The 68,440-nt window shown below is 45.4% G+C and overlaps 6 protein-coding genes and 1 long non-coding RNA gene across 12 annotated transcripts; 1 reads left to right on the top strand and 6 right to left on the bottom strand.

Annotated features, from left to right (window-relative positions):
* Positions 1–3,953: 3,953 nt before the first annotated feature.
* LOC118242254 lies at positions 3,954–12,527 on the bottom strand. The gene is made up of 3 exons (XR_004776710.1): positions 12,449–12,527; positions 4,765–4,820; positions 3,954–4,210 (listed from the first exon to the last, which is right to left on the bottom strand). It is a non-coding gene; the product is annotated as an uncharacterized LOC118242254 (long non-coding RNA).
* A 4,412-nt stretch (positions 12,528–16,939) lies between these two features.
* Positions 16,940–32,392, bottom strand: card14 (caspase recruitment domain family, member 14). 2 transcript variants are annotated; one of them, XM_035528359.1, is made up of 21 exons: positions 32,077–32,392; positions 31,393–31,530; positions 30,946–31,152; positions 30,381–30,499; positions 29,208–29,366; positions 28,696–28,815; positions 28,364–28,489; positions 27,205–27,351; positions 26,802–26,930; positions 26,501–26,607; positions 25,251–25,324; positions 24,846–24,912; positions 24,342–24,558; positions 23,860–23,986; positions 21,906–22,143; positions 21,201–21,264; positions 19,597–19,714; positions 19,090–19,254; positions 18,675–18,793; positions 18,439–18,554; positions 16,940–18,207 (listed from the first exon to the last, which is right to left on the bottom strand). In XM_035528359.1, exons 1-21 carry the CDS (start codon positions 32,285–32,287, stop codon positions 18,000–18,002), a joined length of 2,976 nt encoding a protein of 991 aa, XP_035384252.1. In that variant the 5' UTR covers positions 32,288–32,392; the 3' UTR covers positions 16,940–17,999. The 2 variants fall into 2 exon arrangements, with proteins under 2 accessions (XP_035384252.1, XP_035384253.1); XM_035528360.1 differs by having other exon boundaries at positions 25,251–25,321.
* Positions 32,393–34,865: 2,473 nt separating this feature from the next.
* On the bottom strand, positions 34,866–46,101 carry ccdc40 (coiled-coil domain containing 40). 2 transcript variants are annotated; one of them, XM_035526242.1, is made up of 21 exons: positions 45,729–46,101; positions 45,529–45,624; positions 45,165–45,273; positions 44,716–44,783; positions 44,324–44,413; positions 44,025–44,108; positions 43,355–43,574; positions 42,750–42,907; positions 42,318–42,440; positions 41,761–41,882; positions 41,332–41,575; positions 40,970–41,152; positions 40,393–40,638; positions 39,848–40,061; positions 39,161–39,330; positions 38,774–38,865; positions 38,020–38,140; positions 37,664–37,852; positions 36,582–36,740; positions 35,967–36,104; positions 34,866–35,685 (listed from the first exon to the last, which is right to left on the bottom strand). In XM_035526242.1, the coding sequence occupies exons 2-21, from the start codon at positions 45,622–45,624 to the stop codon at positions 35,569–35,571; spliced, it is 2,943 nt and encodes a 980-aa protein (XP_035382135.1). In that variant the 5' UTR covers positions 45,729–46,101; the 3' UTR covers positions 34,866–35,568. The 2 variants fall into 2 exon arrangements, with proteins under 2 accessions (XP_035382135.1, XP_035382129.1); XM_035526236.1 differs by having other exon boundaries at positions 45,529–46,101.
* Positions 46,102–46,203: 102 nt separating this feature from the next.
* Positions 46,204–47,429, top strand: anapc11 (APC11 anaphase promoting complex subunit 11 homolog (yeast)). Of its 3 annotated transcripts, none has more exons than XM_027012330.2 (4): positions 46,204–46,292; positions 46,706–46,823; positions 47,094–47,235; positions 47,379–47,429. In XM_027012330.2, the coding sequence occupies exons 2-4, from the start codon at positions 46,715–46,717 to the stop codon at positions 47,392–47,394; spliced, it is 267 nt and encodes an 88-aa protein (XP_026868131.1). In that variant the 5' UTR covers positions 46,204–46,292; positions 46,706–46,714; the 3' UTR covers positions 47,395–47,429. The 3 variants fall into 3 exon arrangements, with proteins under 3 accessions (XP_026868131.1, XP_026868133.1, XP_026868132.1); XM_027012331.2 differs by having other exon boundaries at positions 46,207–46,282; XM_027012332.2 differs by lacking the exon at positions 47,379–47,429 and having other exon boundaries at positions 47,094–47,239.
* Positions 47,430–48,044: 615 nt separating this feature from the next.
* LOC113578838 (mapk-regulated corepressor-interacting protein 1-like) lies at positions 48,045–51,289 on the bottom strand. Of its 2 annotated transcripts, none has more exons than XM_027012327.2 (4): positions 50,882–51,289; positions 49,776–49,894; positions 49,467–49,571; positions 48,045–49,224 (listed from the first exon to the last, which is right to left on the bottom strand). In XM_027012327.2, the coding sequence occupies exons 1-4, from the start codon at positions 51,271–51,273 to the stop codon at positions 49,160–49,162; spliced, it is 681 nt and encodes a 226-aa protein (XP_026868128.2). In that variant the 5' UTR covers positions 51,274–51,289; the 3' UTR covers positions 48,045–49,159. The 2 variants fall into 2 exon arrangements, with proteins under 2 accessions (XP_026868128.2, XP_026868129.1); XM_027012328.2 differs by lacking the exon at positions 50,882–51,289 and adding an exon at positions 50,223–50,873.
* Positions 51,290–51,343: 54 nt separating this feature from the next.
* On the bottom strand, positions 51,344–52,833 carry ppp1r27b (protein phosphatase 1, regulatory subunit 27b). Its single transcript, XM_027012329.2, has 3 exons — positions 52,376–52,833; positions 52,114–52,264; positions 51,344–51,975 (listed from the first exon to the last, which is right to left on the bottom strand). Exons 1-3 carry the CDS (start codon positions 52,605–52,607, stop codon positions 51,855–51,857), a joined length of 504 nt encoding a protein of 167 aa, XP_026868130.1. The 5' UTR covers positions 52,608–52,833; the 3' UTR covers positions 51,344–51,854.
* Positions 52,834–53,878: 1,045 nt separating this feature from the next.
* On the bottom strand, positions 53,879–66,334 carry p4hb (prolyl 4-hydroxylase, beta polypeptide). The gene is made up of 11 exons (XM_035524518.1): positions 66,040–66,334; positions 64,439–64,645; positions 63,279–63,412; positions 62,706–62,843; positions 61,144–61,248; positions 60,912–61,037; positions 60,576–60,776; positions 59,271–59,391; positions 58,061–58,242; positions 56,419–56,529; positions 53,879–55,399 (listed from the first exon to the last, which is right to left on the bottom strand). The coding sequence occupies exons 1-11, from the start codon at positions 66,182–66,184 to the stop codon at positions 55,334–55,336; spliced, it is 1,536 nt and encodes a 511-aa protein (XP_035380411.1). The 5' UTR covers positions 66,185–66,334; the 3' UTR covers positions 53,879–55,333.
* Positions 66,335–68,440: the final 2,106 nt, after the last annotated feature.

Here is a 68,440-nt window from a genome sequence, read left to right as displayed (position 1 = left end):
GCTCGGGTCAGTGGAATAAGTGCTGTGCACAGCTCGCATGTCAAAGCGGGTAGGGGTCCTCGCCACACTGGGGAGACAGTGAAAGTGAGTTCAGGGCACACCATGATCCAGGAGTAGCTTCTACAACATCTCCACTCTAATCATTAGACAGGCAAGACAGGCCTCAGATACAAGGGAGAAGGACAACCATTAGCAATTTCAGAATCTCAAATCTCTTCTTAAGCCCATCACACACACACACACACACACACACACACACACACACACACACACACACACACACACACACACACATCCTGCAGAGTTTGTGTGTGCTGCTGTGCTGTCTGTATCTTTGTGTGAGATTCTTAAGAAGCCTCTAGAATATTCCCTTTCATTAACATTGTTTTGTTTGGCTTGTTTTTTCTGTCTATGAATATTCTAAAGCCAACTGCCAAGATCTGAGTGAGCTGTCAGATTTTACCCGTCAAAGCGACACCTAGGCACACTTAAAAGCACACTCCACTTGCTCCAGGGCGAGCTCAGAAATGTAATAACAGGGAATTTAGGAAATGTTCATAAGATACATAAGGATTTGGTACTATTACAAAACCTTTGCTGTAGCAGTTCTTAAACCAGATAGACACATGCAATGAATCATGATTACAGCTGCTACACTGTCCTGGGACGGAACACCTGACCCAGATCATGTGGTAGTCGATAGCTGTGTCCTAAACTGTGTGTACACAACATAGTGCACTACTTTGAGGCTCTGCCATCTCGTAGTGGTCTCCAAAAATACAGTGCAGGATATCCAGTGCACTAGAACAATACCCCAGGACGTCACAAAAAGTGGTGCACAAATGCAGCACGTTTCGTTTGAAGATCAGTGCAGCTTCAGTGAGGAGGACCTAGGGAGGATGGCAACATCTTCACAGACCCCAGTCCTGTTACAGGCCAGGTTAACTGCTAATTTCAGGTTTTCTAAGTTCTTCCTGTAATCACATAGGTTGAGTGTATAGTTACCTAGATTTGATAGCTCTCACATCAAATAAGTGTGTAAAAAAAAATAAAAAATAAAAATAAATATCTATATCTATATCTATATATATATCTATATATATATATATATATATATATATATATATATATATATATATATATATAAAAAAAAAATTTTTTTTTTTTACAGCAAGCTAGCCAATGAGCTACCGAGCCAAGTGATTGTTTATATTACTTCAGAGAATGAGGAAGATGTGGCAAGCCAGGCTTCCCATCCGTGACCAAACTCATAGTCGTTTGCTTTCACACTGAAGAATTAAAGAATTAATTAAAGAATTAAACTTAAATCGTCGGCGCAATTCCATAGGCCACTTTTGTGTGTTCAGGTTTGCAGTGTTAGGCACTAGCTACATCGTGTGATTGTATCAGCCACATACAGATGGATAACAGTGATAACATGGCACTGTAGTGCAGTCATTTCCCCGCTATCACGAAACCTGAAGAGCGAAGTGACGCGAAAAGTCGAAGCAGTCATGTTACAAAAATAACCAACGCCGGAAAAAAAATCCCTCCAGTGTGAAAAAAAACATTAGATTTCTTGTGCTGCTGTCACACAGTAACGAGCTAACGTGCATGGCACGGTATGGCGAATCCTGCCCCCTAGAACAGTGGTAATGCAGCGGGCCAAATGTTTGCAAGAGAGAGACAGTGCGCAGGGCAGTGTAGGATACAGCTGATATGCGTGAGGAACGGGGAGGGACCAGGTACGCCCCACAAGTCAGCTCTTGCGTCCAGCAGCATCAGAACCGAAAAGTATGATACTTTATTTGAAGAAATTGGACCGAATTTTGATGTGACGTGACAGTTCGTGACGCACCGAAACGCTGAGCCTGTGACGTATACTAGTGCATAAACAAGCTCTCATTTCACCTGGTGTTGTCGAGCTTTTCTTTACCTTAGTGCATTTCTATTCCTGAACACGGTGTTTTGTTTAATAAGGTTAAAGATGTAACATCGTGTGAGAAAAGATCAACTAAATCAGAATCTGAGTAATTAAAAAGAAGCATTTAAACATATTTAAGGTCCTTATTTTGCTAAAGTAAACGACCAGTTTTCCACCAATAAGGTAAAACTGCGTCGTTAGTCATTGGACGACAGAAACATCGAGCCGCACTGTGCTGTTACGCAACACACCTACCTCTTGCGCTCTCACTTGTTTTATTGCTAAAAGGGGAGTCAACCACGCGGTGTTCGGATTCCGGCGCGTGACGCACCTGCTTGGCCACGTGCGCCTCTTCGCCTTCGTTAAAGCGCGTCCGCTTGTTTACCTGTTAGCTCACGTGGACGCAGTGGCGCGCGTCATCAAGCTCCGGCGCGCTGGAGTTATTATTAACCCGCCGTGACGCGCTCTACTGCGCATTGTTAGTCAAACGGCGCCGTACTGCTCAAAAATGACACTAAAAAAATACTAAATTCGTGCAACGACCATTGAAAAACGTTACCAAAACAAGTAGGCAATCGAGATTTTCCACGTGCCCATCTGAAACATCTTCCATTTTCCACTCATCTAAAAATGTTGTAAATAGTGTATCACTGTTAACTTAAAAATGGCTGATGTTGATTAAGGATAAGTAAGGTGGGCTAATTTGAAAATCAAAAGCTTTGTATGCGGCCTTGCCCGCTCTGTCCAGCTCCGTGCCAAGTCAGGTTGGCAGGGCATGTGACGAAGCGCTCGTGCGTAGACTCGCGCTGGCGCGCAGCTGGCAGCCTTTCATCTGGAAGCAGTCACGTTTTTCATACGTCTCCGGCTCGTGCACTGTCTCAGGCGTCCCGTAAACGCGAGTGTATGAAATATCAGTGCACTTGTTATACATCGTGATTATTAACATATGTTCACTAACATGTTAGCCGAGGACAGATTATTTCAAAAATAATAACAAACATTTTATTTGTACAATCATATTTGTATTGATGAAAAATTAAAGGCGCGTTAGACAAATGTACGTGCGGTCTCGTAATAGCAATTTCAAGAGAACATTGCAGCGTCTATTACACAATTGCTATGCGGGTGTTAAAAAAATAGGAAAGCTTAATGTGAAAATGTTTCAAAAAAGAGTGTGTATGGAAATGCCTAAACAGATTCTCCTAGTATATGCCATAGGGATTTTGTGTGTGTGTGTGTGTGTGGGGGGGGGGGGGGGGGGGGGGGGGCTGGTGGCTCTTCTTTTGTCTGGTGTAAGATCCGTTTCATTAACACATCAGGCTTGCCCCACCCCCCAACAAAAACAAGGCTTGAGTCTGTGTCCTTGCGTATGCATATGTGTATGTGTGCATGACTGTATATCGAAGTAATATGCGAACGTTTGTGTATGACTGTGTGCTTTCAGCGGCTTGTGTGTGTGTGTGTGTGTGTGTGTGTGTGTGTGTGTGAGAGAGAGAGAGAGAGAGAGAGAGAGAGAGAGAGAGAGAGAGAGAGAGAGAGAGAGAGAGAGAGAGAGAGAGAGAGAGAGAGAGAGAGAGAGAGAGAAGCTCCTGTAGAGAGATTGCATTGACTGCTGTGTTATTGCTCTTTAATTATCAATTACTGCAGCAGCGGCCGGCTGGGGGCAGACGAGGTGCTAATGAAACACACACACGCGCACATGCACACGGACACTGACACACGCACACACACGCACACAGACACAGACAATTGTATTGCTTTTACACATTAAACACAAAGGGTATTTTCCAGCATACAATTTTAATACAAGCTTTAATAGTATTAGGCTTACATTAACCCTAACCTTAGCCTTCAAAATGAAAGTTGTTTTAGCACTGTTTCATCATAGAAACATTTGGTCCTTACAAATAAAATGCAACAGAACTATTGCAAGATACACAGTGTGTGCATGCACACACACATGCACAGCCCTATATCAGATGTATGCCCTGACAAACACACACATAACAAACATAAACACACACACACACACACACACACACACACAGACACACACAGACACACACAGACACACACAGACAGACACAGACACACATCAACACAGGTATCCTCTCAGAGCACATAATGACTGGGCACAGTGTGGCAGGGTAATGGCGGTAGTTTTTGAGGATGCTTCACTGTCAGACCAAAAGGGGTTTCAGCTGCTAATGGTTCATTTTAGGAGCAATCTGGGGATATCAACCCCCCTCCACCCCAAGTGCCTCCTGACTCCTCTGCTCTGTGGATCTGGCAGAACAAAGAACAATGAGTAACAGACCTTTAAACTCACCCAGTCTCTTAGTGGAAAAAAGTCATGTGTTATTGTTTGTTTCCTTGGTAGTCTACATTACTATTTTTCTCATTGGTATACTGTATTTTAAGGTTTCAGATAAATGCTGAGAAAAACCGTCTCACAAAGACGTTAACAAATATTTACTTCTTTGGGGGTTCAACAGACCTTCCCATTGTTTTAAAAGCATCTTCGAGAACAACAAACACCCCAGAGGTCTTTAAGGTTGTTTGAAAACCTGCAATGTCTTTAAAGGACAAAGCCTACTAACACCATAATTCCATTACATATCCTAGTCTGAAGAGTGACAGTACCAGAGTGACATGCAGCTTCAGAGCCTTTGGTGAGCCAGTCTAAGTGAACAAATGCACCATGCAGGAGAGACAGTACCAAACTCAGTAGTAGGTCTGCATGCTCACCTAAATCTTTAGTCATTAACTCCAGAACTAAATGACAATTTTGCATTTGCAATCTGCACCTTTCCCCAAAACCGTAGGCAGGACTCCATTACCTTGGCCATTGCTGCTCTAAGGCTAATGTCCTTGGATCGCTGCTTATCTGATTTGCCTGTAATAACATGAAAAAGGCAAGTGTACATGAGGAAGTGCAAAGGTATCATTTTAAATATGCTGTCAACATGCACTGAGAAGCAATTCTGTTTCAAAAAAGGAAGAGGGAGTTTCCCACACGCAGCTATTTCTGTTGCTGTTTATCTCTGTGGTTCAGCAGTCACCTCAGATTAATTTGAACATTACAAGCACATGCGCATCTGCACAGTGGGGCTCACTTGGAGGAAGTCAGATGTGCATATGTCACAGTGACCAAAAAAAAAAACCCCTGAAAAAACCAAACAAACCAATTTTCCCACCCAAGTGCAGGACAAGGGTGGTCACAGTTGTGGGTGCACACTGCTGTTGAATGCTGTGGACTGTCACTGTCTCTCAGTGTTAACTTTTGTTCTGTTCATGATAAAAAAATAATAAAATTGCTTTCTCATGCACCAGCTGGGCGCTGCTTTAGGGCAAGTTTCTGCAGTAGGGATTTTGGCTTGGAATTGCATCCCTGCTAAAAGCCTAAGAAATTCACCTCTGCACTTTTAGTGCACAAACTGAGATTACCGCACACAGGGGGTCTTTTATGTTGGAATCTGCAGAAAAGTTGCAGATGCTTATTCAAAGCATTCTACACGAGCATCCCACTTTGTTATAACAAATAATATATTTTTGGTTAGTGTCCAACTTTGTAATAAAATAAGTAAATGTTTCTTTATTTTAACAATTAATATAAGCATTTTCCTTTTGGGCAAGGATGCAATCATACGCCTTGTATGCGAGTGACAGCCCTTTCGTATTCCTCCCACACGTTTCAGGGAACGTCAGGAACAATGGTGATCAAAAACAAATGACAGACACTTTCAGACCTTTTGTCACGTTGCTCGCATGCTAGAACTGATCTAACCATGCTGGTACCGTGGCTAAAATCTGCTGACATTGTAGGTCAACTTGCATGGAAAATTGGAAAAGCAAAAGTTCAGTGTGATAATAGATTATCCAGCTCTATGTGTTTGTTTAACAGAGAGTGCTCTCAACGTCTTCCTGGTTCTTACTCAAGCATGTAGTGCTGAAAGGGTCACAACGCTTACAAAATTTGTCATATTTCCACTACATTAAATACTAATTAATACTAATTAGGTGGTTCAAATGTTTAATAATACAACAATTAGGCATTAAAATCATAACAGGTGAAAACTTAATGCAAACCCCTAGTTTTATTTATTTTTTTTGGGGGGGGGGGGGTTGTTTGTTTTTTTCAAGATGAGGTTGACTGGATTGCAATAGTTTAGTGCCTGATGAATTCTGATTAAATGTGTCAGAATTCAATACTGGGTGTAACTTCAATGTCTAGACAACAATGTCGCTGGATTCTGGCCTCAGATTTCCTCCCTTTATGGGAGAAGAAAAGTCATTTCCAAACGTTTGTTATTCTCCTGCAGTGAATCATGTAATAACCAGCTGTCACTCAAAAAAAAAAAAAGAAAAAAAAAGAACACTTGCTGGAATGCGGCACAGTCTGGCAGCCTTTTCCCAATCCCTGAGTGATGCCCGGAATAACACTCTACTCCAGAGTGCAATAGTGATATGTCCAGATGTCACGTTGACCACTGTGGTCACATGTAATGCAGGGCAGTGGCACGGTGACATCACCATACTTTGCCTACACTAAAAATGGACGGAGGCCATTTTGAGTGCGCACACAATTTTGCTGTCAGTATTCTCTCCTGCTAGCAAGGGTAGAGCCCCGTCCAGGTTCCTGTGTCACAACAACATCACAATTTGGCCTGTAACTTTCAGGTAATGGAAGGTCAGACCACTTGGACCAGATCAAAAGTGGTCCGGTCCCGGTTAGACCTAACCAGCAGCATAATTGTTTTTTCTCTGCTTCAGCTGGTCTCTGAGCTGTGTTTTAAATCTACGAGTAAAGCTGCAGTTAAGAATGTCATGGGTTTGTGTACCAAAATACTAAGAATAACATCTGATTTTTTTTTCCAGCTACAGGCACTTAATCTGTAGAGACCTCCAAGATCAGCTCTCTCAGATGAGTATGGATCTCAAAGCCTTTTCTTTTCCCCCCAGGTTACATTTAGTGGACCTCCTAGTGTGCTCTGTCTGAAGGACAGCCTTGAAGCTATTATTGTCCCGCTGACCTCAGGGGGCTGAGAGCTGACAACATCAGTCCAATAAAAGGCGGTCCATTCGACACCTCGCTTTCCACCAGAGAGCCTCGGTCCGTCAATACGGGCCATTACCGCCCGCTTTATTTGTGAGGGATCGACACGAGGTTACCATCTGCACAGCGCACGCAACGCGACACGCCTGCAAATATAAAAATGATAAGAATTCCGTGAACGGATCCGGTAAACACACCGCGGATAGCGCCGAGACCGCGTGAGGGTTCGATCGTGGAATTACAAGCGCACGCACGGCAGGCTGGCCTTTCGAGGTGCCCATGGTTCCGCGCGTGCCTAGATCGATACTTCGCTTAATGTTTTAATGAGTTGATCAGAGAGACACGCGCGCTTTTAAAAGCGGCAGAGAGTGAAAAGAAGGTCCATTTAAAACAAAAAGGTCAATAGTAATTTAAATGTCCATTAAGGCGGTTAACGTGAGGAGATGCTAAAAGGACGTGCATTTAGAAATTTATTCAGATTACAATGACTTAATTATGTATTTAATTAAGACTTTAATTCTGACAAGAGGGGATTGTCTCGTACAAAATATAAGACAAAGCAAGCTTGAACCCGAGTGAGTTAAATAGTGGAGTATTCTCAAAGGGTGACGTTTTGAAGTCATTCGCTCTGGTAGTTATTTTCATCCGTTTGCATTACGTCAATAAAAGTAACGTCTGTTATCACCTGAACCTCCTTTATTTGATTTATCGCGAGGTTTATGACCCATATCCTGCTCTGCAACCTCATCCATGTCTGAGAAAACGCACGAGCGTACGTTATGGTGTCCCATAAAAAAAGGCAAGATCACATTGGGGAACTGGGTTCGTGCTTGTGGTGCAGTGGTATGTAAAATGCACTTATTCGTGCATTTAAGGTGATCAGCTGTGTCTACAGGGATAGAGGGCCCATTCATGCAAAACGCTTCTTTTGGCAACCTCGGAGTGCTCACCTAAGAGAAAAGAGAGAGTTGTTGAGAAATCTATAAATGCAGAGAAATATAAAAGAAATGGAAAGAGACAAACACAATAGGAGAGAGAGAGAGAGGGTCTGTCCTGGTGGGTTGGCGTCCTGGGTGGGAGGTGGGGAAGGTGAGAGTATAAGGGAGGGTATGAGAGGATGAGAAGAAGAGGATGTGAGATTCTTTCTTTAATGGAATTCTGTATAAGCCATTATCAGCCCTCTGGACTGTACCTTTCATAAAGCAGCCCATAGTGGAGAATCCTGATTAGAAATATCATTTCCTCACATTTTTTTCTCATCCATGTCTATGGTGGATGGTGTATATATATATATATATGAATGAGAGAGAGAGAGAGAGAGAGAGAGAGAGAGAGAGAGATTTAAATACTTTCATGAAGAACCTCTATCCCCTCTCTCTCTTTATATATATATATATATATATATATATATATATATATATAAATATATATAAAAGAGAGGATATTTATAATAATGGACAAACGCAGACACACAGAAATTAAACTGAAGAGCAGTTATGAAGCTTGCAGCAGTTACTACACTACAGCAGAAAACCTCACATCAGCCCCATATTACCCATGAGCTGTCTGTGATCATGCTTGCTATAATGGCTTATACACAATTAGACATTAACACGTACTGTTAACCTTCTGTACAAACCGTACAATAAACAGACCTTCTTTGGCATTCTGCAGTCTATTATGACTGTTAGCTTTTTTCTATTCATATCTATAACATTTTACATTTGCTGTACTATAACCTTTACATGCTTGCAGTATTGTATGTTTATGTTCTTTTAGCTGTTGCATGTAGCTGCCACCTGTTTGACATTAACTGTACAACTGCGCTAGTCATTTAGTGTTAGCTCAGAGAGACACGCTGATCTCATATCCTTTGTGTACACCGGTTCAGTACATTTTCAGCCCTGCCAATAAAAAATGACTCAACTGATTGTACAAAGTAAATAAATAGTACGGTAACAAAAAATACATAGAAACAACACACACACACAAAAAAAAAAAAAAACTTAAAAAAATGTAATAATATTAAATTGGCTTTCAGTACAATTAGGTGAATTGGAACAGTGAAGCAGTTGTGTGTGTGTAGGGAGGGTGGCTGTGTGAGTGTGTGTGTCAGTTTGTGAGTGTGTGTGCGTGTCTGTGTGTGTCTGTGTGTGTCAGTTTGTCTGTGTGTGTGTGTGTGGGTGGCTGTGTGTGTGTCGGTTTGTCTGTGTGTGTGTGTGTGTGTGTCGGTTTGTCTGTGTGTGTGTGTGTGTGTCGGTTTGTCTGTGTGTGTGTGTGTGTCGGTTTGTCTGTGTGTGTGTGTGTGTGTGTGTGTGTGTGTGTGTGTCTGTGTGTGTGTTGGTTTGTGTGTGTGCGCGCGTGTGTGTGTCTGTGCATGTGTGTTTTGCTTTGTGTATGTGCGTGTGTCTGTGTGTAACAAATGCTCCAGCATGTCCAAAAGGCATCTGCTGTTCCTGCTGATGTCATCTGGAGGTAATTAATCCAGTCCAGCTGGGCACAAGAGTGCTGCCAAAACTTCACGCAGTGAGGAGTTCACAGGGATCTGGAAACCTGCACTGGTCAGGGACCCAGACCCTATAGACACCTACACTGTTATGGAGTCACACTCTGAGGATACTACTGAGGTTTGGCAACCTGAGTGGAGTCTTACTGTATTAAAGCAGATAGACATGAAACCTCGAGAGACAGGGATAGTGAGAGTGAAATCTGGCATCCCACACTGCTACAGAGAAAATAGGTGGCAAAGAAACAGAGCTGGACAGAGAGCTGGAGAGAGAGTCTCCCCATCTAGTGAGACCTGGATAGAGGGGTAGAGAGAGTCTCCCCATCTAGTGAGACCTGGACAGAGGGGTAGAGAGAGAGTCTCCCCATCTAGTGAGACCTGGACAGAGGGGTAGAGAGAGAGTCTCCCCATCTAGTGAGACCTGGACAGAGGGGTAGAGAGAGAGTCTCCCCACCTAGTGAGACCTGGACAGAGGGGTAGAGAGAGTCTCCCCACCTAGTGAGACCTGGACAAAGGGGTAGAGAGAGAGTCTCCCCACCTAGTGAGACCTGGACAAAGGGGTAGAGAGAGAGTCTCCCCACCTAGTGAGACCTGGACAGAGGGGTAGAGAGAGTCTCCCCACCTAGTGAGACCTGGACAAAGGGGTAGAGAGAGTCTCCCCACCTAGTGAGACTTGCCACCTGGGGGCAGTAAAGCAGACTGCACCCTGTTAGACATGTCATGTGGAGAGAGCAAGTAACACACATGAGCGCGCTCACACACACACATACACATGTTCACACATACCCCCCCACCCTCACACATACACAAAATAACACAGAGAGAGAGAGAGAGAGAGGGAGAGAGAGAGAAACCCTCCACAAGAAAACATCTACAAAAGACCCACTAACTCACATCTTTCACATCTTGAACCATTTCAGTGGTAATTATATCCCAGTTATGGGATAATTACTCACTCCACACTTAATGTACCATTCCCATTCTCTTACTTCGGGGTCATTTCCTCTCTGTTTGGTTTGGAGGCTTTCTTTATTACATCTACTCTACACTGGGCCTTATTGGGGAGACGTGCAAGTTGTTATGGGTGCTGCACGAACATCTGGATACCACAGAACTTCACCGTGGAATTGAGGAGAGCCAAACTGATCGATTACACGCACCATGTGCCAGGATAGAGGGCAGGAAATCCTGCCTTTTCATGTCTTTGCTGATTTGCCAGAATCACTCTCCCCTTCCCCAGAGTGAGGGGTTAATTCCACAGCTTCATGTTGTCAACGGGAGATCTAGGTGACAACAACCCCTGAGACTGCGAATTCTCAACACTCATGCCGCAAATGGCCCTAAACCACAGCGTTTACTCTGAGGTCTGAAAATGCCCAGTTGCTTTAAAATCCGGACATACCAGAGACAAAAGGAGAGAAAATGTCCTCACTGGTACATCTGGTACAAACAGGACTCAGGTAGCTGGGGTAGATGGAATTTGCCTAGTGTACTGGCCATTGAGAAAACACATCAACCCATCACATCAGGATGAGAACAACTGTTCCCCACCCGAGCTCAACCTCCAGCCAGCACAGACCACAGAACTTACACATGTAAGTACCAAGAAGGGCACAAATCCAGTTAGCATGGTCTGCAGAGCATGGAATGGATACATCTGTCCACCACAACACTCCTCCCTGCTAGAGACAAGTAATGCTCTCTTGCTTAGGGTGGGAGACCATTAAATGCTTCAGTGCTGGGCTGACCACTGAGAGGGCCCCCTGAGTCAACTGCTTGGTGGGGGTCGATGTCTCCGTCGCAAGCCGGGCAGACACTCAAATCAGATTGTCTTGAAGGCTTATTCCCCACGACGGTTCATCTGGCCTGCTTACCCGTCTCCCACAGCAACCCAGGAGGGGACGTAAGGAGAAGCTCCCACTGCCCAAGTAATCAATGTGCCTTACACACGCATGCGGACATAAGCACATGCGCACTCAGACTAACGCATGCACACACCCACTGGTCTAGGAACAGTGGTTCCACTTCCTCTCTTAATGAGCACAATTATACTGGCTGTAAGAGCCCCTGGGATCACAGATGTTTCAGTCTCTCTAACACACACACACACACACACACACACACACACACACACACACACACACACACACACACACACACACATTTACTTACAGTGGTGCAGTCCTAGGCCAACGCAGAATCTTGTGATCTTTCATTTATTCAGTATTATGCCAATAGCAAACCATCTGTATCAGTAGTTTAGTCACTCAAATTATACCCTGTATGAGGTTACTTTGTTTCTTTAATTCAATGAGCTGCATTCGTAACTCATCCAATTGCATCGATTGATCAAATTAAACCTGCTGAATTAGCTCAGAGCTGAGCTGATGCCAGCTTGGATCCACGGGCAGAACAAAGTGAAAAGACAGGACATTCCGAATGGTTTAGTGCTCAATTCATGAAATATTTCAATATGTAGATAATCAGTTATGTATATGGCCTAAACTAAACTCAATATAACATACAGCATAAGTTTTAATGGCAGCATAAGCTGAAGTTGTCATAAAATTCTGACTAAGCATAAAAACTGAACACTCCTTAAAGTCAGTAACTAGTAATCAGTGTTCTAGGTTAATGATATCTTGAACTCTAACCTACTAGGATACATTCTACGAGTAAACGACAAAGCACTTTTATCCACAAACGTAACTATGGATGAGGTCATTAGATAGGAAGGCCTACCATCCTTCCTACAGGTATATCTCCTGTTCTGGTACTGCAGTCATGTGGTCAGTCATGTGGTCAGTCATGCGACCAGTCCTCTAGAGGTTACATTTTAACTGCCATGGGAGGAACTACAGGCAGCAATACTGCTGGTCAATTTGTCACAGTATCTTAAAGTTGGGTAACAGCACTGCATGTAGGGAGGTAACACAGGGCTCTGTTCCCCTGTCTAACTTACCATGGTGGTGTCTTCTGGTCTGAGAGGAGTTTGGATGATGATGTGTGGAAAACAGGAGCAGGTTTTCCTTCTCTGAAAAAGGTGGCAAACCTCTTTCCTGGCATAAACACACACACATAGAGAGAGAGAGAGAGAGAGAGAGAGAGAGAGAGAGAGAGAGAGAGAGAGAGAGAGAGAGAGAGAGAGAGAGAGAGAGAGAGAGAGAGAGAGAGAGAGAGAGAGAGAAGGGTGGGTGTGGTGTGTGTGCATGTGCACACGTGTGACTGTGCATGCACATGTGTGTGCAACATGTGAGCCTCACACATGTCACATTCCAAAGTTGCATAAAGTTCAAAACTGTGGGCAGCTAACTGTTATAATGTTAATGAGACCCATCCATTCACAGAGGCATTTGGATAACACATAAAAGGTTTAATAACATTTTAGCCATAGAATGTGCCATATAGTATGCAAAAGTGCAAAAAAAAAAAAAAAAAAAAAAATCCCCACAATGGAAGTAATTAGATTATGCTTTTACTCCAATAAGATAGACAAACCGAGAAATCACACCCCCCGGCAAAAAAAAAGAAAAAGAAAAACAACATTTACATATGTGTAGAACATGATAAAGTGTTAACTGACTGTTGAATTTGGTACATGTACTCTCAGGGTTAAAAACACAACTGACTGTATGTGTGCACATGTGTATATGTGTGGGTGAAGAAAAAAACTCTTGAGTGTGACATCACAGCTATGACCACAGAGAAAACAGAGATGTATCTCACAGGATGACTAGAAAACGCCATCTTTACTGGGAAATCTTAGCACATCATTGTAGTGTCCATTGCTGGCCAGAGGAGGATGGGCCCCCCTTTGAGTCTTGGTTCATCTCCAGGTTTCTTCCTCATGCTCTAGGGAGTTTTTCCTTGCCACTGTCACCCTTGGTTTGCTCACTGGCGGCTTGGACTCGGACATTTGTAAAGCTGCTTTGTGACAACTGTTGTAAAAAGCGCTATAGAAATAAATTTGACTTTGACATTAGCCCGCAGCTGAAAGGTTAAACTACAATGCAAGTCAAGGGGCTTTCAGACTAGCAAAAGGGAATCAGAACAAGCTTTAAGGAATGTTTAAGGAATGTGCGTGTGTTTGCATGTGACATTCAGAGGACTGGTGTGTGTGTGTGTGTGTGTGTGTGTGTACATTTGTAGTGTTTTTGCATTGTATTTATGCCAAAACACAAATTAACATTTGTGTCAAGCATCTGCTGCACCCTGTCACTGTATGTCTCTAATACTGTCTGCCACACACACACACACACACACACACACACACACCCACACACCACTGGGACTGTTTCCCAGCAACAAGAGGGGTTCTGGAACTCCAATGTAAAAAAAAAAAAATCTGTCTCAGAAAGGAAATTGATTCTCTGAACTCCTGTAGAATCATTCAAAGTCAATAAGCCAGCCAGGCACTGCAGTGACTGAGGGTTCCTGTTATCTCTGTCTGTAAACAGTCCAGCTGGCAGAGCGCACGGGGCTGCACACAGTCACATGGGCGAGAATGAGCCGGTCTGCTCACCTTGCATGTCCTCGTTTCGGGTCTCCGTGCGCCATGGCTGTCCTCCTTCTCCTGCCACCCCTCTCTCTGGCTCCCTCTTGTGTCCAGATGTCTCAACAGACAACAAATGGACAAAGAGTCGGCAGCGTGAGACTGACGGCGTTTTTTCCTCCCTCAGGGGCTTTGGTCCAGGTGGCGAAACATCTCCTTAAATGTCTTCACCAAACTATTACAATTCTCTCTGCGCTTAGATGTGCATATTCAATTTGTCACAGTTATGAACCTATTTGCAGTTTATGCCCACGGTTTATTTCAGTCTGGATTTAGACCACATCATGTCACAGAAACCGTGCTAGCAAAGGTAAATAATGATCCACGGATAAAGGATGCACCCGTTTTCTTGTACTGTTAAGATCTTAGTGCTGCATCCAATACCATATACCACAACGTCTTACTGGATAAGATGGAAACACTCATTAGCATTAGAGAACAAGGATTCTCCCATTTGACAGATTTCAGTCAATTTGTCCTTGTACATAATGAATGCTCCGATCTTAGAAAAGTAAAATCTGGTGTTCCACAAGGGTCAGTACTGGGCCCCTATTATTTTCATTCTTTATGCTTTCATTAGGCAAAATCATTTGGAAGCATGACATTAGCTTCCATTGTGCAGATGATGCTCAGTTATATATATTGGCTAATCCTGAAAATGCCTTTACTCTTTAAAATTAAGGGCTGCGTAAAGGAAATAAGGAACTGGATGGCAACCAAGTTCCTCCTTCTAAACTCTGGTTACACTGTGCTGCTACTGCTTGGTCCTGAGGCAATTTATGTAATATTCTACTAAACCTTGATGGCTTTTCAGTAGCACCCATAACTGCTGTAAAAACCTTATTATTGATTCAGATTTATTATTGTCTTTGATCTCTCATTTGATACATATGTAATGTTACATAAACTGCATTTTTCCATTGTTAAACTGGGACATATACTTACCTCATCAGATGCAGAGGAATTGGTCCACACTTTAGTCATGATTGGATTCTTTAAATGGTCTTTTCACTGGATGCTCTAAAATATTATTAAATAAACTCAGAACGACAGCTCGAGTCCAGTCCAGAGCACTTGCTAGAACATTTGACCACATCAGCCAATTTTTTCCAGCTCTGTATTGGCTCACAAATCAAATTTCAAATTAAATTTAAAATTCACTTATTGATGTATAAAGTGCTAAATGACCTGGATCCATAGTATCTGAGTGAACTCACTATATACTATAACCTGCCTCACCCACTCTGTTCTCAAAACGCAGAGTTGCTTAGTTCCTAGAATTAGTAAGATTATAGACAGGGGGTTTGGGGTATGGGGCCTGCACCTATAAAGCCCCTCATCTTCAGGCCTACAGGCTTTAATTTGGGACTCGGACACACTGCTAGGTTTTTCAATCCAGCCTAAAGACTTTCTTGTTTATTCTGGTTAGCTTCCTGTATATAAACATGCAGAACACAGCAGGACCTAGTCATGGTGTTTTCCGGAATTCTGTGCTGTTGATGCTGTTGTCTGGCCCATACATTTGTTCACAGTGATGTGGGTAGAAGACAATGTCTCTGAGCGTCCTCAGGACCGTGGTCACCCTCTGGCTCTCCCTTCCAGTTCTGCTGCTATAGATAAACCTGCCAGATCTGCATGCTGATCACTGGCACGTGTCCGTTGTTCATGGACTCTTCATCTGTTTGGCCATCTTGACAGTTCTAAGAGCATCTTTCTGAGATGATGCCAAAACTGGACTTAGACCAGCTCGTTGGTAACAAAGCATTTAAGGTGATGCCTATAGATGGACTGACGCCGTCACATCCATCCCGCCACCCTGCCATGAACTCCCTCTTGTGTCTTGGTCTTCCCAAGGTTTTTTCCTTAATCCAGGAGTTTTCTCCCTACCACCGTCACCACTGGCTTGCTCATTAGGGATCTGGACCCAAACACCTGTCAAGCTGCTTTGTGACAGCTTGTGTCATAAAAAAATATAAAACACTACAAAAATACATTTCACTTGACATTGAATCCCTGATGACACATAAACACACCCAACAAAAATGGAAGGACTGGACTAGAACTTAAGGGAGAAAAAAAATCCAGCTGCTTTTCCTAATAAAGGATGCGCAGGTAGTTACTGGGTAATAGTTAATACCATGCAGGAATCTCTTAGGTCAGAAACCAGGGGGAAAAAAATCACTTAGAGGTAAAGGAAACCTTCATAACAACTTTAATTATTCTAGTATTAGTTATAGTAAGGTAATTATAGTACTCATTTTAATTAAAACAGGAGGAGGAGGAGGATAAGACGACGACACAGCAGGTCAGAGGACTACTGTTTGTGGTCTTTTGAAAGCCAATTAGAGCAGAGTAAAAATGATTATGTTTGAAAGGTGGAGATGTCAATCAGAACATCTGTCAGAACAGCATGCAAAGGTTAAAAAAAAAAAAAAAAAAAAAAAAAGTATTGCTGGTTAAAATTGGTCTGAAATGTAAAAAGTAATTTTAAGGACAGATGGGCGAATTGCTTCTGTCAGGGAGATTTTCCTTGCCTCGCTCACCTCAGCTCATTGGGGGCCTGAACGCAGATTCTCTCCATCATACTGTTTCTATAAAGCTGCTTTGTGACAACACGTGCTGTAAAAAGCTCTATACAAATAAATCTGAATTGGATTCAATGTTCTTGTAAAGATTTTAAAATATTTTAATTGTAAAAAAAAATATTGTTATAGTATTTCACTGTACATTTAGTATTAGTAACAAATGTAGATATAACATTATTTCTGCAAAAAAAAATAAATAAAATAGATACAACCAACCAACCCACACACACACACACACACACACACACACACACACACACACACACACACACACACACACACACACACACACACACACATATATATATTACTCTGACAGAAATCTAAAATAAAATAAAATCAATGTCTTAATGAATAAACATAAAATGTGCAAACGTTATGCTGTTCTCTGGCAATCTTTCATCAGCTATGGCAGAGAGGTTCCTTATGAAAGTTGCATTATTCACAGTAACCACTATTGGGTTCATTCACAAAGACCATGCAAGCCCTTCAGCAGGAGTTGTGCACTAAACACCTCACAGACCCAAGACTCCAGCACGCAGCGGTTTTCCAGCCAGCGGGAATGCAGGTTGGGTGGTTCAGGCGAGAGAGCGCACAGCTTCAGTGACGAACCCTTTAGCAGGAAATACCCTGCCCACATCCTTATTCCTGAAATTACTGAGCGTTAAAGCAAACTTTTGTTTTTCTTGGCATTGCGTAGTAATGTGAAGAAAAGTGCGGGTCCAGCTAGATGAGCTGTGAGAAGCTAGTTAGTGTCACCATTAATCAGTAAACATCCAGTTTTCAACCTCAGTGTGTAGCAACTTGAGTCCTGCCTCTGTATTTTTGCTTCAGGCAATTTCTTGTCATATATGTAAATCTACTACACATATGTGTAAAAATTAAATTAAAAAGTAATTCCTAAATATTTTCAGGTTATTTTATGCAAATAATGCATATAACTAATATTTTTTGTGACATTTTTTTGTACAATAACACACTGCATGAGACAACAATAAATACAAATTCTAAATAACGGTCTACAATAATAATTCCATAATTCTAATAACCATCTTTCAAACATTTATGTGACTTTTAAAGATTTATGAGATCAGAGTGTATGTCACGCAGAAAGATGAGCGAAACCGAGATAGACCTGCCAATGTTAGAGCTGTTCCAAACGTGACTGGGCGAACAAGTTATTATTTTGATAATTATTAACAAATTATGCAAATAATAAACAACTGGGTTAGTTATGAACTAAGCAAATGATACATAACACAACTGAAATCACCATGTGAATGAAAGATTCAACAGTTGTTGTTTTTTTTTAAAAAACCTGTTTTTGACTGTGACTTCATCCTTACATTTCGGCAACAAGCGCCCACCTCCAACTCTCACCAGAGATCTGGCTCCACCCAAACTATCTTCCTTTGTTCCTCCTGGACTACGTGCTTTATAGTGTCCACTAGTGTGGCGCTGTCACTCCAGGTGTCTGGAGGAATAGTGCGATAGAGGCAGGGAAGCTTGTCTAGCAGGGGTTCCTCGCTCCGGGAACACTCCAGGAGCTGCGCCTCTGTCAGGCAGCTCTGACGAAGCTTGTGTCTGTGGGTCAAGCAGCACAGAATGACAAAAACGATATGTTTCTGATGTTACGCTTGAAATGAATGACTCGTAAGTAGAGAGGAACTAGAAACCACACATTTGGAGAACTTTCCCCAACTTTGCTTATGTGTTTTAAGGACCACATGGAGTGTAGGGACTCTTGTTATCGCAAAGTTTGGCAACAGCAGGTTTCTGGGTGGGCTCTGATTGGGGGAAGGGGAGGGGGCCTACTTGAATTTGCGAGCACTGCGTTCCGTAGATGCCACAAAGATGATGATCGGGAAGATCTCTGCACGGTGCAGGCGTCGCACGGAGTCCAAACCCAACGGCAGCACACAGTGTGTCCCCTGCAACACACATGCACATTACACACACTGAGTGTCAGATCGATCGATTGATCGATCGATCTATCTATCTATCTTCTGCCTATTTGAGCCTACACTGAGCCTAAGATGAGAGTGACATACTCGTTTCATGATCTTCTCCACGCCGTGCACGGTGTAACAGCAGTGTCTGCTTGAGTCACACTCCTCCAGAACCTCACCCTTCTGCATCTGGACCACATGTTCGGTGACACTCAAGGTCTCTGACAAGGAACAGCACCAGGGAGAGACACAAAGAAGCACAGAGGAGTCAGGCCTGCGGCCCTCACACACGCTAAAGGAGCCACAGAGCACTACGTTCCTTCCCACCCCAACGAATGCGAACGGCGCAGTGGAGGCTGATTGGTCAACAAAGAGCTTTTCAAAGGTGTTTCATTGTAGTTGAAATATCAATATTAAACAACATCTCTGTTTTACAACTTCTCCTCAAAACGTATAATTAAATCTCCTCTGTTAAGCCCTAGTGTTGGGTTACTCTGTTTACGGAGGTGTGCTGTACCTGGCTCACACAGCTGGTAGCCTTCCTGGCCTGCCAGTCGACTATGCAGGACGCGGCCGAGGATTGTGGGAAGCAGGAGGACTGGGCGGCAGACGGGTGGGTAGTGCGGGGTCACCAGTGTGTAGGGCATCAGGATCACACAGCTCCTGGGGGCGTGGCCATTGTCTGTGGGTAAAAACAAGCCAAATGGGTTGGGGCAGCAGATTATGGCTTGAGTGTAGTGTTCTATTGGACTGGGGCAGTAGGGTATGAGTTGAAGGATGTAAAGTATGGGTGAGGGCAGTAGGCGAATGGGCGAGGGTAGTTGTGTGTGGCTTGGGGGCAATAGATTATGGATGGGGGAAGCAGTGTATGGTTAGGGGTTAGTATTGTGTGGCTTGGGGTTAATGGTGTACAGAGTTGGGGGCAGTAGTGTATAGGATTTTAGGGCAGTAGTGTATAGGGTTTTAGGGCAGTAGTGCATAGGGTTTTAGGCTGTAGCAGTGAGTGGGTATATTTCTCTCTAACCATTGGGTTTGGCATCCTGGCTGTTACTGTCTTCCTCCACACTAACCCACAGCGGGTTCCTTCCCTGCCGCCCCGTGCTAACGATCCGCACTGCTTTCTGTTTCCCCTGCGACCGCTCCTACACTCACACACCCACAGACACACACACAGACACACACACAGACACACACACAGAGCAATAAAAATATTTAAAACACAAACTTTAAAGAAAGCTCCTGGCAATGCATCCTAACATTTTTTTCTCATTAGGCACCAGTAATCATATACCAGTTTAATGTTACACAGTTGTGTAAATGTTTATCTGTTCATGTCTTCAAACGCTATGTAGGACTCCTCTCCGACTCTCTCCAGGTTCAGGCTGGCAGGTTAACAACAGATGGCGTAGGCTCTGAGGTTTATGCTGGGGGATTTCATTACGTTATCAGTTTCTGTCCAAAGTCTGGGCCAACGCTGTTTGTTTCCTGATCACTGACGTCAGGGACAACAACAGCACGTCTTTAATGACTCACTCATTGGCAAGGTTGCCATTAACAGGTCTGTAGATGGAGGGGCTCCTGTGGTTGTTATGATGATGGCTGGAGGCTGCAGTTTTGGTTAGTTTATTTACATCCATGTAGTTTCCACTGCCTTATCTCCCAGAAATATGTTTTATATATATATATATATATATATATATATATATATATATATATATATGTATGTGTGTGTGTGTGTGTGTGTGTGTGTGTGTGTGTGTGTGTGTGTGTGTGTGTGTGTGTGTGTGTGAGTCTGTGTGTTCAAGCATGGGTTTTCATGTATTAAAAAAAAGTCATTATTGTATCAAAGATGTTAATCAATCATATTTCAATTACAGTCAAATAATTGATGACACTGATACAGTTACAGTTCACATACAATTAAATCAGTTCAATGACAGATGTATTTACTCTAGGTTAAAAGAAACACGACTCTTAGGGCCCTTTTTCAGAGTGCATCTGATGATGTCTGAATGGGGAACTCTGCACGCTGAGACACGGGACATTCCAGTGGGAGTCCTCTAAAGTGATCGTCTCATCACTGCACCTGACTGTCAGGTCCCTCTCAGTGCAGCTTCATGAGGGCTGCAGCCAGATTGGCCCACAGCTAGATTAGGCCCAGCACCATCAGCAGCGTTCCATCCTGGTATTCTGCTCCATTGCATCTGTTGCTAAATAATCACATTTTCAAGCTAACCCTCATGCCAACGTACACGTCTACATTCAGAGTTTTCCGAACCTGTACTGGAATTTTCAAAAGGGATATTAAAACCTAGATGAGTGTAGATCATTTCTGCCAATACTCATACTGGATTTAAACCAATTTTAGCTTCTTCTGGTTTGGTGGGCTATAGTGTATTATGGTCAAGCCAGAGTCATGGATCCTTTCCACGTCCAAAGTGCCACACGACACAATGTCAAACGTTGACTTTAGTTCGAAAGTTCTGTTTCAGCCTTCAATGGAATAAACATGCAGCCAAAATGGTATTTTTAAAAAATTCCCTTTGACAACACATTGCAAGCCCCTTTTCTCTCATTACACGAGTTGCACCCAATGACCTGGAAGAGATGATACAGGAAGCGTTTTACCTTTGTGTGTGTTCGCTGCTGGTAGGACAAGTCTTCAATAGCTCTAATCAGCAGCCTCTGTGCTCTATGAACACAACAGAAAACATAACAGAAGACACCCTTACTGAACTGATGCAACACCGCCTGACACACTGCAAGAAGTAGGTGAAACCGAAGACTGCACTGAGGTGACAGCATCTGCGCTGTCCATAATCAACACAGAAAATCACTACACTAAAACAGAACATTACGAGAAGCTCTGGAGAGCCCCAGTGTGTTGAGAACAGTGCGTTTAACTGTGCAGTGGTCTCAGGGCTAATTTAACTAATATTAAGAGTTTGCCATATGCTACAGCATGGAGAACGAATCCAACCTACCACTGATCTTATGGTGGTCTTGACATGGCGGTAGCTTGGTTGTGAACGTACATGATGAAGTAATAAGGTAAGAAGGTATCTCCAGTGTCAGGCAACCATTAAGCTGTTCTGGTTTTTTTTAAGCTTGTGGCTGAAATAGCGACCTCTGCTGCTCTCAGACTGCAGCTAAAGAGCTACTGCTCTCTATAACAACTGACATGATCTGTTGAAATCCACCCCCCGCCCCGGATTCTAATCTTGAAAAAAATGTTATTGTCAAACTGGGATAGGTCAGCTATGCTATGGTCAATTCTAAAGATCCATGGCAGCCACTATCCCATTTTCAGATCCAAGATGTCCGTCTGCATACCTGTAATAATTAGGCAGGGTCCCGCTCTTCAGATCCATCAGCTGACAGCTGTGGACCTGACTGGCCCACCAGGAGCCGTCGTTTCCATGGTGAGTGTTCGTCACATGCAGAATGTCGTTACAGGTGACGGATAGGGCCCCAGCCACGCCCCCGGGCAATGACACATTGACGCGTACATAGAAAGAGTCTCCCGATTGGACATCACCTCTCTTCAGCTGCTGCAGAAGACTCTCGTAGGCTGAGGGACAGGGCGAAACGTTATGAGTCATCATCACAGCTAATCACTGGCGCTGCACAAACAAGCGATAACAGCGGGAAAAAGGACATCAGAACCAGCCCTTCCATACTTGCCCTTTGACCTCCCACTGGCCACTAGGCACACTAGCGTTTTTGACAGGAACATGCCCTGTTAAATCCGATCTCACAAAATGCTGAACCGTTTCTTTGATTTATATGCACCATATTTATTTTATTTTTATATAATAAATAATTTTATAAAAATAAATAATTTTATAAAAATTTAGCTGGAAGTCAATAACAGGACGTTCATTTTCAAAACACAGCTTCACTGAGAGCCACAGTTCTGAAGCTTCAATTTTCAAACTAGTTTAATCAAGATTGTTATAAGATAGTGTCTCCTCTAATTTAGTGATATTTGTTGCATTAAAAACTACATCTATGAATTTAATTAGTGCTGATTACAAACGTATTTTACACTGCCCAGGATCAAGGTTGTCAAATTCTTTAAATTATCATCAACACGTGCAACATTTTTGCTGGTACTCTTAGACCATGGTTCCATCCGCTGGACCTTCTCCTTTGTTCTGCCTGCGCTTAATCCAGGTCACATAAACCTCTGACCTTAAGTTTATACAAGTGTCCAGTGCTACTCTTTTTTTCCTTATGCCACCTTAACTGCTCATTAAAGGTGTAAAAAAAGGGTGTTTTAATCTGGACTCCAGATCCAAAATCCACTCCTGGATCTTGTGATTTGTTGCCACTGTTGGGCCCCTTAGCAAGACCCTTAAGCCTCAATTACTCAAGTTGTGTTAAGTCATAATTGTAAATTGCTTTGGATAAAAGGGTCAGCTAAATGCTGCAGATGTAGTTGATTTGTGCTATTAGAACACAGGCATCCGAATGCCCTTGAGTTACAGGTGGTTCGGATTTGCCACGCCCACTGTTTTATCAGCTCTGCCTCCAGTTTCCAGCAAAGCCACTTTGTGTCAGGGCAGAAAGCGCTGCATAAATGAGCAACTGATTCACTTAAGCGTCATGCTTCATCCCTGGGAGGCCACCCTCAGTTGTACTCTCAGCTAATTAGCGAGCCATTTATGGGCCGCATTGCGTGCGTCAGAGCATAACAAAGTCAGGTACAGAGTGGAATGAAGACAATAGGTGCATCGCGTGAGATGACACGTTTGCAGAGATGCAGATATACCTGTCGACCCAGTCTCGCTGGAAATCACGGGAAACGTGCAAATTACACCAGTGGCTTAAATAACAGTTATAGTTATAGCAAAAAGAATAGCAAACAATAGCAAAAAGAAGCAAAATCACTGAAAGGCACTGTGTGTGTGTGTGTGCATGCGCACCTTATGAGGGAGTGTGTCTAAATGTCCAGAGAAATATTATTAAAGCATTATTAAAACTTGCTATGTACACTTATGACTCATATTGAAACGACAGTATATCGGTGTGTGTGTGTGTGTGTGTGTGTGTGTGTGTGTGTGTGTGTGTGTGCGCATTAAGAGCGAGGTTTTCATGCATCTAAATGTGCAGAGAAATTTCATGTGTCTAAAGGTCATGGTGAAACTACACAGTGTATGTAGAAGACCAGTTTAAAACTGAATTAATTTTAATGTGCTGAGATTTCTGATCTGTGTGAACACCCATGTGGTGGAGTGTGTGTTCATGTGCATATGCGCGCTTGCATACGTGCACTTGCGCTTACCGTCCTGTTTGGGTCGGACCGAGAGGCTGCAGGGTCCCCTCACCTGAGCCAGGGCCCAGAGAGCCTCCTCCATGGTGGAATCTTCCAGAACCATCCGCAAGGCTCGCTGATCCAGCTCACACTTCACCTGGAAAGTCAGAACCGAGCAGACAGGGAGGGAGATGAAAGCTCAGTTGGACAGAAGGACGAGAAAACGTCACCATCTTACAGCGCTGCAAGGCTGTAAACATGTAGGATGTAGTAAGGGGGCATTCGTAGTAAGCGCGTGGTAGATACCGTTCTACTCCTACCCTGCCTTTGGGTTTATATCCCCATTCCAGGGAAATTTTAGGGGTATGTTTCCAGGTCAGAATTAATAAATTTAAAACTAGAACTCCAGGTCTCACAAAGAATTATAAAATTATTAGACAGTCAGCCAGTTTGATAGCTGAGCGCTGGATTGTTAAAAGATGTAGACACACATGCGTGCAGGTGCGTAGTACCTCCAAGATCTGAGCACCTGGACTGATACCAGCAACGCTGGCGGCTGACCCCTCAGTGACCTGGTGCACAAACACACCCGTCTTGTTGCCGCCGATCACCTGCAGCTGGCTCAAGAGCGCCTCTGCCTGGAAGGAAAATGTCAGTGCTCGGCCCATGATCCGCAGAGCCTGGGGACGGGTGCGCACCAGGAAAGGAGGAGCAGAGGTTCGCAAGACACTGAGAGAGGCGATGAGACGAGGCGAGACGAGAAGACAGAAGGAAAAGGCAGGACAGGGGAGAGTAGAAAAGAAGATCTGATAAATACTTTAGCCTACATTGTCTATGCCACACACAGATAAATGCCATAAATGCCAAGTTTTGAATTTAGAAAAAAAAAAAACGCTATTGTTATTTTTTTACCTCTTTTCATGGGGGGCGGGAAGAAAAAAAAGAAAAAAAAAACGCACTCTAGTGTGGATCACAAGCGTCTGGTTGTTGGTTTATGTCTGCAAGTGTTCACTTACCCGTTGAGTTCTGCGGTGCACCTGGAGCGCAGAGAGGGGGAAGACACAGGCGGTTTCGCCTCCTCCTCTAAAATGAATTAAAATAGTTCCCATTAGCATGTGGGCGCCAGCAGCTGTGGGTCAGAGGTCACGGCGCAAAGGTCGTGGGTTTGAACCTGGTTGATGGCTAATGTCACATTGGCCTTAAGTGCAAATGTTAATGTAAAGCTAAAACACTGAATAGTTCTGTTCACCAGCCACTCATAGCAAAGTTTCCTTTAAATCAACACACACGCTCCGCGCGCACACTGAACACAAGCAAAAAAAAAACAAACAAATCATAACATTTGCTGGGTCATAAACAGTGGGGCAATGTGGCACTGAGGAATGCAGAAATGAGCTGTGTGTGTATGTGTGTGTATTTACCTTGAGGCACAAAAACAAAATCACTCTCCAGATCCAGCAGACAGAAGGATGAGTCATCTGTGGGCTCCTGACTGCTGGAGAAATAAGACGGTGTCTCTCTTCATTCAGGCTGCTTGCTATCTTGAGCTTATTAAAATGACCACAATGCCTCTGTGCTTCTTTACACCACACCAACTCACTAGCTGTCTTCTTGCTCTTTCCTCCATCATTAATGATTTAATGAGTTTGTAGGAGGTTCTGTATAATTATTTAAATACACACCTTTGAGGAACTTACAAAATGGAAAATATACAAAATGTTATATGCTAATTGTTTTTGCAACTACCAAAAGTGTATTTCAGCAGGTTTCTGCATGGTCAGTAGATATAAATTTAAGAAAATATAAGTATTTCATTTTCTAAATCTATTTGGATGTTTATTTGATTAAGTTTGATTTTGCAGTTTTAGTAAATAATAAGCAAATTAACTGAAACATGTCTATGATCTATTAAACTGTAATAGATTAATTAGGCATTGGTTTTTTATTTTTTATGAAAAACCTATTTCTACTGCCTGCATCGAGAGGTCATGAACTCCTACAGAATGAAAACTGCCCTATATAATCACCTCACAAAGGTGATCAGTACATGCTTTCATAACCTACTTCCTGCAAACATCCTGACAGGGTCTCAGAAGCTGAAGAAGACCAGTGCATTGCACGGTCGTACTTACCACTACCACACGAACCGGGCACCGTTAAGAGGGGTACATCCGCTTCAGAGGTTTCCTAATTCCGTATTTCGAACGTGCAACATTATTACCTACAGGGTAACGCTGAAACGAGCAGTTTAAACACCGAGCGCGGTACAGCCTTGGAACCCTAATCATTAATCTACCTGCAGGACACCTTGCTCAGTTTGGAAACGTCCGAGACTTTTGCATGGGAACACCGCCCTCCTCGGTGACGCAGACGGAACGTGCCGTTGCCTGCTCCTTTACTAGGCTGGTTGCTGGGCAACGAGGTTAAGCACTAAGGTGCTCAGGGGTCCTGCAGCACACCGCAGTACATGTCCAAGACCCCGCAGGTCCTAAAAGCTGTAGTTATGCAAGGTGTGGCATGAGATCGAGGATGGCGGCCTGTCTTTTTGCGAGTCATGTAATTCAGGATGCCTGTAATCTGGGTGAACAGATCTCCTTTTCATTTATAACAGGTCATAAGCTCACCTGTTCAGGTGTAAATGTGTGGTGAGGTATACCGGTGTTGGCCTCACCTGTGGTCATCAAACTGTGGGTCGATCTCTCTCCTGCGCAGTGACTCTGAACATGGAGGCTCCACCATACTGGACCGTACACTGCTGAAACCATCTTCACTGCATTGCTGTAGGACAGTACACACACACACACACACACACACACACACACACACCCTTATACTATCTGTCAGTCACACAGCAATATGATATAAACCCACAAACAGCCTTTGTGTGGGCAGTGCTGGGTAATACCATACTCATGAAGCGAATGTAGGGATGTCCTCCTATGCCATGTTCATACAGCCTTCATAAGACATACCTTTGCAGACTCGAAGGAGGCACCAGGGGGGAGGGCGTTCAGGCGTCGCAGCTTGGGCCGGCCTGGTGGGGTGGAGGGCGTGCCTTCACTGCTAGACCCCATGCTGCTCTGCCAGCTAAACTGCCTTTCCTGCACACAGAACAGACGGCGCAGTCAGAAGGCCCACCGATGCATCATTTCTCTGATATACCGGTCCGATATTCTCCACTTAGGACCGACGAGAAACGTTTTAACAGCCTCATGTAGGAGTGGAAATGGTCACCGAGTTTTGTTTTGTTTTTGAATAAACAAATGAATAAATGAATATATAATGAATAATTATGCATATTGAACGATTATGCATAAAAATTGAATGCATAGGGAATATGGGGTGCAGAGGACGAGTTGGATGGAGGCCACTCACCGTGGAGCTGTTGGGCGGTGTGTGGGTGTTCAGGGCTTTGAGGGTGAACACCTTTTCCTGCAGCTCTACCAGCTGGCCCCTTAGCGTGTCCTTCTCTGCCAAGCTGCATGCTATCTGGGCCTGCGCTTCGTCACGGGCCAGGTAGGCCTGCCAACACACACGGACGCCCGTTACATGCGCGCACGCACACAACACACAGTGCTTCCGAGTAATCACAGAAAACCCAGTCCTTTGTTTGTTTGTTTTTTCGTATTAAAAAGAGACACCTCCAGAGAGAACATTTTAAGTTTCATCTGTTTTTTCAAGCCATCAAAGTTATTTGTGGAATGTGATCTGGGTGAGTGACAGCTGTCTTTGTGCAGATGTCAGGGATTTCATCAGCAAAAAGTTCTCTCCTTCTTGGCCGGGTTCTGTCATCAAGATTTATGGTGGTGTTTTCCACTGCAGGTGAAGCCCTGTGTCAGACGTACTGAATCCTCCACTGAAACTAGTTTCACATGCTTCACACCAGTGGCCCCAATGTCACGCCTGGGGAAACACTAACATATTACTCTGGCTGATCTGTTCACTCTAAAAATAGCCTTAAGGAGGAAAAGGCATCTCTCATTATTCCTCCATCCAAAAGAAGGAGAAAACAGTCAACTGAGGCTGCACATAGCACTACTGGGATTTCAACCCAGGTCTCCCCGGCAAACATTTATGCTGCTGCCATCGTGCACGTTACACTCACGTTTGTCTCGTTACGTCCCTACTTGGAACCTCGTCGAACCGTCGCTGATCAAAATCACCAGCTCGGAATTACACTGGAATTACAGAGTCACGTTCGGCGGTGTTAAGGACACGGAGCAAGCGGATGCCACGGTGACCGCTGGGCTCGGGGCTACTCCACTCTTGAGTCAACACAGACAGCGAAGAATGAGGAAGTGAAAGGAGCGGTCGCGCTGTAGGCCACCTGTCCCGCAGCAGCAGGAAGAAGAAGAGGGGCCAAAAATAGGCAGGTGAACTTCCCGTAAACAAAAAAGCGTAAAAACAAACAAACAATAGGAAAGACGAGTGCGTGGCTGGTTGATCTTGGTCCAGGTTTGTTTGTGTCGAAACACGGACCGCTCGCAGCGCTGGGTCTCACATGGCAGGCTCGGGGGCCCGAGGCGGGACTGACCCGGTCACGCTCGGTCTGCAGGTCGCTCAGCTGGCTCTGGAACACAGTGCTCTTCTGCTGATACATCTCACAGTCCAGGGAGAGCTTCTGCACCTGGAGTGCCAGACACGCCTTCTCCTCCAAAAGCTAGAGAGAGAGTAACAGAACATCATTATTCATGCAAAGACTAGCATACTGGCTTGAACAGACTGCATGTTAACATATACTGAATAAATGAAAAGTAACAGCTAAAGAACAATTTCTTTAACATTTCACATCCTTAAACTTTCACACTTGACAGAGGAGGTGGCCTGTGTGTGTATACAGTGAGAGTTTGTGTGTGTGTGTGTGACCTCGTCTCTCTGGCGCGTGAGGGCCTCATTCTCCTCATACAGTCCCCTCAGCTGCTCAGCAAGCTCTGACCGTCGGTCTCGTGCCTCCTTCAGGTCCTGGGCTAGGATATCCTGACATGCCTGAGACACACACACACACACACACACACACACACACACACACAAGCCATTCTTCATCTGATATGATGAACGTGTTGACATCCTTACTGTTGAGAATGAGTGTGATTGTGATTTCCTGTCCAGTATTTTTAACTCTTTGCTGCCAGTAGCGATGTAACTCTGTACGCTTTGAAATGAACTTGAAATTGAATTGAGATTCTCTCATCAGTGTGCTTTAATGTTCCCATTGGTATGGCTGTCACCAAGGAGACTTTTCTGACTGGTGTGATTTACTAACCAGCATTATTTATTCCTCACCAGTGTGATTTATTCTCAACGAGTGTGATTCATTCCTGTCCAGTGTGATTCATTCCTGTCCAGTGTGATTTTCTACCAAGTGTGATGTCTCTCACCGGTGAGATCTTCTCGGCCTCCAGCAGCTGCCTGCGCAGGGCGTTGATCTCATTCCGCAGACGCTGGGTCTCGCTGGGGGAGACGCTTTTTAGAGAGCACTGCCTCTGGAACTCTGTCTCTGACTGAGCTTTCTGCAGCTCACACTGCAACTGGTACACCTGAGACAGACAGACAGACAGACAGACAGACAGGGAGAGACAGACAGACAGATAGGGAGAGATAGACACAGGGAGAGAGAGAGAGAGAGAGAGAGAGAGACTTTTGCTAAAGGAATAAATGCTTTCAGTAATTAAGTAAACAATTGCGTGAGTAAACAATCACCTTTTTATGACCCACACACACACAGAAAAACATTCAGTAATAAAAATACCAGTGTATGGCCAGACACTTGGCACATACGCTAATATCATAACATTTTTCTACAACATTATTGCTGAGGGGAGAGAGAGAGAACAGCATGGAAAAAATAGTGCACCTAGAGACTCTCACCTGTGTTTTAACTACAAAACGCGCAGGGCCCCAGGGTGATGTCACCAAACACCTTCAATCCTGTTCTCTGCTTTCTAAAGTTAAACACAAGCTTCGCTACGCCTCTAACCGCGGGGTGGGGGGTGTTAATCAATAAAAATAAAGACATTTCTATCAATTATTAGCAAAATTGCATGCTTCTGGTGAAAAAAGGATTACTGTTTTAACTTGCATACCCTGGGTGCCTTAACATTTTTAGTTAGCTGAATTATTAATAATTAACCTTCTTACTCAAATTTCAGTGAACTATTTTTTAAAGCAGCTCAGCTACTCATGTTTTTAAAGTTTTTTTTTTTTTTTTTAAACAGTGCACCAAGTTAATCTCGACAGAGGCCATAATAAGGCAGCGTATTAGTCACGAGCTCCTACACAGTGGGCGCCTGCTTCTATTGATTTTATTCATTTCCTTACAGTGCAGGCCGGTATGGGGCCAATAATGATAAGAATGGCGTGCTGACTGACTGTATAACGCTTATTGAGGAAGCACCCGAATGGAGGAATGGTGCTCGCGCTCGTAGCAGATAAGTGTCCCCCAGGTGCCGCACGACGCCGAACAGAAAGAGCCAAAATGGAGGCGAAGGGGATCCACCCAGAGCAGGTACAATTCACCACATCACATACAGCACACACACACTCACACTCACCTGCAGGTTCAGGTCTCTGCAGCGGATGTTCTCAGTAGCCTTCTCCTCTACTGCTGCAGCGTATCTCACATAGAGATCACACTTCTCATCCTTCAGCTGCAGTAGGTCTCTGTGCATTGCTAAACACACACGCACCATTGTACTATTTAAAACAAAATCAACCAACCCATAATATATCTTACACACACGCATACTGAGCACACATATTCTGCTACCACTCTAAAAACGTACTTACACTGACACACACGTGCACACACAATCGTACTGTTTTCTGTGCACACAAAGCCCTGGATTAAAATATATATTTTCAGCACCAGAATCCACAGCAAGGGTGTAATTTAGATAATGTGAGTTCAGAAAAGCCTGTGTGTGTGCGTGTGTGTATGTATGTGTGTGTGTAGTCCTGAAAGGTAGTCTCAGCATCATGTGAAGATGAAAAATGCATCTCGTGTGTTTCCTCCAAGATATCGCATGACAAGACCCAGCATGGCATGAGACCCTATCCTATATGAAACTGCCCCACGTGAGATCCAGCTCTGCGTGAGACTCAGCCTTGCACGAGCACCTGCAAAATGGTTGCGCAGCCGCGTGTGTTCAGCCTGCAGCTGCGTCTGCTCCTGGCCCTGCTGTAGCGCCTGCGACAGCGTGCCCTCCAGGCTGCAGCAGCGCGAGCGCTGAAGCACCGCCTCCTCGCGGGCCTCCTGCAGCTCCTTCTGCATGCTCGTCACAGCACGCACCAAATACTCGGTTAACTCTGAGTACTTTATCAGGCCTGCCCGGGGGGGGGGGGGGGGGGGGGGTTGAGAGAAAGAAAGAGAGAGGGGATAGAGAGAGAGCACGAGAGAGACAGACAGACAGACAGACAGAGAGAGAGAGAGAGAGAGAAACAGAGAGAGAGGGGGAGTGAGACAACGAGGTAGAGAAGGCGAGAGAGAGGGAGAGAGTGTTTTTAATGTGTTTGGTCTTAGCTAAAACTCCATCAGTGTAATGTCGGCAATAGGCACTGCCTCACCGCTGAATCCAGACGGCTCCGTGCTGGGCTTCCGGCCGGTCACCTGTGTGTACAGGCACGGGTAGTGGATCATCAGACTGTCCAGCAGAGCTACAGCTCCATTCCGGCCCTGGATACGGAGCAGATCCAGCATGTGGCCTGCAAAACCAACAGGGCTAACATGGTGAACATTACACTCTAGGCACACCAACCTGCGCTTCCACAGATACATCATTCACCAACTATTCCAGCCTTTACCTGAGGGCATACCGAGCAAATCAAGATCAAGTTTTTGAACTTGTCCATATCAACATTTCAGTGACCATATCAACATCTTCAGTCAATTAATTCCTTCCTCGTGAACTACTGAAACTTAATACGTAAACTCCACAAAATCGCCATATACACTAAACAGTCTTCACGACCACAAGATCACGTCCCCACTTACAGTATCACGCATGAAAATCTCCAACGCTCAGAGCGATTTTCACCATTTAAACAGTGAGCGGGATTTTTAAGGGAGGCCTTTTGAAAACAGTTTACCTCCTCCATTTCAAGACAACGCTGCCGTTCTTTCCAATTCAAAGTTATTATCCGTTCTTAACATCCACACCTTCCAGTGTGAACCCACGAGCCCTTTAACAAATAATAACAGACTACTCATTACACTTCCAGGCTGTATCATGTGCGTGCCGGCGGACTCACTCGTCCTCATGCAGCGGTTCGTGAACTTCAGGCACGTGAGTATCTCGTCCTCGTCCAGGTCCGTGAGCACACGCGCCTGGCGCAGGTACGGGATCAATATGTCCGCGCGCACTCCCAGGGAGATCGCGTGGCGGTTATCGTTAATCAGATCCCACAGCTCCTCTTCGCCCATGTCCTTAAGGTCCAGGGTCCCCACGACACCCTCCGCCATACTGACACGGAGGAGCCAAAAAAAGAAAAAGACAACAGAAGAGATGGCAGATCTGAAGGGCAGTGAGACGAGTTTAAAGGCAGTGAGGCGAGTTTAGACTGAGCAGCCTCCGCCTGCGTCTCTTCCACGCCCACAGTGCGTGAGAAAACCTGTAAGACCGGGAGCGCCGTTTCCTCGACGCCGCGGTCGCACACACTTATCGCTGTCTCCGCCCCTCTCTCTCACGCTCAATGTGTGGTTTTTGTGTTTTTTGGGGTTTTTTTCTCTCAAAAAACCCATCCAGCGTGTGAATAGGGCTCAGGGACAATCGGCTTTCTCAGCGTGTCTCATTACACCGGTGTTGTTTACCGCATTAACCAGTAGCAACCGTAACAACACCAACAACCAATAACACTAACAACCAGTAACAAACCAGTAACAACCACTAACAACCATTAACAGAGACTGTATTTACACAGCAAACCACGCACAGGACACGCCGCACGCAGACCCACGTCCCCAGTGTTTGTGTTCTGTGGAGGTTTATTAATGAGTTATCTCAACACAGCAAACCAAACAGAGCCACAGCGCGGGGTCATAGTCCCGCAGGCCGCAGGAAATGAAAAAAGCGGCTGATATTGCAGGAAGAATGCCGCGAAGGACACCGCGTGCAAGAACCTACGCACGTCGCGGTGGCACGCGCCGCAAGCAAACACGCGGCGGAGGAAGGTGACAGTTTACAAGATTTTTCCAAACGATAAACCAACGATAAAGTGACTGATCCCGTATATTTACTCGAATTAATAACACCTGTGCCTGCAGCTGCATTCCGAGAGCGACAGGTAAACACAGTTCTAACCATGAAGGCATCCTCCAGTATTATATGAGATCAATCAAATCTTTCAGTAGGCCTAATGTATTGAATTGAATGAAAAGAATCATATATTTTTTTTCAAAAACACATTTTACACATATTACAATACTCAGATTCTTCTTCTTCTTTTTATTTATTTTTTTTGTATCCATGACGCCTTACTGGGGTAGAAATATGAAAACGTGCAGAATACTGGAGATGATACTCACCCAAATGGGATGAGAAAAAAGGTCATTGACATTTTGTAAATCAGTCAGTGCCCATAAAAATCATAATAAACAATAACAACACACTTTATTTACACAGCGACTTCCCAGACTTGCTGCCCCCAGAGGAGACTGTAGTGTAAGGAACACGAGGAAGACCTGAGTGTGTCAGGAGACATGGGGAAGACATGGACTGCCAGCGTCAAGGACGTTAACGGGTTGATACGATCTGGATGTTTGTTGCGAGTGACAACCCCAGAGGCCAAACTCTAAATATATGTTTGTGGTTTTTGCCGAGAGACCAGTGAAGAGAGACAAGTGAAGAGGGAATTATGAGAGGTGAGATGTGATACAAGCATGCATGTTTCTGCACCTTTGACACTTTGTTCATATTCATCACTGCTAACTGGAAAATAACCAAGACGTTTCAAATAGCTGGAGTGTAGTGGCGAGTGTAGTGTAGTCATGGACCTGTGAAGTGTAGCTGGTTGTCTTGCAAAGACCCTAGATGCAGGGTGTCAGCATCTGGCTGGGTCATAGTTGTGTCTTCCAACGAGAACACGTATACAAAGCAAATACCTCCAAATCCTCACAGAAATGAGGAATCTGTCCACCCCGAACACTGATCCTCACAAGAGGACAGTCCACAGAGGACGAATGATTCTGTAAAGACTTCATATGTATCCCATATTCACAGGGAATATGTTTGCCACCCTCCTTCAGCTCTATATGCAATGTTATGCCAAGGAGACAAAAGGTGACACATTTTACTGTTAGATTCCTTGTATTTTCACTGTAAGGTGAAACCATTAAACAAATTTTGTAATAGTCATTTTTGGCAATCTTTACAGAGGATTTCATTCTTCCTGGAGAACAATTTATGATTAATGCAAATGTCACCCAAAGTTCATTACAGTTCAAAGGTAACACTTGCGTCTTTAGAACAAAAACTCCCATTAGCTGTCAAAAGGGTGAAGCACCTTGGAGGAGGACTGAATAATTACTGTAAGAAAAATATTATGATTTATTGATGCTGAATCAGACCATGTTGACTTCACATTTCCTGGTGACACAATGATGAAATGTGTTGAAACAGGATTATGCTAATAGCTCAAGGTGTCACTCCGATGTTACACAAAGAGCATCACATTCCATTCCTCCCTATTTACAGCCGATGACACTGAGCGATTTGGTCATATGCACGAGCCATCTCACACTCCTGCTCTAATGGGCTGTGTTCAGATAACAATAATACAAGTCACCACAGAGAATGGTTCAGAAATCGCCTTTACTGTTCAGTTGTTGGGGTTTTATGTAGTGCCTGCCCCATCAGGTACTATATCAAAAGTCTGTCCTTTGTCCAGTGCTGCAGTGCTGAACACGATAACAATTTTTCCTGGATGCACACTGGGTGCCTTGGTATGAACTGTGGATGAACAGATGTGTGTACAGCAGACCTACAGGTGTGTGTAGAGCAGACTTACAGGTGTGTGTACAGCAGACATAGAGGTATATGTACAGCAGACATACACATATGTGTACAGCATACATACAGGTGTGTGTGTAGAGCAGACTTACAGGTGTGTGTAGAGCAGACATAGAGGTGTATGTACAGCAGACATACACATGTGTGTACAGCATACATACAGGTGTGTGTAGAGCAGACAGGTGTGTGTAGAGCAGACATACAGATGTGTGTACAGCAGACATAGAGGTGTGTGTAGAGCAGACCTACAGATGTGTGTACAGCAGACCTACTGGTGTCTAGAGCAGACATACAGGTGTCTGTACAGCAGACATAGAGGTGTGTGTACAGCAGACCTACAGATGTGTGTACAGCAGACCTACTGGTGTCTAGAGCAGACATACAGGTGTGTGTATAGCAGACATACATATGTGTGTACAGCAGACATACAGGTGTGTGTCGAACAGACCTACAGGTGTGTGTACAGCAGACATACAGATGTGTGTACAGCAGACCTACAGGTGTGTGTAGATACAGGCTCCTGACTCCACTAGTGAAGTCTGAACACTGCACATCTCCAATACTACAGATCTACCGTGCAGTCAACACACTTGGCCATCAAATGACACCCAAAAGCTTGATTAACTGGATCAGGCCTGTTACATTAAGGTTGGAAGTCAAGGCCTAAACAATGACAGATAACCATGTGGACGTTTCCAGAGGGCGTGTATGAAATATTTGAAACATCTGTAGAGCGTTAAGCTCTCTTGGGCCCTGTGTGTGTGGGTGTGTGTGCAGACAGGAGGAGAGTGATCCTGCGCAGGGTGGGATGATGCGGGAAGTCCTGCCGCACACGCTCCAGAACGCCACTGACCTGTGGGCACATCACACACACACACACACACACACACACACACACACACCCATGCACAGACGTCATAGCTATAGAAAGCTAGCCAAAGAATCTTGCACAACAGCATGAACAGAAAATTGCTTTCTGTTTTTCTGCATAGAAGAACTTCTTCTGCATAGTTCAGTGCAACAGTTCCTTGTTCTAGGATGTCTTTGTATCTTGTGTTAGATGTGAGGTGTTCCCGAGTGCCTGCTCTTCTAGAATGTGTTGTGCTCTAGAGTGAACTGTGATGAGTTTCTGACCGCATGCAAACGCTCTTGCTGTCTCTGCATGGACACCTCCAGTGCAGGCTGTCCCGTTGCCACGGTGATGTAACGACCCTCCTTTACTGCCTGCAGCTGCTTTGCCCTGGCCTGCAGAGCCAGCAGCTGAGCCAGGTTCTAGAACAGTAGAACGCATGGTCAGGACCTCTGTACTGGAGAGCAGCAGGGTAACTTCAAGAGCAGAAGACAGCAGAACAAGTATTGAGGTTCTAATGCTGATAACAACAAAGAACAGAGCCAAGCTCTAGAAGGAAAAAGAGAACAAGAAACATAGTCAGGTTCTAGAACAGAGAATAGAGAACACACGGCTAGGTTCTAGAACAGAGAACATGTAGCTAGGTTTTAGAACAGAGAACACACAGTTAGGTTCTAGAATAGAGAACAGAGAACACACAGCTAGGTTCTAGAGAAGATGATGGCAGAAGACATAGCTTAGAATAACTGATCATTCCACCAGAAAAAAAGCAGAACACTCAGAGAGATAGAGCAGTCAACCAAGTTTGTGGCTGTGTTTATGTGTGTGTGTGTGTGTATGTGTGTGTGTGTGTGTGTGTGTGTGTGTGTGTGTGTGTGTGTTTGTGTATGGGCACTTACTCTCTCTCTTGTGTCCTGGAGGTTGCTGAGGTCACTGGTGAGGGTGCTGATTGTGTTGTGGAGGTCACGCATCACCAGCTCTTTCTCTTTCAGACTCACGGTCAGAGAACTCTGGTTCTCCTTCAGCTCTGCTAAAACACCATCACACTCCTCCGTATGCTGCCCACACACATGCAAACGCACATGCACACACATACGTATGCATAAACACACAAAATTCACACACCCATGGACGCATGCGTGAACATGCACGCACACACAAACACACACATACATGCATGCATACACACACACTGTACTGAAACACACAGACATTAGACCTGCATTAATTTCCACAGGATCCTTTAGCAAAGCCCTTGTATTTCCTACTCATGTAATATGGGTCAAGGCAACAGTAGGTGAAATAAACCCCTACGTTTGGAATGCCCTGCAATGCCACCACATACAAGACATCGTGCAGGCAGCGTTTTTCTGCTTCCCTCGATAGCCGAGTTAGACGGTGGCTAGACTGAGCTGTAACGGAGACTCCATATTCTGCACATTAAATGACTCTCTGGTTGAACAGCTAGCATGTATGCCAGGGTAACTAACGTGGGTAACGAGCAGAATTCGTTTTTCCAGCTAGTTTGGCACCTTTTCTGGACAGGGTCCTACCACATTGTTGATGGGTACACATAAGCACCAGTACACATAAGTCTGACATATTCCTGTTTGATTTGCTTCTCTCCAGTAATCTTAACAAAGCGTGCACTGGTGGTCAACCTTCACATCAGCATCCCACACTGGGAACAACTATTATTCACTAATCCCTGTGCAGTCTCAGGTCCCCTTAGAATGGAATGTTTTCACAGCCTATAGCGTGAGAGCTCCCTTTATAAAGTCCAAAGCTGTGTAGTATACTTGGCAGGGAACTATAAGGGCGAGTGGAATGCACCTTGTTCATGTTCATGTTACACATTCTTTTTACAACTACACACACACACACATATGCAAATATATAGTTTATATATATTGGTGTACTGTACTATATATGTTATTCTAACTACCTTTTCCAACTACAACACACACAGAGATACACACACCTTGTGCGTTTGCAGTATGGCGCGGCGCAGTGCTTGCAGTGTGTGCTGGAAATCTGTGTGTGTAGGTTGTTTACGATCGCTGCGGGCCTGAGCCTCGCTACGCGTGATGATGCTCTCACGCCTAGCAACCACGGCTTCCATCTCTCTTAGCAACCGCTCCTGCTGCTTCAGCAGCTGGGCGTAACGCACCTGAAAGCCCCCCCCCCCCCCACACACACACACACACAAGCACGCGCACGCACATGCACACACGCACGCATGCACACACACAGACAAATGATATATTACAAGTAATCCACATATAAACGGGTACAATTTATATAAATTAATGTGAATTAACACACACACACACAAACCTCCATGCGGTGTATCTCTGCCTTCATGGTGTGAATATCTCCCTTGCCAACTTCTGAGTCGACGGCAGATCGAGTCTCACGAACCAACTGGGTCTTCCTCTCCCAGAGCATGATCTGTCGCCTAAAACGCACACACACACGCACGCACGCATGCCCACACACTCACACACGCATGCACTCACACACACGCATGCATGCACACACACACAAAAAGGCACCTCAGCTGAGTTAGTTAGTTTGGTCCACTGTGTGTAATTAGGGAACAGGATGGTTTGGTACTGGGGGAGTGAGTGTGTGTGACTCTGTTTAGGGTTCAGTAGGCCCCTCTGTATTAGGGTGGGGGTATTGGGGTATAATTAGGGTGGGCATATTGGGGTGTAATTAGGGTGGGGGCATTGGGGTATAATTAGGGTGGGGGCATTGGGGTATAATTAGGGTGGGGTTATTGGGGTGTAATTAGGGTGGGGGTGTTGGGGTATAATTCAGGTGGAGGTACTGGGGCATAATTAGGGTGGGGGTATTGGGGTGTAATTAGGGTGGGGGCATTGGGGTATAATTAGGGTGGGGGTATTGGGGTATAATTAGGGTGGGCATATTGGGTGTAATTAGGGTGGGGGCATTGGGGCATAATTAGGGTGGGGTTATTGGGGTGTAATTAGGGTGGGGGTGTTGGGGTATAATTCAGGTGGAGGTACTGGGGCGTAATTAGGGTGGGGGTATTGGGGTGTAATTAGGGTGGGGGTATTGCTCTCACTCTGCCTCCACTAAGCTGTTGAGCAGTCTCTCCTTCTCCTCTTGAAGCTTCTCCAGACGTAGTTGCATCTCCACAGACTGTCTCTCTGCTTCCTAGACACACACACACACACACACACACACACACAGTCCTTTAAACTCACATCACACTGGTCACACACCACCTCACACACCTCTGCATTTCCGTATATGCAGACACTACACCACACATAAGCAGCTCACACAAAGTCCTGGATGTTTCTGTTTTTGTCTCAACCCCAAACTTTCTCCCACAGCAACTGTCTATTTACTACTACTAAATAAAACACGGTGTATGTATGTGTGTGTCACTGAGTGTTCACACTCCTCTGTGTGTGTGTGTGTGTGTGTGTGTGTGTGTGTGTGGTACCTTGAGCTCCTGTATGAAGCTGTTCTCCAGCAGGCTGGTGCTCTGTTCTAGTTCGTGGCTCTGCTGTGTGTTCTGGTTCAGGAGGGAGTTCAGTCTCTGCATGTCCAACATCAGAGATTTTGAGTGTCTCTCCAGCTCAGCTAACACCCGACACTCCTGCTCAATCTTATCTAGACACACACACACGCACACATGCACATACACGCGCGCACACACGCGCACACACACACACGCACCAAACAAGGCTATTTGGTGAAGACAGTTATGGATTAAGTTTATGGATCTGTCTTTACTTCCTATGTATGGTTCATTATGTGTGTGTGTATGTTAACTGTGTGTGTGTAGCATATATTCCTAATTGAGGTGTATTGTTGGATGGTGAGTTTTCAGCATAGTTTTCAGGTGAGTTTTCAGTGTGTGTGTGTGTGTGTGCATGCGTGCGTGTGTGTGTGTGTGTATGTGTGTGTGTGCATGTGTATGTGTGTGTGTGTGCATGTGTGTGTGTGCAAAAGTTGTGTTCGTGCATGCATGCATGCATGTGTGTGTGTTCGTGTGTGTGTGCATGCGTACGTGCATGCGTGTGTGTGTGTTTGTGCGAGCATGCATGTGTGTGTATGCATGTATGTGTGTGTGTGTGTTCGTGCATGCGTGTGTGTGTGTGTGTGTGTGTGTGTGTGCGCTACATACTCTCGGTTCGGACCCTCCTCTGCTGGAGGACTATGAGCTGGGTCTGCAGGGTTAGCAGGGTGTTGCTCTGGTCTTGTTTCTCCTGGTTCAGACTCACTAGCTCCCCCTGCTGCCTGAGCCAGAATTGCTGCTGCTCATTAATCTCCACCCCCACCTCCTCCAGCTGCTTACTAAGAGTGCTGGCCTCTATCTCTAGAGGACCCAGGTCCTTATGCTTTTCACACATACACACGCATGAACACACACACACATGCATGAACACACACACATGCACAAACGCACACACACGGATGAACACACACACAAACACGCACACACGCATGAACACACACACACACACACACATGCATGAACACACACACACACACATACAGAGAAAGAGAGTGAGATTAAAAAACACTACATTTGCAGAACCACTGAAACAGGGAAGTACATCAAATGTGATTAACCTGGAACACATTGTTTGTGTGTGTACAGTGTAATTAGTGTATGTTTTAGTATTGATGTCTAAAGTGTGCGCAAAGCATCTTGGCCTGAGCTCTCACCCCCGTGCTGGCCACTATGCTCTCCATCTTCTTATTGTAGACGTTGATGGCAGCCTGCTTGCGTTCGATGACGGTGACACGCTTGGCCACCTCGGCCTCGCCGCCGGACAACAGCTGGTGCCGGCGGCCAATCTCCTGCTCCAGGTGGTGCTGCAGGTAGGCCAGAGACTCCAGGCGCAGCGCCACCTGGCTGACCTCCAGTGCCACTGCAGCCGTCTCGTTCTCCAGCTTTGAGAGTTGGGCTTCCTGGCAGACGTGAACGCGGCACCAGACAAGGCTGAGGTTAGAGTCACGTCATATTGGGCAAGCAAGTGGGAGAAGAAAGAAAATCCCCAGTACACCTAATGAAATTTTTTTGACAGAACTCAGCCTCGGTTGAGGATCCTGCCCTCTTCCGCCCTCTGGTAGCCTGACATGGGTCCTACAACTCCATATTCCACATTCCCCAGCCACACAGTTCACTCTGTACAACTCAGCAAAGCAATCCGCCAATTGTTGCCGCAGTTTGAAAGCAGGAAGAAAACCAAAACCAGGACCTCTGCTCTGTGTGTGTGTGTGTGTATGGGGGGACCCTCACCCTCTCCCTCTGGTGGGTGGCGGTCTTCTCACTGAGAGCATGTGAGTACTTGGCAGCGTTGCCGAGGGTCAGCTGATCCTGCATCTTGCTCACGATCTGCTCCTCCAGGTCCAAACGCACAGACGACTCCTTCTCCAACTGCTTCCGCAAGATGGTCAGCTCGGACTGACGCACACTGCACTCCTGCAAAGGTCTCTTGATGTTTAATGCTGATATGGCATCAGTTCCTCCGCTGCCAAAAATGCTTTCTTGAAACACCACTGAAACACCTTTTTGACCAGTGTGTGTGTGTGTGTGTGTGTGTGTGAGTGTGTGTGTGAGTGTGTGTGCTTGTTGTGTGTAGGTGTGTGTGTGTCCCTCACTGTGGTCACTCTGCTCAGGCTCTTCTCCGTCTCCTGGAGCATGCGTGTGTAGGTGCTGTACATGGCCTGCAGTGCCTCCTGCTGGCTGAGCGACTGTGCTATGAGCTTGCGGCAGGTGACGCTGTCGAGTTGGGCGCGGTTCAGCAGCACGGTCAGCAGCTCATTACGCTCCTGCTCCTGCGTGATCGAACGCTTGTAGCCCCCCGCCTCTGTGTCCAGGGAACACACCTGCTGATTGGTCAGCCTAGGAAGGGGCGGGGCAAGACGATGACCAATGAGGCATTGCTGAAACTGGTAGGACAGTGCTGATCCTTGGTTAATGATGTCATCATAGTCATGTTGGAAAGATTTTTGATAATGATGCAACTTTTGGCTCATGTAATCTACATGCACAGACACACACGCGCACACGCACACACACACACGTACCGGAGGGCCTCCTGCAGGGTGGTGTACGCCTCATCTCTCCTCTTCATCCCCACCAGGCTGCTATTCCACTGCTGCAGCAGTTGCTTGTGCTCCAATATGAGAGAGTCCATCTCCATCTGAGCCTGGACACACACGCACATACGCAGACACACACGCACACACGCAGGCACACCCGCACACACACACACACAAGCACACATGCATTATTAAACCTCTGATGAAGTGGTGTGTTGCATTTATACACCTAATACACTCATGTGTCAGTACACAGTGAACATGTGTCGTCACACCACAACAAGCCTCTCAAAGCTACAGCACAAAATGGCTGGTTCAGTGTTCATTGTTCATTGTTCATTGTTCAAGTGTCGGTTCACAGGTTCTCTGTTCCAGACACACACATCCAGCTCATCAGATCAACCGGGTATGGTATAGAAAGGAAGTCCATCTAGAGCCCTGGGGGCGAAGGCACTCAGAGCTGTGGGAGGGGTGGTGTGTGTGTGTGTTTGTGTGTGTGTGTTTGTGTGTGTGTGTGTGCATGAGGGGGCGGAGGAGCTGACCTCAGCGACAGCCTCTTTGGCGGCCCGCGTCTCTGCCGCCTGAGCCAGCGTCTGCGTCTCGTAGCGAGCAATCTGCTCCCTTAACTTCTCCTCCTGCTTTGTCAGCCGCTCCACGTACAGGTCCTGCAAGAGCCAACCGAAACGCACCTCACCTAACGGGGGCCAATTGAAACGCACCTCGCCCAACGGGGGCCAATCGGAACATGGCTTCCGTGAAGTAGCCAGCCTGAAGCAGTCAACCCAAATCAGTGCCAAGTACAAAGAACATTTACATATGATTTACATTAAATAAACAATTTAACTACTTCACCATCACAAGCAGACTTACAACATTGCCAATGCATTAATAATGACCTTTTAAATAATGGAGAAACAACTGCACAGAGATTGAACTTTAACGGTGGCTGTGCGGTATATGTGCCCGTCTCTCACCTGCTTGTGCTTCTGCAGTTCAGCCTGCTGCTTCTCGACCTTCGCCTTATGTGTCGCGTTCTTCATGGTGATGACGTCGGAGCGCAGGTCAGAGGTCACGTCCTGCATGTAGTGCAGCCTCAATGCCAGGTTCTCAGCCTCCACTTGCAGCTCATACACTGCATGATGCAGACGCAGAGCATTAGAAGAGCAGTGGGAAGCATCTGGAAGTAGGTGGAAACAGGGGGGAACCGGAGGGGAAGCGGAGGGAAGCAGAGAGAAGCGGGAGAGTGGGGGAAGCAGTGGGAAGTGAAGCAGCTGCTGGGTTCTACTGGGCTTTAAAGCGTTGCTGTGTGGCCTATGTCAGGGAGCTGCTGCGTTTTGATGGATGTGTGTTGATTATTCTTATACACCTCTGCTTTGGGTTTGGCACCCCTACAGCTGTCTGTAGGGACTCCTGTGTAAGGCGTTGTCAGCCTGAGCTGGCTGGGTATTTATAATCAAATATACATTTTGACTTTTAGAATTACGTTAAGTAAGTAGTAAAGAGCTTTTTGAGTCAGAGTCAGGCTTAGGATCTCTTGAAGGAGATGCCATTTGGGAGTGGGAGTGCGTAAGGAGCTGACCGTGATTGCGCTGGGCGCGGGCCCGGCCCGCCACGCTGCCGTACTGGCTCTGGACCACCTGCTGCTGCTCCTGTGCCTGTCTGCGCTCGGCTCCGGCCCGGGCTCCGGCCTCGTGGCGGCCCTCCAGGCGGGCGTGCAGCTGGGCTAGCTCCTGCTGTGCCAGGTACAGCTCCACGCCCAGTTCCTTCTGCTGGCTGCTCACCGCTCGCTCCAGCGCCACCTACAGGGCCAAGATGGTACAGTCATGGGAAGCCTGGCAGTCATCCTTGCTGTGCTGGACCAGGATGAGCACTTCCTGCAGGTTGGCGACCACCACAAAAATTGAACACGCCCAAGAAGGCTATTTAGGGTCATATGGGCGGGTAGATGGTTCGGTTCTGGGGTGGTGAATTACGGGTGGGGCAGCAGACCTCGAGGAGGAAATCTGGTGGTCATTTCTCTGGACTAGAGAACCATGTGGAACCCTCCCTGACAACTTCATTATTCAAAACTTGTGACATAATTTAGTCATGAAATGGGGAGTGGGTGGTATTCCCAAAATAGTATAAACAGATTGTAATGGTTATGTCTTGGAACATGTACAGGACAAAGAACAGAAGACTGTACATGTGCTTTTGCAACAAACCAAACAAACGAAGTTATTCTATACAGCTTCAATGAAAGGGCTGACCTTTTCACTTAGCTCGAGGTTGAGTCTCTCTAGCTGACTCGTGAGATGTGTCTTCAGTGCAGACTGAAATCTCTTCATCAGAGGCTGTGGTGGAAATATCACACAATCTTAACGAGATGGTAGCATGAGATTCAGCACCAGCATATTCAACTTATTCCAATTACCGCAGTCAGAGTATATATATATATATATATATATATATATATATATATATATATATATATATATATATATATATATATATATATATATATATATATATATATATATATATATGATTAAAATAAAAAGTTACACACATGCTCAGGATCCAAAACAATGAGCTCCTCTTCCTCGTCATATTCCTCCTCGTTTTCTGTTGCCCTGGCTCCTTCGTCTCCCTCGCCACCCTGGAGGGGGCAGTTCGCCTCTGTTATCGAGGTTTTGTAGGCACAGATAATGTCAAAGAATACAAGACTTGGAACAGACTGATGAAACAATATTCACAAAGGACCTCTGGAGACTTGAACCAAACGACAGACAGGGACAGTTAGTTCTACAGTAACTTCTAGTGACATCCAAGGGTCTTCAAATCATAAACAAAATGCACGTGTGCTCAACGGCATTTGAGCACAGAAATATCAGAGAAGTGTTTGACCCTAAATGAGTTGCTTTATTAAAAAGATTATTGTGACCAGTTTTGCATCATTACCATGGAAGTAGCCATCCTGAAGTGTAGCAGTGAGGTTGCAGCCTCAGGCACGCTACTGCTGCCTTGCTCTGGAACACACAGGCCATGCTTTAGTTCACAGTAGACTAAAACCCTACTATTCCAGCAGACAAGCCCTACTATTACATGTGTGTATACATATACATATATATATATATATGAGAGAGAGAGAGATACAGATGATAAACCTCTCTCCGAAATATTCAATTTCTCTGGAAACTGTACTTTACTACAATTTTGAATCAATCTATCTCTCTCTCTTTCTCTCGCTCTCTCTCTCTCTCCTCTAAATGCTCAACAAACTTGGGTTAGGGTGACTCACAACCTTATTCTTGTATCTACAGCGCTTTTATCAAATCTAGACCCAGGGTCAGTATTTTAAATGCCCACTTGTACATACAATCATTTACACATGTATATTACAAGCAAACCTGAGTGTGTGTGCATGATTAGAAGCGTGTCCGAGGCGCTGGCTGCAGCATGAGAATTTGTGACGTCCCCAGCGCTGGTCTCCACCTGCTCCACCCTCTGGGTCTCTCCCTGTTTGTAAACCATCATGCCAGTTATTTAATTAATATCTTAATTGATGCAGTGATCAATTAATTATTAGAGCATTTCTCTCAGTATCACCAAGGAACAAACACCACCACACTCTTTTTGGTACCAATACTGAATTAACACTAACATAAAAATAATCACCAATATTGACAGTGACTACACTGGAGTGTAAAGAGCACCTAATGCCCAATGCCTCTATGGGCTGAGAGTGAGCCACAGTCCTGCACTAGTGCTGACCTCCTGGGCCGCAGTAACGACACAAGCCTCTGCCCCTTCCTCGGGTGACTCTGTCTTCTCTTCGTCCTGCCCTGCGATGCTTCCAACGCCGTACATCTGAAAACAGCACATTTATGAAACAACACGCATGGCATTAACAACAACAACAGCAACAATAATACACCATGGAAAACTAGCTCACTAACTCCAGGTTTGATTACCTTAGATAAGCCTTCCCTTCTCCTTCCAGAGTAATTAGCTAGGTTAGCTTTAACGTGTAAAAAAGCAAAGCCGAGAGAAACCAAAGGAGCCTAGACGGAACTATACTAAGAAAACACGTTATACAGCAGAAAGGTGACATTTAACGTTCATTCTGAAATCAAGGTAAAAGTCTCTCCGCACTGAACATGTTCTTTGAGAAACCTGTTGCTAAGAGACCGTAAACATCCGGAGACTATTAATTTTGATCAGTTACCGCCAAAACGAGCCTAATAACGGCAGCAGAAATACAGATGTGGTGTGATTCCAGAGGGAAGCGGCTTTTAACGTGTTGTGTGGCCTTTTAAGAATTCACGTGGAAATGAGTAAGAAACTGTAAATCACCCCGTCTCTCTCTGAAAACGTTTCATTTCGGTCAAGAACAATTGCTCCTCCCGGACAACAGGTGGCGACGTGCTGTTCGCCTGTTGAAGATGTGAAAAGCACCGAATCAGGAGCCACGTCCTGGCGGCGTTGTAAACAAGATGGACAAGGAGATGGAGAGAAGGGTTTAGCTGTACGGCTCGGTACTTCTTCTTTGTTCTGTGTATTTTTGATATCATAAAGACATCGCTTGTCTAAGTTGTCTTTCCTGTGGTTTGCTAAGTAGTTGTAACTGTTTCCAAGGTCTTCGTTACTTGCTTTTGTGGTTTTGGCTGAGCTAGCAACGTCTGTGGTGGCAGCCTACATCCCAAGATTATGGATTTTAAGAGTACATGTAATTACACATTTTTAAATACACGTTTCAGCGTAGTTTTTGCTGCCACGCAGGTTATCTAGCTTAGCAGACCTAGCTACTAAATAATTAGGGCGTGAAAGCTTTCTAAAGTGCTCGGATGCTTCGTTGTTTACATTCAGTAAACGTCTGTGCGTTTTAAAATGGTCGGATAGCTAACCTAGCTAGCTGTAGAATGTACATCCTTCCCACATTTTGTTGCAGAGCTTAAGAATGAAGGTCAAAATAAAGCAGTGGAACGGCGTGGCGTCCTGGTTATGGGTGGCCAACGACGAGAGCTGTGGCATTTGCAGAGCTCCTTTCAACGGCTGCTGTCCTGAATGTAAGTGATCTCCTTAAATCACATTAACATCTACGGAGGGGGTCACTCATTGGTACTGAATGGCAAGATTGTATCCTGCTGCCGTCTTTCTTTTGTTCTCACTTCTCAACACCATAGTGGAATTAGAGTGTGTGTGTATGTATATATATATATATATATATATATATATATATATATATATATATATACACACACACACACACACACACACACACACACACATAAAAATAAAAATATGCACTGCGGGATACTCTACCCTTTTGTATGCAGGTAAAGTCCCCGGAGATGACTGTCCTCTGGTTTGGGGCCAGTGCTCGCACTGTTTTCACATGCACTGCATCCTGAAGTGGCTGAATTCACAGCAGGTGCAGCAGCAGTGCCCAATGTGTCGTCAGGAGTGGAAGTTCAAAGAGTGAGAATTTCACTTGGATTTTCTCACTGCAAAAGCCTGTTTGTGTAGCTAAAAGCTTACTCTGCACAAACCACATTTTAATTTCTAAAGTGTTTTAAAAACTGTTTTTGCACAAAGTAATGGCTGTTCCTTTTTTTATTCAGGGGGGACACATCATGAGGTGATGAAATGAAATAAACTATTGCCATATCAAATTGGTGATTTTATTCTTTTAAAGACAATAAATATGTACTACAGCCTAAAACTGATAAATATGCTAAAATACATCATTTGTTTGTTTAAAGACTGGTAAAAAGATTAAAAGGTACAGTAACATTTAGCATATTAAAGTTCACAATGATCAAACACCATCAAACCAAAACTTTAGAGATTTCCTGAAAAAGCCAGTGGTGAAGAACATTTTTCAATACTCCAAATTACCACAGATGGGTGCGTCACACCACCCCTAAGTCAGTGTTTGGTCAGTGTGAAAGAAACGTTAAACTGCACTTTGCAGTCCAGTAGCTAAACATTTTAAAATATCATTACATGGAATTCTACCTCCAGGCTGAAAGGGAGCTAGGCTGGTATTACAGGACCAACATCTCTAGGCACCACCAAAACGAGCCAGCTTTTGTAAACATGATGTGTTATACCATTATACATCATCCCAAGTCCACGGCCACTCTTTATAAGAGGACATTTGCCTCACTAAAGATTAATTGTTGAGTGAGCTTCAAAATCATTCAGTTTAGGACTTGGAACATGAGCTGAAACTATCAGCCTAGGAGTGCTGATGCTAGGGTGTTGTGTTTTTTTGTTTTTTTATTTTTTTGATCAGTATGAATATAAGAATGTTTGGTCCTATATCACCTTCCTCCTCAAAGACTTAGACTAGGCTGCCATATTCCTGGAGCTGTAGTTTTAAGTCTGGCCACCAACTCATTATGCAATCTTTCCAGAGTTAAAAGGAACAGCAAAACATTTGTTTTTACAAAGTAACATGGACGACAGAATATTAATTATGAAATGGCCTAACTATCACGGTAAAGCGGAGCATCCGTGTTGGGTTTTGGATTCTTGAGGTCAGGAGTGGAAGTCATGACGTGTTTGGTCCTGCGTGGCCCGTAACTGAACAGCCTAATAGACCTTGCTGAAAAAGGGAGGGGAGGGAGGGGGTAAGGTGTCAGTGTGTCTGCACGACGTTCTGGCTGCACAGGGCTTAGGTGAGGTGGGTCAGAGCCTGCGGCAACTGTAAGCACATGCTTCTTCTGTGCTGGCTCTCCTTTGGCCAGTGAGGAAGGTGAGAGCGTTCAGTAAGATTTCACAAAAAATGTGTCGCTTCAGAGCTCCTGGACCAAGGGTGCTAGTCTGGTGTGGCTTTTTACACCTTAGTGCACACAGTGAAATAGAAAGCTCCTCGTCCTAAATTGGCTCTGTAGTTTTAAGATATCACAAATATTGGGTCCTGGATGTATGGTAAGGAAGTATTAAGAACAAGAGAATTGATGTAGAATCTGCATTGGTAGACAAAAATTATGAACAGGGAGAAAACATGATTGTAGGTCAGTGTTTCTACTCTGTGGCATTATTTCCAAATGACTCCCCAGTACATGATTACAGATCCAGGACATCCGATGGAATAGCTACATCCCAGATCTCATCTCTTAATCTAAGATTCCTAAAGCTCACGGACCAGGTCAAGCGCATGGACTGGGAAAACACGTTTGCACCAAGAACAAATGGAGCACAGAATACGCGCTGGAAGAATGCAGTATCTTCACAACTTGTATAACCTTAGACCAGATTGAATAGAGGTAAAAGCAGTGCAGGTCTTCAGTAGGTTCACAGCATCTGCAGAGGGACAGGGGCCTTCTACAAGTTGACTTAAAAACCAAAGGTGTTTGCTGAACACATGCACAAGCAGGCTGGATGGTCACTATGACTACGGTTTTTTGGAGTCTTGCGTATTCCGCCGTCTGACATTGTTTAAGTCCACTGGTGTGAAAGCTGCAAAATGACAACATGGTTAAAGCATAGGGACAGTTTCTTCAAGGTTTGTACATAATTTTACTCGATATTAAGAATGTGCACAACCAAAGCTATATCCCAAACAGCATAAAATAAAGAACACAGGACACCTGCATACTTCACCAGAGTTGGTTTAATACAATGTTTGAAAGTCTTCTTTAGAAGTGTTAGGCACTGCCATAACCTGCATTGGAGATGTAAAATAGCCTGTATCTACTTACAGCTAAGGTTGGGGTTTGGGGTCCTTTCCACATATTTCTGAGGTCCTTTATTGCTGCTGTCAGTACCCTGGCAGGACTGCATCTCCCTCATCACACACTGCCAGGCTTCAGAAATAAGATGCGAATACAAGGAAATTATGTTGTTTGCTACAAACAACCAGCTGAAATAACACGGCAGAAACCACTAAACAGTTTGGAAATCTATACTAGTTGGCATTCAGCTGGGAAAATATGGTAATTACTGACTAGAACGCAGGTTATTACCACATTGTAACATACGAAATAAGAAAACATGTACAATTGACATACTATATTGTATGAAGCGCACATTCTCCTCGTGTGCTGGAGTCAATAAGTCCTCTGAGTTGGTCGGGGAGCATGCTCCGGAGCTCTGTTTGTAGTTCTGTACCATCCTTGGAGCTGGTGAACTGACGACCAGAGACAGATTACATTTATAGCATTTAGCTGACGCTTTTATTCAAAGACTTACAATTATAAGTACAACTTCGACAATTGAGGGTTAAGGGTCTTGCTCAGGGGACCAACAGAGGCAACTTGGCAGTGTAGGGGCTTGACCCAGCAACCTTCCAATTACCAGTCAAGTACCTTAACCACTGAGCTACCATTGCCCAGATCATTTTATCCAGTGCCAAGTCCATGGCGACCTAATTAGTGGTTGTGATCACCGTCTATAGAGCAGGAAACGCGGGCGCATTTTCGCAGATGTGAGACGGGCTAGTCATTAAAGTTTATCACCTGTTCATTTTTGTTCTTCGTGATGTTAAGGAAACAGCTCTCCTCAGAGGAAGCAGCCGAAGTCTCAAGAGCTGGCTGCTAGAATTGTTAAAGCCTTTCCCCAAAGCGTCCTGCACTGACTTAACTGAAATGTTTAGTTACCTAACTAACTAATTATATAGGAAAACACTAGCCATGACTGGAGGAACGGGTTCTAGGCAGCTAAAGATGACAGAACGAAACTCGCCAACGTTAAGATGGCTAGCTAGCTTGCTAAAGTTAGACTATCTCCAATGTATGGTGGACACGGGAAATGTGCCACAAAGATCTCGGTTAGCCAACTAGCTAGCTTGTTTTTCCACATGCAAATGTGAAAAGTCCTAATTAGGTTCGTGTTCTGGCAACAAGAATATAAGTTATTTCGCCCCACTGAAAGCAATGGTTATGCGACGGCTAACGATGTCCTGCTAGCCAGTTAGCTAACGCTAGCTAACCAGCTAGCAAATTAGCTCGCTTAGCAAAGGTGCAAACGAAAACGGCAAAGATTTCTTAACCATTTACACAAAGAAACGTATTCACACATGTAAGGTCGAGCGTTCATCGCCCGTGTGCGTTAATCTTTACATTAAATGTCGCTGCAAAAAATGAATTTCCTGTGCGTTCATAAGACGCTCACTTACAAACTGCCAAGTGAAGTCCTTTGTACTAGCTGAGGCTTCCAAAACAATGTAGGCGGAGGGGGCGACAGTGCAGCTGGAGCAGGAGTTCCAGTGAGGGGCAACACTGCAGTGGGGGCAGGAGTTCCAGTGAGGGGCGACCCTGCAGCGTGGGCAGGAGGTCCAGTGAGGGGCGACACTGCAGCGGGGGCAGGTGGTCCAGTGACGGGCGACACTGCAGAGGGGGCAGGAGGTCCAGTGAGGGGCAACACTCCAGTAAGGGCAGGTGGTCCAGTGACGGGCAACAATGCAGAGGGGGCAGGAGGTCCAGTGAGGGGTGACACTCCAGTGGGGGCTGGAGGTCTAGTGAGGGGAAACACCGCAGTGGGGGCAGGAGGTCCAGTGTACTGGGTCATAGACCGTACTGGTCTTGGTCACTGATCACAGGTGAATTCATTCTTTGTTTAAAAAAGGAAAACAATCCAGTTTACTTAAAAAAAGCTTTAATAGAAAAAAGTATAAAAAATTAAGACTTAGCATAAGGCCATGCAAGGTAGGAACAATAACCGGAATTATAACTACAGTGAAAAGTATATTTCGGGATAACAAACATGCTAGAACAAAGCTCTCATGATTTTTTACAAGGTCAAAAGTGCTACTTTTAGGATGGTTAATAACCTTCCATCACACAAAATGAAATTAGTTAACAGACATTAAAGATTTGTGTGCAGTTTTCTACACAGGCTATATCAGTCACCGACGCAAGAGTGATTCCACATGAGCAACAGTGCTGCAACTTCATTGTAGTTAAACACTGTAGTCTGCCCATATTCCAGGCCTAGACTAGTGTAACTAGGGGCACCCTTCAACAAGGAATCCCAAGAGTTCCACCATAGCAACAGTGGCTTCTCCCTAGTTCCATTCCGGCCCTTCTATTGGTGTGGCAACTGAGAAGGAGGAGGAGAGAGTCCAGTTGAGGCAGGAGGGCAGTGCCAGCTCAGTCTCCACCCACCCCGAACAGCTCCACGAGCTCCTTGCAGTCTGCATCAATAAGGTCTGCAGGCTTCTCACCACATTCGTTCTCTGCCTCTTGATCAGCACCTAGAGATAGCAGGTACCTGAACCATAAAGCAGTAGAATCGTGTTAGCTTCATGAAACAGAGAAGGGATGGGCAACTCTCTCCCCCACCCCCCACTGGTCTGTAATCAGCTGCTATAGACAACCAGTCTGCACAAAGAGAGAGCAGAAAACTCACTTGGCAATCTCGGGAAAGCCATCGCTGCAGGCCATGTGCAGTGGCGTCCATTCTTCCTCGTCCCTCTGCATGATGTCAGCCCCATACTTCACCAGCAGCTTGACGCACTCCAGGTTCCCCGAGAGCACGGCCTCGTGGATTGCTGCCATGCCTGCCGGGAGGGAACGGCACACTCAAACAATCCAATTCAGGCAACTCGATTGCCAACCATGGTTAAGTTACAACATTCAAATGAAATCTGCGAGGGCGTACGGTATCTTACCAGAGTGGTAGATGGTGTCGAGGGTCACCCTCTTGGTCCGGATGAAGCATCCAATTCTCTCGAGCTCTCCGTGGCGAACGTAATCCTGGAAGAGCACATCGTTGGGGAAGTGGACGTTGCGGACGGGCTTGGTGGATTTGTGAGGGTGACAACAGGGCTTGGGGCGCTCAGCCTTGGAGCTGCAGCCTTGGTAGGTCACACTTGGGGTCAGCGGGCACTGATAGTACTTCATCTTCCTTAGTATGTTCTCTTCGTTACTCACGGAACAAATCTAGAGGTTTATAAGCAGATGGTCAAGCATGCATCTTCTTCAGAAGCGTTGCCTTCCTTTGTGGTTGTACTGGGATTCCCGCAGTCTTCTTGAGGCTTTGTGTTAAGCTCTAGACTGCTTGTACTTAGTCCTCCTGAGGTGTTGCAGATCTTTATGTCTTGCTGGTCAGTAGTGAGGGTGTGAATGGCTTCGTGCTCTATATACCCCTCTCCAGACTATTTTTGGACCATTTTCTCACAGCTCAAGTAACAGAATTGGAAGATGAGTGTCTCTTGGCCCCACCCACCCACTCAGCCTTCAGGCCTTCTAAACGACAGCAGCTGTAAACTCATCCCACCTTCATCGGTAAACACACAATCACATATAGCTTGGAGTCACACACTGCACAGGCAGGCAGTAATGTCTAGTAAACAACCAGGATGACTTTGGTAAAGCATGCCAGGACCAGTAGAGGTCAACAGCTTTATCGTGACTTTCAGCAATAGTGCTGACAAAAAGCCAAGAAATAAAACGTTTGCCAGTAAAAGGGACTATTTGAAGCCCTCACTTTAGATCATTACCATGCAGTGACGCCACAAAGCTGATAATGTCCACATTTAATTTAAAACTACCTGATGAGGTTACAGTTAAGCTCCACCCTTACAGCTCTGCAAATGTATTACCAGACCACTATAACATTTACTCATTAAGGACAAAAGGTAATAAGCAATTACTTATCCAAACAATCTTAAATTAGAAAGCTTAATACTGTTATATTCACTGTCTGATCAAGTCAAAATCCTGCATCATATTCAAAACAATATTCAATTTGTCTGGGGTCAACTAATTTATCTACATCCAGCTCATTGACATTCACAGAACTACACTTGCATGATAGCCACACTTGTATCAAATTTATGTGCACAATTTTGCAGTATTCTTAGTGCAAGGATTTTCATTACTAATAAACTCTGCAAGTCCAGGCAAAGGCATTGCTGGGATAGTAGGTCGTCAGAAATTCAGCTTGAGATGTCCAGGAGAGCCACAATCCCTCAGGAGGCCTTTACACTGAACTTCCCTTAGTCACAGGCTCCAGTATCAGGTTTAGCGGGACAATATCTAGCAAACATCTTTGGTCAGCTATGAAAGCAATAGTTCATGGAGAAGGGACAAGTTCTGAAATTCTGACTTTTCAGATAGTGAAGAATAAGCAACAGCTGAAGGGACACACAAAAAAAAACCCAACAACCCCAAACATGTCACCATTTTGTTGTTTATTCAGCCACCAGTTTACTTTTCCACATCAGTTTGAAAATGATGGAATGCTTTGTTTCTGTTCACTCAAAACAACTTTCCATTACAACTTTCAATTAAGGGGGGGAAAAACAAAACAAAACAAAAAACAAAAAAACTACAAACAGAAAACCTTTACAGATATCCCCCCTATCTAAAGCCCATCCCCTTCTACAACCCTGTAATAACCCTCCCACCCTCCTAGAAACATCACCCCTGATATCCACCCCTCCTAGAAAAATGAAGATCATTAGCAGGTAGAAAAAAAAAAAAAAAAAAAAAAAAAAAATCCACATCCCTGCTCCTGGATGCATGAAAACAAAAACGTGATTAAGTTACTCGCACATGTGCTTCTCCACCCTGCTGCCCAGGAGTCCTGGTCTCAGACCCAGGTGGAGTAAGGGAGATGACTCAATGGGACAACCGAAGGGCTGATGAGCAGGTAAACTCTTCCCCATCTTTCACGGAGCTGCTCTTAAGCCGCTAATCTGCCACAGTTTGAGTAACCAATATACAGAATCTCTGGGGGCATAATGAAGTGCTACAGGATTGGTTGCCCCCACTCCGAAGCCCAACGTACTGAGGAGGTGGGGCTTGCACGCCGGCCAGCCACCCACCCTGGTCCCGGGCCCTCAAGCAAAAATGATTACACAGAAATCCATCAAAATAAAATTTAAAAATAATTAAATAAAACATACCAATCACACCTATAAAAATAGTTCAGTAGCCAGGTATTGATTTGTTGGAAAAATGTACCAAAAAAAAAAAGGGCTGAAACATGGAAAGCAGAAAGGGAGAGGTACCCAAGATGGGTCACAGCAACACCTGTATGAATGATAACGGCCCGTTAGACAGTACAACGCTCGGATGAATGTCCTAGTGAGTGAATGGCCCCAGCACCCTGAGAGATCCTTCCATCCCAGTCACCAAACTCTGATGTGGAGGAACAAATTAACTGGTTCACTTTTCCTTCTCCACACCATTTATGTTTAGACAACAAATTAAACTGCAAAGTCTTAACACTGATCTCCTTGACCAGCAGAGGTGGTGGGCTGGTAGAGAGCTAATGAACATTACATAATAAAAGCCTCAAAAATCTGAGGATGAACAAGCTTTAATGCCAAGACAGGGGTTACACAGTTAGGCAAAACAGAAAGCATTAAACGCTTCCTGTATATTTCTCTTCCTCCCCCACCCTTCTCCGATGCCTGTCTGTAAAGACAGAGTCGTCGGTCCGGGCTGGAGACTGGTCGAGGTCGGAAATGGTTGCCGTGGCGGCGGGTTGCCTAGCAGAGGCCCAGTAGCTGTGGGATTGGTTGGGAGAAGCTCGAGGGCTCCCAGGGCGGGGAAGGGCTTAGAGTGGAAGTGGTGGTGGTGTAGGGGTGTGTCTCCTCGTTTCCTCCTCTCCCCCACCCTTATAACTCGTCGTGTCCTTCATCTGCGTCTGAATCAGCATCCTCTGTATCCTCGAGATCCAGATCCTATGCAAAAAAAAGGAAAACGCCCATCCAACAAACTCCCGTTACCAAGAGAGGCTTGGTGCCTTTTTTGCCAGGAGTTACCAGCTTCAATCAATGACATGCCAGTAAAGAACAAAGCAAAAAACCCTACATTAATACCAGTTGAAAAACTGCCTTACCACAAAGACGCGTTGTACATCTATTTGCCAAAGAACTAGCTTGTAGGAAGCACATAGGTGATGTGTCTGGGACACATCTATGTCCATCAAAAGACAGGAGAGCACAGCGCAAGATCGGGATTGGATGAGGGTTTTGGGAGGGGCAGTTTACAGCACAAGCCCTGGAAGTGTGTTGAAGTTGGCAGGAAGATTTGGGTTCTTGTATGAACAGGAGCAAGACAGGCGGCGCTTGTTTTACCTGTGCCACCTGTTGGCATCTGACTCGGGGCCAAGTGCATACACATTCGCACCTCATTAGCATTCTTGGTTATTTTAAAGACTTCCAACCTGTAAACTATAACCGCAAGGGAGATGCAAATAGCAGGTGCCCTGGACTTGCATCAGAGCTGTTGTCAGAAACTTAACTCCCTGGTTTGGTGTCAAGGTTAACGCCCCACCAGTCCCATGACTTAAACTGGCACCCAAGCAGAAGAACTGACGAATCTAGGAGCCCTTCATCAATTTGGTTATAGCGTGTAAACACTAAAGTCTACTCATATTGCCTTCCAGGACAACGAGGGACCACCAGGACCCACTGGCAAGCCCAGTAACACTGGGCATTAATCATTTGGCAAGTGCGACATGTTTGCCACCCACCTTTAAAAAAAACCAAAAACAAACCCCACCACACCCTAGGATGTGCATTTTACAAGCACATCAACAAACCCAGCTCAAGGGACCTAACGCATGGTTGCATATATCCTGTGCTTGCAAATGGTTTTGAAAACCTGCGTCTACTCCGACAACCATTACATTTGTCTCATACATTTCAGCTGAGACTTTGTCTATGGAATCTAATGAAGCCACAGTGATTATACTTACGTCGACCTCATCATCCTCATCATCTCCCACGGGTGCACCACCCTCCTTCCCACCACTCTCCAGGAACTTGGTGAAGCCCTCTAGAGTCCGCTCCCCACTGTAGTCAATTATCTGCAAACAGAGACACAATGAACAGTGGGGTAATGGAACATGGTACCAAATCTGTGTTCAGATGCCAAGCAGCTATCTACCGTTACTCCAGATACACTGAACATGGTTTGCTTATTTGGTTTGTACATAAGGTACAAACATTTTTGCAGTTTTGCTCCTGTAAACCATGATTTTGCCTCAACATTCAGAAACTTCCAGAACACAACTTTGAACAATGCAAGTGTTTTCACAAGGAAGTCTTGTTCTCTTAAATGTCTGCTTATGAATGTGGCACTCGCAAGAAAACAGCAACAAAAACCACACGCGCAAAACTGCCTCGTCAAACTCCAGTGGCCCAGCTTTCACTTCACGACTGCCAAGTGATGCATTACGAAGGTCTACAGAAACCTTGATTTATAGCCACGGATCAAAAAAAGGTCTATAAAAATACCACTTCCAACTGTTGAAGGCCATCATTCCAGATGAGGCATTTGAGGAGGCAATCGTTTTGCTTCTCTCTTAAGGAGAGGCATTAGAAAGTCTCTTCTCCTCCCCCTCCCCCCATTATATTCTTAGCAGTAACAGTGACAATGAGCTGAATCTCACCCAGGAAAGCACCATCCAGACAAAACCCCGAGTACCACTAAGGCAACTCAAGTGGATCAGAACCAGGCTGGTGCGGCTACAGGGTGCAGCCCCATAGGAGCTGAACCCCTTGCCACAGGACTCAGGACAGAAAACCTGCCATTAGAAAGGCCTCGAGCTTGCCGGGTGCGGTTTTGACTGGATCTCCTTGGCACACAATAGGGCACTAGTCTCTGGGTCAGTTGTCTCCAGTTCCCCACCACCCATGTTGCCAAAGCTGTAAACAAGCCATCCTAAGTTAGGAGGCCAGTAATTCCGGATAGGGAGTTTGTGGACCATTGCGCACACTTTTAAAAATAGACCCCACCACCCGTCCCAGACTTTTGGAAGGGTGCAGGGGAATGTGAGGAGACCTTTAGGGGGGGGATTGGGAGAGATGTGGTGTGTGAATGCAATAGAGAAGCCAGTCTGGATGAGACCACAACCAGTAATGCATCTACTATTAAAAAAAAAAAAAGCCAGCTATCAAAATGCACACCAAACCAGTGAGACAGCCCCTTTTCTGCAGCTCATCAAGAATGTCTGAACAACCCCATCAAATTCTGGAGATCAGCAATATACACCATTTGGTCTAGAGCAATATTAAATATACCGATTATGACATGCTGTACCTTCATGTGACATAAAATAAATGGGGAGATACAAAAAGTCAAAGAATTAGCTTGTCAGTTTAGTGCTTAGAGGTAAATCTACAGGTTTGATCCACTCCCTCCAAGAGGAGCCTTGTGTAAACAGGCTATATATTTGTTAAATTATTTTAAAGTCCATCTATAGCTGCTTTAGAAATGACAAGAAATCTGAAGTGGTTTTGATTTGCACACAAACTGGCTTTCACTGACTCACTCCTTTGCTGCCAGGCTGCATTCAACATCTACCCAATTAGCACGTTGAAACCAGATAGCCTCACCTTTCTCTCCTCGCTGGCAGGGAAGAACTTTAGCGTGGGGAAGCTGTGGACCTTGACTGCCTCGATCTCGTTGGCTGTGGAGTCCATCTTGGCCACCACCACATCTGGGCTGTCCTTGTACTTCTCGCCCAGCTGGTCCCAGATGGGCGCCAGCTGTTTGCAGTGACCACACCAGGGGGCATCTGCAGGAAAGAAGACTGGTAAGTATGCAAATTGCTACCACCATTCAGGCTTGCTGGTACAGTAAAGCAGAAGACCTTAAAATGTTACACATGACCAGCTACACTAAGGCAGAGCAGAGATGCTTCTCTCCACCATGCCAATACTGCACATCTATACACAAAGCGGCAAAGAGCAGTTAGGTTTTGGGGAGCATCAGCTAGCCAGCAGCTATTCCCATTTGCAACATGCGACTTGTTTTTGGACAAGCATTGGGGATACAGAAGAATGTACGGTCACGAAGCAAGCCAGAACGTGACTAATGAATTGCTTCTTATTTAAGTGACTGGGGTTATGATGAAGTAAAAAATTTTTTAAACTCCTCTTCAAGTCCCAATTCTAAGAACTGGAGATTACTAGAAAGCACATACTACTAGGGGGGGACAAAACAAACCCACACCACACTGTCTAGGTAGGCAACATTTTTTTGGTAAACCAAAACAACGATGACAAGTGCCAAAGTAAGAACTCCACTTGATCGTCAAGTTTCTTTTCCGACTGAAAAGGTTTACCATCAGTACAATAGCATGCTGGAAAACTAATAGTTGAGGACAAAGGAAACAAGCAATGAAAAGCAGAAGGGAATAATTTGTCCAATAACCAATTCCTCTGGTTTCATCTACAGGTCAAGCACCAACAGCTCTGAAACTCCTGCCATGCCCACACCCCCATGCCAAAGCAGAGGCCAGCAGTTGGCACATGCCAACCTTTAGCATGCCAACAAACGCCAGTCTCAACAGGGAAATTCCAAAGCCCAGAGGGAGCCACCCCCTTCCCAACAACTGGAACAGGCTTCCAGTTAGACTGGGAAAGAGTGGGGACGATGTTCGCTTGGGGTGACCAGTAGCGTTCCTGAGCGGGGATTAGAGGGAAGGGGACAGGAAGAGGCAGGACAAAGGCATGAAGTGGAGAACCTCAAACCCCCCCCCACACACACACACAACAGGCCAGCACAAGTCAGGACTCTCCAGCGAGGAGAGAAAAGACTTACAAAACTCCACAAAGACGTTCTTTTTGGGATCGAAGACGATCTCCTCAAAGTTCTTGCCCACCAGGACCTTGACTGGGTTCTTATCCCAGCCCTCAGGAAGGTCTTGGCTCATAAGATGGGGCTGTGGATAAGAAAGGAAGGTCGCATGTAGACTGGAAAATGCTTGGAAAAATACAAGAAAACAACATCATTCAAATTCAAGTTATTTTACGTTTCTCACTGGACTCTTGACCTGATTTAAAACCAACCAGGCCCAAGTTACTGCATCCTTTAGGTTTTGCAGCCTGTAAGTGCACATATTTCTATGCTTTAGGGAGTGTAGACCTGTTTGAAGTCTTACACAAAGACTAAAGCTATTGATAAAATTTTGCTTTTATAGACGACATGAGGTCCATTTTCATTTGTATCAATATACTTGAGAAAATTCTCCCAAGTTACACATGCGCAAGTAGTGTCAGGCCTTCCCAGTCAAGCCTGTTCTACACTTTCCTGTCAGTTTTCACAACTTATTTCATTCCTTTACTCCAGTGTCAGTTCGTAGGAATGTGCACAGATTTCACAAACATTTCACAAACTCGGCTTCTTGGCCTCCAACCTGGATATAGTCAGCACTTCAATTGTATGAAACAGTCAAATATGAAATTTAATGCCTGATCTCAAAATCAAGTGTTCCAATTCACTGCTCGTGACAACAGCTTGGAACGAAGGCCAAACTGATGCCTTGAAGTGATTGGCATTGCGCAGAATGTTCCTCAAAAACACTGAACTCAATGTTAGACGTTTGGTAAGATGCCTCTCCATCGGCCTCGCCCTTCAGAACCGGTTCCATGATAGATGTGGAATGAAAAGTACCCACTGTCTGTGGTGTGCTTCATGCCATCTCCTCAGACCTATGAGCTGCTCATAATTTGAGTAAATATTTTTGCCAACATGACCAGTTTCAGGGATGTGGGGATTAGTGCGTCACATCCAAGATGCGTAAACCCGCACACCATTATGCTACAAGGTGCCCACGAGCGGAGGTACTTATCCCTAGGTTGCTCTGGTAGTGAAGCCACTGTCAACTAACCCCCTACCCCAGGGGTATGTCTCAACATGCTCTTAAAAGCACCTTTGAGAGTCAAGATAAAGGCCCAGACCTTCATTAAAATCACTGAACAGGCAATCGTACTGTATTTTAACTTGAGTCCATGAGCAACCAAGTACAATTTCAGGCTTTAATCTCTATGGATTGCCATCAAACACCAATGGTTAGGCAAACAGCTGCAGTCATCACGGCCGTCGATCTCGTTGGCACAGGCATACCTTCAGTTTGCCCTCCGTGAAGGCCGTACAGAAGGCCACGACGTTTTCCGCCGTGATCTCCGGCGTCTCTGGCTTGTACTTGGTCATCTCGTCCTCGAGGGTTATGAGGCGCAGAGCTGGACACTCCTCCTTCTTCAGGCCGAAGAACTCCAGGATGCGCTGGTTATCATCGACGTCGCTGTCAATGAAGATGAAGAGGATCTGGAGGTGTGGGGAGAAGGGGTACAGATTATGGAACCATTAGATTATTAAGGCACTTCCATTACACCCTGGAGCAGCACAGCAGGTCTACAGCCCGCCGCAGACCCAACAGTTTGACAACATTTGACAACCCACCTTGCCCTTGAAGCCTGTGGCAGCCTTTTTGAACTGGTCCAGCTTCTCCTGGAAGTCCTTGCTTGCTTTTGGCACAAACAGCAAAATGTGGGATTTGATGTCTCCACCAAAGATCTTGGGAGCAGTCTGCAGTGGGCAAAGGAGGAATAGCCATTGTAAAATGCCACCCATGCCAATGGTCAACAGAAATACATGTCAGATTACCTGCTTTGGGGGGACGGTCAGAGGTTACCTGCTCAGTGAACTCGATGACCAGTGGGAGCTGATTGGCCTTGATGTAGTGTAGGAGGTCCTCTTTGGTAATCTCACCATCATACACGTTACGACCCTCATCAAACTGAGAGAGCGAGAGAGCTTCAGAATAGTTTGTATTTCTTTGACACAGTGTTTCAGTATAGTCAAACATTACATATCTTCACACATTCCCAATTGTTGCCTTTTTGTCCACTTGTCTATAGCCCCATGACTTCCATGACACCAAGCCTACATGTTAAAAGGTTTTTGAAACACAGGGATACAGCTATGGTGACTGGAGAGTGACAAACCACAGAAACATGAAGCAACTTCTGCAGACAGTCGGGGGGAGTCAGGATGGGACCAGAAGAGTGCCAGAGAGAGAACTTGTACAATAGTTAGGGTGGGAGATCAGAGGGCAAGACTGCTTAAGGCAAGGGGTTAACGTGTCAGGAATGTCAATGCCTCATTATGGGGAGGGTCAAGCGCAAACAAGCACTTAAACACTGAATTCACTGACGAACCTCTCAACACAGAACACAGGGCAAGAATAGAGCCTTCATACTCCAGTTAAAAGGATAGGATTTTACAGGAGTTGCACACCATTTTAGTGTGCGATATATATCTACATAGATAAAATTAAAAGTAGTAGAAAAAGGATTCGTCATGGCTATAAAAAATTTAACTTATGCTTTATATTGTCTTTGGTTTACATATAGCTGAACATTACATGCACTTAATGTACTAGAGTTTAATTCTTACATAGAAATAAAAGGATATACTACAGTTTTCCTATTTATATTATAACCCCATCATATAGCCTGGCAGAGAAACAGCGTAATGAACAGGTCATTGTTAATTACTTGAAGTCAACAACAAAAAATTGTTAAAACTGAATTTAGATACAATTTCAAATCATTATTTGGTTACTCATTTACATATCTACTCAAGTTGAATAGATGAGTTTATGAAAAGTCTTGTATGGTTTTTAAAATCACTTGTCCCCACCTGACCCTGGGCAGGTAGCCAAAAGTGGCCAAAAGCAGGCAGGTTGCTGGAGACAGAATTGACCCACCACACTGGGTCAGGCTAACTTTAGCTTGGGGCCCTACGTGGTGCACTGGACAGTGGGGATCAAGGCTGGGGTCAGGTTGCCGGGCTCCGGAGGAGACGTGAGGGAGGTGCAGGGCGTGCGGGCACATGGCCTCAGGGGTCAGCTCGAGCAATGTGGAGCACCTATCTCCCCGAGCCAGCTGGAGCTTTGCATTCCAACAGCAGCAGGGCTGGCGACCAGCTTGCAGAGCAAAACCACACGTCACACAGAGCATTCCCACTGCTACCGATCAGACTGTCAAGTGATTGGCTTCAGGTTTGGCAATTGTACAAAAACATGTAAAAGCAGCTTATTTGGTTTTTACTGTATTGGCGGGGGAAAATATTTCTGTGCAAGTACTGCCAGATCAGGCTCCTGGGGCGTTTCACCGTATACTCCTGATATAAAGTGCATGTTTAATAGGTGTATCTGGTATTTCTATATTAATATTAAATTCAACCATTTACCTTCTTGAACAGTACAACAGCATCCTTGGTGACCTCGAACTTGGAGAAGATGGCATCGTCGGAGGTGATGCCAAACGGAACATCGTCGACTGCCTCCGCTGCTTTGATGTAGGCCTTGGCGCCTTCAGACTCCACGTCCTACCAGCACAAGAAGGCACCCCCCCCCACCACCATTATCGGGAGCACACTACTCAGTCCACTGGCCTGTGTAACGTGTTCATGGCGGCCACTGGCAGATACGCCTGCCCAAACAATGAAGGACGGGTGAGAGTCGGGGGACGGGCGGCTCAAACGTGCCGATGACTGGACTGTGTAGCCCCTCCTGCTAGACACGCAGGAAACTTCAGAAATAGCTGAACAATGGAGCTAAAAATCACTTGCACGGCTGCTCAAGGTTGGACACGGGTTTCAGTGAACTTGTAACGTGTGCTGTGTCTAGACAGGCAGGCTTCTAACATTGCCTTCCTGCTACACATGAATACAACGCAGATTATCTTAACCTTGAAGTCTAGACGGTTCAAAAAAACTGATTGTGCTAGGAGGTTAACACACATGATTCTAACAAGTCCTCACCTTGAAGAAACCGATGACCGCAACTTCGTTGTCGGCGATCAGCGATTCGGCCTGGGCGACGTCTTTCAGTGTGGGGGCGGCGGGTCCCGTTCGCTTCTTCAGCCAGTTGACGATGTCATCGGCCTGACGACCAGCTGCAGGCGCACGCGGGACAAAAGGAGTCATGTGACTGAGCAGTGACGGGCTGTACACTGGCACAAAGCGTGAGGGGTGAGAGGCTGACAGTCTGGAGGCTGCACAAGTTTACACACCCCGTATTTGACAAAGCACTCAACAGAGGAAGAAAATACAGCTCTCATGCATGACACTGAAAATGCAGGCACAAGGAAGTTAAGTACCGCAGCGTGCAGTCACGGGCTGTCCTGGAAGCCCCCAGACCACTTTTAAATTGGGTTTTTAAAAGTTTGCCCACATTTTCAAAGTGACCGTGCCGTAAACCAGATTACCCGGGGTGGACTCCTGCCTTAACTGGCTGTAATCGTCCCACAGACGGGGCCACGTAGGTGAGGGGAGGAAACGCTGATGCAACACTGCAACAGCAGCAGTAAGGTAGCCTGGTTTCAGCACAGCGGCCATGCGAATTCCAGGACTCTGCCCGACTTCTGGAACCCACAGTGTTTCACCGTTTTTGTTCAGATCAGCCCTGCCGAGTCTAGACCGGTGCTAGAATTCTGCACAGAGAAAGCTCCCAGGTGCCGCACAGAGGCGGGATTTGTCTGCAGGGAGACGGGCAGCGGAGTTCCTCATCGGGCTCTGGTTACACATTGCTCGGGGAACAGGAGCCCCAAGTCCCCGCCCCCCTGCTGGAAGAGGAGACCACAGGCAACGTGAGGACCAGCACATCTCGCTCAGCTGGCCCAGACAGCCAATCACACAAGCAGGTTGTGATTGCCCTACACATCTGATCAGCAGCAATTGGGGAAAGGAATTGGGAAGCACCAACAGGGCAAGGGGCACTAAATCACACTGCTCAGTTTCATCAGCACTGCTCACCGATATGACCAGCAAGACCTAAGCAGGACATGACCGATTACAATGCCTTTCACTGTGCAAATGGTCATAAATCAGAAACTAAAATGATATCCACAACAGAAAAAGTCAAGGAGCCCATGAGACCATGGCAGAACAGCAACAAACATCCAAAAGTGCATCATCCTCACCCGTGTATTCTTTGGGTGAACTCTTGTCTCCACCCTTGAAGAACTTGATGGTGGGGTAGCCACGCACCCCGAACTCCTGCGCGAGCTCCGTCTCTTCTGTGGCGTCCACTTTGGCCAGGCGGATGTCTGAGCCATCCGCCTTCAGCATGCCCGCGGCCTTGGCGTACTCGGGTGCCAGGGCCTTGCAGTGCCCGCACCATGGTGCATCTGTGACAAACGACAGCATCACAAATTAACCTTGGCGCCAGTGGCACACACAATACTCTAAAAAAGTAAGACGACTGCTTGGCACAATACAATACTCACATTAAATAATAAGGGGACATACACAATTTGTATTGATTCTTCTGGGGGTAAAAAACTTTTTTTGATTTTATGAAGGAACAAAATTAATTCGCTTGCTATTAAATATTCAAAAGTTACTTGAAACGGCCGGGTGTTATGCATGGTGAACCGAAGGTTTTTGCACTGCTGACTGTTCACCGAGCGGTTTAACTTCCTCGTATGTGTCATCGCTGTAACAACGCGTCCTGTTGGACGGAAAAAGTCCAAAGTTCACGGCCATTTCGTTCGCACGCACGACGCGTCGCAGTTCATGCGAAGATCCGCTCACGCTCTCCGCGTGCTCTACCGAATGACGCCCGCTGCTCGTTGGCCGTTCACGCGCGAGACAACTTTCGTGGAGTTAACGCCGAAGTACACGTCAACACCGACTGCTGGGAGAGCGGAGTAGTCCGCGCGTGCCCGCCCACTGCACGCCGTGTGCCAAGAGACCCGAGCCGCCCCCCCCGCGTTCACAGAGGAAGTCAAACTCGTGGACGCCTCTGAATGGGTGCGCTCGGGGTGCTCCACGACAAGCCCGTGAAAGGCCAGTGCGAGATTTAAAATGGAGACGTTTGTACGCGACTCAAAGGGCAATTTAGACTGCAGCCGACACCTACCGACTATCCACGTCCGATGCACGGGGGAAGAGCTTACAGCTCTACGGGATGCCGCGATAAAACTTCATCTGCTTACAGAAGTGAAACGGATCAAGTTACCACCCGAATATCGCAGGTTGTTGACGGCTTAGCCGTTATCCAAGTGATGAAACTAATGTTACTCCAGTACCAACTAGTTACAAATTGTGTGAGTTGCAAGTTGCGTCAAGTTGATCGTATGGCGAAATTTCTCTGTAATCGTAATATACAAACGAGAACCATAACGCTTATCTTAAAACATGAGCCATGAAGGATTGCAACACCTAGTCAAGTCACTATCTAAACAAAGCAAGAGCTAGGCTTAGTCCAACTGTTAATAACTAGGAACTCACGTTACCCAAACACGCAAGACTGACTGGCTAGGATGGAGATCTCTGATATATTACTACTCAAACGCATCTGTAACCTTTGGATTAGCTACTTGGTCAACTACGGTAGTAAAAAGAAAACAAAAGACCCGTGCATTAGCCCACGCTCGTAAGTCAGCAGGCTACAGCAAACTACTGGCCTCTCGGGTTTGGCCCCTGCGGTTTGCATGTCTGTCTACAGAAACGCGGAGAGTTAAGGCACCGTCACCGAGCGCGCTTTGCAATGCAAATCACGGGCGCGAACACGACTCACAAAACTCGACGAGGATGTTCGGGTGCGCCTCCAACGCCTCCTCGAAGTTGGTCTTCTTCAGCACCAGGACGTCCTCCTCCTCCTCCAGGGGGAGCGCAGCCCTGTTCGCGGCCACCAGCGCGCAGAGCAGTAGGAACTTCAGCATGGTCGGACTCAAAAACCCGGCTTCTTTTTACAAGCGGTACGGCGCAGGGCACACGTCTTCCTCACGGAACAGTTTGAGGAGTTTGTCTGAATTTTGAAGCGCTCGTCTGATTTGTTTGTGTGCGCCGTTACTAACGTGGCAGTACGCGCAGGAAGCAGGGAGGCGAGCCGTCCTGCGCATGCGCATTTATCGGCTCCTGTGCCGTTCGTGTTGAATTGTGACTGGACCGCGCGGCTTCCTGCACCTGGAAGTGAATCATGCCGTCCCCATTACAGGAGGATTTATTTTCTCCCCTTCACTTATTGCAGTTCAGTTGCCTTGCGATATTTCCGTCTGGTTCCTTTGTAATTAAGGCTGACCTACCCGACAAACCTCCATTCCACTTCAATAAAAATGCTTTGGGAAAACATTCGCCTGCAGTAGTAACATTTTCCCCCGTCAAAATGTACTTGAGGAATAAGCTAATTAATCAGCAGCAGGAAGAAAATCCACTAAAATAAGAGGAAAAAAAATCCCTCTCCACATATTCATCGGGAAATATAAGTAAAATGATGTCTCCTCATTATCTTAAGTACTAATATGAAATTTCCTATTACTGCACTTGTGAACCGCTTCAACACAAAGCTTCTCCATGGAAGCAGTGCCCTGTTGGTGGGTAGAAGGCACCCTACTTCACCCAGGATGTGACTCACAACGGGGATGGGGACGAGGTCTGCAGCAGCCTAATCCCGTGGGAACGATAATACAATATTTACAGCTAGGCAACGTAGGCTGTGTTTCCCCCGCATGTGGATTCAGTTCTGAGTTTTCCTTCGAAAAGTACAAATACCGATGAATATCAAAACAATTAAGAAAAGATAACCTTAAACCTTTATGGAGGTTTGTATTTATGAATAAAACCATAGCCTAGGTTAGCTATGTTAGCTATGTTGTGTTTTGTGGGACTGGACTGCATTATACAGCGAGAACACTTTTTTTTTTTTTTTCCAGGCAGAAACGTCTTGCTGTGCATATTACCCCTCTGATGCCTCGTGCAGCTGGTGTAAAAACTTTGGAATGTATTTCTCGCGACGTGCCGCGCCGTGGTTGTCACGTATGATGCAAATGAGCTTTACACATATGTGATCTTTTTCTTTCTCGCTCCCTCACACACACACACACACAAGATTTTCTCAAAGAAATGATATTACCTGGAGAGACTTGGAAGTTGAGGTTCAAAAGAAATGGAATTGAAAATCAGTGTACTACGTTTATTGATTTAATTCATAAAACATAAATACAAAAGTCTACACTACGTTAATTGACTTGATTCGCAATGATTTAAGTAAAAACAATGCAGTCTATTAAAACAAACTAGCGAACCATGAGTCTCGGCAAATGACACTTGCGTGCTCTCTCTCTCTCTAGCTCTCCTCCAGAGCGACAGGTCACTGAACACTACTGCTCCTCACCATGTTTTGGCTTGCTGTATTGTGCAGTGGGTCTAAATTTGAGTTTTCCACACATTTGCATATGCTGGTATATGCTGGTGTTTCCACACACCGGTATAAGCTGTTATACCAGTCAAAGTAGAGTCAAAGAATGCATCTTACTCGCTTTTGCTCTGTCTAGAATGTGGAGTAAGTAAATTTGTTAATGCCAGTAATACAGTAATGTCAGCAAACAAGTTTGACAAGACAATGACCCCCAAATGCGTGCGCGCGCGCGCGCACACACACACACACACACACACACACACACACACAGTGTTCAAGCACCATGAAGTCTGCAAGGTGTGAATGTGGGTGTTGGAAAGTGTGTGTGTGTGTGTGTGTGTGTGAGTGAGTGTGAGAGAGGTGCAGAGGAGTTCAGATAGGCCTAACTACTCTTCCTGGTTTCTGGTTGTTTGTGAGCCTGTTGGTGGACTTACTGATGATCTGTCAGTTTGGGTTTGGTTTGCCACATCAAGCTACTGCAGAAATATGAGGAAGACAAATTAATTTCCTCATAAACAACACTGGGGTGGAGGAACAGACTTGAAACAAGAACAAAAACAGGTTCTGAAATTCAGAATTATACATAAAGTTGGCACCAGCGAGTCATTTTGTGCTCTAACAGCTGCTCAGATGCAAAAACTAGGTGAAGCACCAGCATAAAAAACAAGACATACAACACACATTGCCTCTTGTGAATTGGCCAGGGCTCACATTTCCATGTCATGGGAGTCGCAGGTTAGGACTGTCATTGGAAGTACTCCCCTGCTGCAGCCCGTGTCTG

The sequence above is a fragment of the Electrophorus electricus genome, chromosome 1 (assembly GCF_013358815.1).
Source record: "Electrophorus electricus isolate fEleEle1 chromosome 1, fEleEle1.pri, whole genome shotgun sequence".
Lineage (NCBI taxonomy): Eukaryota > Metazoa > Chordata > Actinopteri > Gymnotiformes > Gymnotidae > Electrophorus > Electrophorus electricus.
The sequence above is the reverse complement of the archived record's forward strand: the minus strand, read 5'-3'. Positions and strand labels throughout refer to the sequence as shown.

What these genes read in the sequence shown, in the direction of transcription:
- card14 (XM_035528359.1), bottom strand. Translation starts at nt 32,287, where the DNA reads ATGGCGGAGGGTGTCGTGGGGACCCTGGACCTTAAGGACATGGGCGAA. An exon ending in AGGCCGAGAAGATCTCACCG is followed by an intron (nt 28,816 to 29,207) that starts GTGAGAGACATC and finishes TGTGTGTCTCAG; the next exon opens with GCATGTCAGGATATCCTAGC. An exon ending in CCTCCTTCGAGTCTGCAAAG is followed by an intron (nt 26,608 to 26,801) that starts GTATGTCTTATG and finishes ACTGTCCTACAG; the next exon opens with CAATGCAGTGAAGATGGTTT.
- ccdc40 (XM_035526236.1), bottom strand. Translation starts at nt 45,639, where the DNA reads ATGTGCTGTTTTCAGATGTACGGCGTTGGAAGCATCGCAGGGCAGGAC. An exon ending in TCGTTACTGCGGCCCAGGAG is followed by an intron (nt 45,274 to 45,528) that starts GTCAGCACTAGT and finishes GTTTACAAACAG; the next exon opens with GGAGAGACCCAGAGGGTGGA. An exon ending in CCATACTGCAAACGCACAAG is followed by an intron (nt 36,741 to 37,663) that starts GTGTGTGTATCT and finishes GTGTGTGGGCAG; the next exon opens with CATACGGAGGAGTGTGATGG.
- anapc11 (XM_027012330.2), top strand. Translation starts at nt 46,715, where the DNA reads ATGAAGGTCAAAATAAAGCAGTGGAACGGCGTGGCGTCCTGGTTATGG. An exon ending in CAACGGCTGCTGTCCTGAAT is followed by an intron (nt 46,824 to 47,093) that starts GTAAGTGATCTC and finishes TTTTGTATGCAG; the next exon opens with GTAAAGTCCCCGGAGATGAC.
- LOC113578838 (XM_027012327.2), bottom strand. Translation starts at nt 51,273, where the DNA reads ATGACCCAGTACACTGGACCTCCTGCCCCCACTGCGGTGTTTCCCCTC. An exon ending in AGGACTTCACTTGGCAGTTT is followed by an intron (nt 49,895 to 50,881) that starts GTAAGTGAGCGT and finishes TCTGGTCGTCAG; the next exon opens with TTCACCAGCTCCAAGGATGG. An exon ending in TGTGCGCTTCATACAATATA is followed by an intron (nt 49,572 to 49,775) that starts GTATGTCAATTG and finishes TTATTTCTGAAG; the next exon opens with CCTGGCAGTGTGTGATGAGG.
- ppp1r27b (XM_027012329.2), bottom strand. Translation starts at nt 52,607, where the DNA reads ATGAAGTACTATCAGTGCCCGCTGACCCCAAGTGTGACCTACCAAGGC. An exon ending in CGACACCATCTACCACTCTG is followed by an intron (nt 52,265 to 52,375) that starts GTAAGATACCGT and finishes CCCTCCCGGCAG; the next exon opens with GCATGGCAGCAATCCACGAG. An exon ending in GGCTTTCCCGAGATTGCCAA is followed by an intron (nt 51,976 to 52,113) that starts GTGAGTTTTCTG and finishes TTTATGGTTCAG; the next exon opens with GTACCTGCTATCTCTAGGTG.
- p4hb (XM_035524518.1), bottom strand. Translation starts at nt 66,184, where the DNA reads ATGCTGAAGTTCCTACTGCTCTGCGCGCTGGTGGCCGCGAACAGGGCT. An exon ending in GAACATCCTCGTCGAGTTTT is followed by an intron (nt 64,646 to 66,039) that starts GTGAGTCGTGTT and finishes CGTTTGTCACAG; the next exon opens with ATGCACCATGGTGCGGGCAC. An exon ending in CTGCCAGCGAGGAGAGAAAG is followed by an intron (nt 56,530 to 58,060) that starts GTGAGGCTATCT and finishes CTCTGTTTGCAG; the next exon opens with ATAATTGACTACAGTGGGGA.